General features: G+C 37.5%; 1 pseudogene; it reads left to right on the top strand.

The window, feature by feature from the left end:
• Positions 1-53,343: 53,343 nt before the first annotated feature.
• On the top strand, positions 53,344-67,381 carry LOC121147490 (annotated as a pseudogene).
• Positions 67,382-72,089: the final 4,708 nt, after the last annotated feature.

The raw sequence follows: 72,089 nt of genomic DNA, 5'->3' as shown, positions 1-72,089 counted from the left end.
ACAGAGGTGATAGGGAACTAATATGCAGGATTTACAAAGAGCTTCAGAAACTCAACAACAGCAGAACAAACAATCCTATAAAGAAATGGGCAATGGAAGTTACGGTTTTCAAAAGAACAAATTGAAATGACTAATAGACATAGGAAAAAATGTTCAGGCTCCCTAACTGTTAGAACAATACACATGAACGTACTTTTGAAGTTCCATCTAACTCCAATGAGATTGGCCTACATTTAGAATTCCACCAACAAAACCTGCTGGAGTGGATGCAGGGAGAAAGGTACCCTCCCTCACAGCTGGTGTGTATGTAAGCTATTAAACCACTATGGAAGTCAGTATGGAGAGTGCTAAGAGAACTGAAAATTGATCTGCCATATAGCCTAGCTGTCTCACTTCTGGGGATATATCCAAAGGAAATGGAGTGTTCATATGAGAAAGGGATATGTAAGCCTGTATTTACAGAAGCAAAATATAAAATAGCAAAGACATGGAAACAACCCAGATGCCCATCAAAAGAGGCATGCATAAATAATCAGTGGCACATCTATTCTGCAGAATATTACGCAGCCATTAAAATGAATGAAATTCTATGAGTTGCAAATGGTCCCAAACAGAGACCATTATACTTAGCAATATAAGTCAATCCCATAAGGAGAAATATCATATGTTCTCCCTGATATAGGGCAATCTTTATGCAAATTGTAAGATCAATAGCCCTTTCAGTACTGTTTGTGTTACATCTCATGGGTTTTGATATTTTTTATTTTCAGTTCTTCGTTCTTCAAAGAGATTTATTAGTATTATTATTATTAATTTATTTTTATTGGAAAGTCAGATATGTAAGAGGAGGAAAGACGGAGAACAAAATCTTTCCATTGCTGATTCACTCCCCACTATGGCCAGAGCTATGCTGATCCAAAGTCAAGAGCCTGGAGCCTCTTCTGGGTCTCCTACGTGATTGCAGAGTCCCAAGGCTTTAGGTCATCCTTTACTGCCTTCCCAGGGAACAAGCAGGGATTATCTGGGTGCATATGTGTGGGCTCCCTTCTGGGGTTTCTATTCTGTTTCATTGATCTTTTCTGGACCAGTACCAGTACTAGTCTGTTTTGCTGACCACTGTCCGGGGCATGTCTTGAGGTCTGGAACTGTGATTTTCTTGAATCTTAAAATCAGGTGGCTATAGGTACAGGCTTTTCTCCAGTACCTGTAAGGACTTGAGTCAAATTTGGAACTGTTTGTGTCAACTGTGTTTGTGTTTAAGATTATGCTTTATCGCTTAATTTTTGTAACTATGTTTAACATTTTATCCTTTTATTTTCCTTTTTATTTTCTCTGTTGGATTGCATGTGTTAATATAAGCCAACTCAAATAATTTAAAAAGGAAATTAGATTATAATTAGCAATTATAATTATGTTAATTGATTACCACCAGGTATTAGACTCTGCTAAGATTTTATATGCACTGACACATGAGTTACAAAATAACTCCGTGATGTAAGAATTAGAAATGCATTTAGCTGCAAGTAGTTGAATAGCTAGTGAACCATTGACTCAATAAAGGTGTTCTTTTTCTTAATACCATAAAAATCTAGAGAAAAGTAGCAGTTGGAAAAATATGAAAACTCAATTGCTTTTGAAACTGGCATCTGAATGATTCTGCCCTGTTCCTTGTAGGTGGATTGTAGTTGCTCAACATATTAGGCCTTCCTTTAACAATGGAGTGTAACTGGAGGAACAGATGGTCATGTCTGTTGCTTCTATCAGGCCACAAAATTCATGTTGAAACCTTCAATCAACTTGTGCTTATATTTCATATTCAGATATGTGTCACATAGCCCCTCTTAGAAGAAATGGATGTTGGCAAAGAGAAGTGATTTGGCAGTGGGTTGAAGACAGGCACAATGAAAAACCTTTAACAACTGCTGCTGTACAGACAATGAAAAATTAGAATGATCACACCTAAGAATAATTGATGGTTTATAAACCCTTACTGTGCAATTAATCTACACATAGGTAGATAGTTTATGAGCTTTATGTCACAAATGAAACCAAAATTAAAAAAAAAAAGTTTTAAGAGTCTGAAGATCACAGAGTGAGTAAATCATAGCCTATGATTTTAATAAAGGGTGATTATTATGCCTATTTTTATATTTAGACAATGTGTTTTGTTTTTGCTTATTTTTGAAGATGTACTTTGAATTTGAGTTATCATGGGAACAAATGTCAATGGTCTTCAGAGAAGGATAACAGAATCTTGAAGCACTACATTATAATACCTACTGTGCCCAGAATGCAAGGAAAGAAAGACGTGAAAAGAAAAATCCAAAGGTAACTGATAGCAAGGAGAGAAAGGTGTTCATATTAATCATTTCAAAACATCGTAAGTGCCAAAATCATCAACTGTCTTACCAATTAACTTGCTTAGGATGTTTAATCATTTCACTATTGAATATATATACAAAATCCAGTTGGACATCCTACACATTTTCAATAAAATAAATAATCATAAAGAACGATTATGTGGAGAGTCTCAATCAACCAAAACTGTAACCAAGCACAAAGTAGAAACTCTGAAAGAGAAAACTTCAGTAACTGAGGTTATAAACTTTAGTAGAAGGCTTATAAGAGTGTGAAAAGAAAAGAGAGCAAAAGAGTAAAACTTCAGTATGTATGCAATTGTAAACTGCCAAATTTAAGGAATGTAGAAGGAACAAAACGAGTATACAAGACATTCTTCTAATTTATGTATGTTAGGGAGAGACTAAAAGACAAATGATAAACTACGGAAGACAAAATATTTGAAGATATAAAGATCTCAAGATATTCAAATGTTGAAGAAATTTAATTTTACATGTTCAGGAAGTTCAGTAAACACTGTGCTACATGTATGAAAACTGGCTTAAGATGTCAGTCTTTCAAAGGCTAGTGTGTGGTTGAATAGCTGATGTTGGCTTCTGCTTGCAGCTTCTTGCTAATTCAAGCCCAGAGAAATCATGATGGTTTCTCAGGTGAGTGGATCCAGGACATACTGAGAGACACAATGAATTCGTGGTTCTAACCTTGACACAATTCAGTACTGGTGTTGACAGGCACCCAGGGAATGAACCAGGAGACAGGCACGCATTTGTTCTCTGTCTTTCACTATCTGACCTCATTTTTTTTAATGTCTCTGTAATAAAAAAAAATGTGAAATTCCACAAACTACTGAATACCAAATACAAAGAGAAAATCCTGAAAGTTCCCAGAGGAAAACCAAAATATTCTAGAAACAAAGATGATGACAGCATGACTTATAGGATACAGCAGGCAATATTAAGAGGAAATTTTATAGAAATTAGTGCCTACATCATGAAATTGGAAACATATCAAACAAATAATTTCACAATGCGTATTATGGATCTAGAAAAATAATGATAATCAAAGTCCAAAATTGGTAGGAGGAAAAAAATAATTGAAATTCGAGAAGAAATAAAATACAGACAGAAGTAACTGACAAAAAAAATCAATAAAATATGAATATGGAATGAAAAAGAGAAAATGTAGAGAACCTAAGGATACCATAAAAAATTAAAGTGTCTTATAACTGTAGTTTAAAAAAATAATAAAATAAAAAATAACAAAAGATATAGCATAGAGGGCTAGTTCTGTGGTGTAGCCAAGAAAGACACTGCCTGTAACAGCAGAATGCCATGTGGGCTCAGGTTTTGTCCCAACTGCTTCATTTTCAATACAGCTCCCTGTTGATGTCCTGGGAAAAGCAGAAAACACGGGAAAGGTGTTTGGGCTCGTATCACCCATGTGGGAGATGACATTTCTGCTTTAACCTGGCCCAGGGCTGTCCAATTAGGCTGTCAAGGGAGTGAATTGGCAGATGAATGATCTCTTTGTGTATGTGTGTATTCCTCTGTCTCTCTTTCTGAAACTCTGACTTTCCAAATAAATGTAAAATAAAAAACTGCAGCATGATACAAACCAGGTTAACAAAATCCTCAAACTAAAGGACTCTCTGCCAGTTATTATCATCTGAAATGTTTGGTCTTCAAAAATTTTTCAATACATATTACAAGAAAAGTGACAATCAAAACAAGATTTATATGACACAGATGTTGGAATGACCAGGCTGGAAAAATAAAGAAAACCATGATTATTATGTTGAAAGCTTTGGTGGAAAATATGCAGCCAGCTAGGGAGTGAACCAGTGGATGGAAGATCTTTCTGTTTCTTCTTCTCTCTGGAAATCCGACTTTGCAAACAAAATAAATACTTTTTTTTAAAAAAAGAAAGAATCAAGATAATGCTGAAAATAAAAACCACATCAACAAAAATTAAAAACAATTAAAATAGCTTTTATAGACTATCAATAGACTATCATGATCATGCCGATAAGTTAGTAGAAACATTCTAAACTGGAATGCAATGAAATAACAGTTAAATACATCTATAATGTGTGTAATCAGAATATTAGCAGGCAGGTCCTGCACTGTGGCGTAGTGAATTAAGCTGACATTCACTACGCAGGCATCCCATGTAACACCGGTTTGAGTAGCAGCTGCTCAATTTCTGATCCATCTCCCTGCTAATACTCCTGGGACATCAGCAGAAGATCACACAAGATAGATCACACAGATCACATAGATGGGTTTGCCATCTATGTGGGAGACTTACATGGAGTTCCTGGCTCCCGGCTTTGGCTAGGTCCAGCTGCAGGTCACTGTGGCCACAGATGAAGAAACCAGCAAATAAATGCAAGAGAGCTCTGTGTGTCAGTCTTTCCCTCTCTCTGTAACTTTGCCTTTCAAACAAATAAATCTGTAACAAAGTTGGTCATCAGGAGAAGAAAGAGAGCAAAGATCACAAGCCAAGAGGTGACATACTAATGGATGAGAACTTTCAAATAATGACAGACACCCACCAAACTATCGATTCAAAAAGCTCTGGGAGCACCAGATAAGATAATTACCTAAAACCAAGCAGGCACACTTAGACAGTTCAGATTCAATCTGCAGAAAGCCAAATCTAAAGGGATAATATTGCAGAAAGCTACAGGAGGAAGGTAAACCTACATGAATGGAAGCCATACAAAAACTTCAGTGGACTTCCTGTAACAAGGTCCTGACTGATTACATGCAAATAACTACAGTGACAGACAGCAATGTCATAAGAAAATCTGTGATAAAGAAAATATCTTTCCATTTTTATTAAAGCATCCTCATGTAGTATAATGTGTAGATCTGGCTGTGCTTTGGGCAGCTAATCTCCACTTCCACTTCTATGGCAGTGGTGGATACAGGCCATGCAGCATGGATCAAGAGTGGACCTGGCAGAGTGACTCAAAAGCTGTGCTCCTTCCTCTGAGGATCATCTGCACATGTCCAATGGAAGCAATTTAATATTAATAGAACCCTCTGTGGAATAGGAGTAGGACAGACATTTTTGATCAATACAGATCCCATTCTAGACCAAAGCACATACTTTAACAAATCTACAGTGATATGGGGCATACTGAGAATATTTTCTAGCTATCATAAAATTGTACTAAATGTTATCAAGAAAAAGATACTTGGAAAATCCCCAAATATTGGAAGATCAAACTACATAACACAGATATCCAAGAAGGATCAGTTGATATTTTAAAATGTTTTCAACCAATCAGGAAAATACAACTTGTAAAAATCTGTGCTGTAATAAAAACAGTGCCTGGATATAATTTTGTATCATGAAATGCATACATCAGAAAAGAAGAAATATCTATAGTGAATATCAACTCACATTTCATCTTAGGAAAATTGGGGGAGGGAGGTGCAAATCTAAACAGAGAATGGAGTAAATAATTGATTGAAAAAAGTCTAAAAAATTAAGAGCTAACTGCAACTTTCCTTTCAGCTGGAAGCACCATCTTTCTGTAATTGACTAAGATGACAGAGACAAAATGAAAGACAGGAGCCTCCAAAGAATGTGTCCTCCAGGTATTTCCAAAAACATGGAGTTCTTCATTTGGCCACATGAATACACATGTACAAAAAAAAAAAAATGTAGTGGTGTAATGGCATTGGATTAAAGAAGTTAGGGGCAAGATTTTTTTTTTTTTTTTTTGCCAAGAGAATGATTGTGAATATTGAACAGCTTTCTAAAATGTGTGAAGGTAAATGTTCAGAAAAACAAGGAAGCCAGAGAGAGAGGTAGCTGGGTGTAATTCAAGCGCCCAGATTCATCGCCCTGGAAAGCTCATGTCATCAGAAGCCACGAAAAGGAGCCGGTGTGCTGCAGCCCGTTCCCTATGAATTCCTGGTACAATCAGTGTAAACAGAAATAAGAGACTTCTAGAATGTAAAAAAAATCTCGATTTATTCACAAATCATTTTTACTTAAATATAGCATGTACACAAAGAAATGCACAAAAAGTGTGAAGATAAATGATTTTTTTTTCCTCTGGCCACACTTATAATCGACACTCCAATTAAATACAAAATATTACCACTACCCCAGGAGTCCCTATTGCTATCTATTTCTTTATAAATTTTTATTTTGACATTCTTTACATAGTTAATTAGGGCAAGAAGGTTTAAGGGCTACAGGAAAGTGGATAATACTAGTATGTTTTCCATATTGTTACCTTCATGTTTAAAGGGGGTATTAAGGGAGAAGGCCCACCCAATTTCCCATCCTCCCCAGGTCCCGGATGTAGGGCATGCTCTGAGGTTCTTGCTCAAGTGGTTTTGGTATTGCAACAGTTATGAATTGCTGTCAATCTTGCCACTCTAAGCACTATGAGGTCTTTGAAAAATCCACTGATTGACATAGTCCATCATAGCTGAGATGGTTGGTTGACCTGTCCTGTCTTCTCTCTTTTTTAACATGGAAGGATATATTGTCATTTATGTGGTATGATTCAGTGAAGCAGTATTTACAACTATTTACCAAATGGTATGTCACTCTCACAAGTTTTATAACTACCATAAGTAAGAAAAAACATGATATTTGTATTTTTTTCAATGTGCCTTATTTTATTTAGCATAACAATTTCCAGATATGTCCATTTTGTTATAAATGTGCTTCCTTTTTTTATTGACTGAGTGATATTCCATCACACATATTTACATTATTTTCTTTAATCAATCATCATTGGATGGACAATGAGGTTATTTCCATATCTTTGATACTGTGGATTGAGCTGCAATAAACATGAAAGTTCAGGCAACTCTTTCATATGCAAATTTCACATCATTTGGATGCATACTCACTAGTGGAATAATTGGATCATATGCTATATCTATTTCTAGCTTTCTTTTTTTTAAAAGATATATTTATTATTTACAGAATGACGGAGAGAATAAGAGAAGGAGAGAAAGATATTCCATCCGCTGTTTCATTCCCCAAGCAGCTGCAATGGCTGGAGCCGAGCAATCCGAAGCCAGGAACCAGGAGTTTCTGGGTCTCCCATGCAGGTGCTGGTCCCAAGACTTTGGGTCGTCCCGTGCTGCTTTCTCAGGCCGCAAGCAGGGAGCTAGAAGGGAACTGTAGCAGTCAGGATAAGAACTGACCCCCAGATGGGATTCCGGTGATACAAGGCAAGGACTTTGACCACTAAGCTATCACACCAGGTCCTGTTTTTAGCTTCCTAAGGTGTCTTCATACTGTTTTTTATAACAGGCATACCAATTTTCAATTCCTCCAAAAGTGTATAAGGGTACCATTTTATTCATTGTTGTTAGAATTTGTTATTTTAAAATATTTTGGATTATAGCCATTCTTACTGAGAGTAGGTGATACCTCATTGCGATTTTCACTTGCATTCCATGATTACTAATGATCTTGAGCATTTTTTAAGTGTGTGTAGGTCATTTGTATTTCACCCTTTGAAAAAGACCTAATCATATTATTTGCTCACTTCTTAACTGGATTGTCTGTTTTGTCCGTATTAAGTTTCTTGATCTGCTTATATGGTCAGTGATTCCACCATGTTTTCCTATAGTTGATGGTTTCAGATCTGAAGGTTAGAACTTTGATCCATTGTTAGTTGATTTTGTGGAGGTATAAAGTAGGGGTCTTGTTTCAAAACTTCTGCATGTGGAAATTGAGTTTTTCCAATACCATTTGTTGAAGAGACATTTTCTATAATAAGAGATGAACTAGTGGGTAGAAGGTTTTTCTCTTTTTCTTTTTCAAATAAATATATATATTGTAAAAAAAATGTCATGAGACAGCTTCCCAGTGAAGAACTGTGGAATTCCAATATTATTAGGGTATAATTGTTGGATTCTATAACTTAGGAGTGAGAATTTGATGGGGGATAGGAAACTCATGTGTTCTAAAATGTCACTCCACAAACTATTAACTTCACCGAGAGAATAATTAACTTTCTAGTTAAAAAATCTGACAGGATGCAAATATTTTCTAATACAAAATATTTACTTATATTGTGAAGTCAGATATGCAGAGAAGGAAGAAAGACAGCGAGAAAGATCTCCTGTTCATTCATTTGCTCCCCAAGTAGTGGCAATGGCTGCTGCTGAGCTGAACCAAAGACAGGAGCCAGGAACCTCCTCCAGGTCTCCCACACATGTGCAGGGTCCCAAGGCTTTGAGCCATTCTTAACTGCTTTTCCAGGCAACAAGCAGGGAGCTAGATGGAAGTGGAATCGCTGGGACATGAACCAGTGCCCAATGGGTTCCAAGCACGTTTGAGGCTTGAACTTTAGCTGCTAGGCTAGTGTTGCAGGACTATGGCAGGAAGCATCTTAAACAAGATAACAAAGTTAACATTACCCATTTTAGCATGGTCAATATTATGTATTTCCTGACTTGATGTGCCAGGGAATGCCCAGCATTATGTTTATGTCAAACTCATGAGTCATATTTTCTGCTAAAATTCAGTTATCTAAATTTGAGTATGAGGAGACATTAGGCAAACCCAAATTGACAGTTTGCACATACACACACAAAACAGTGCTCTTAAAAGCATCAAGGTTGAGAAAATAGAAACCAAAGAAACTGTTATGAATTAAAAGATACTAAGAGATACAACAACTAATGGTAGTGTAGACTCCTAGGTTGAACTGGAAAAATACAGCTATCAAATACACTCTTAGCATAAGTGATGAAATTTTGTGGACTGTGAATTAGGTAACAGTATTGAAGGTAAGTACTTTGCCCTGTGGCTATCTAAGACAATGAGCTTTTTGAATCGATAGTTCGGTGGGTGTCTGTCATTCTTTGAAAGTTCTCACCCATTAGTATGTCACCCCGCTTGACTAGTGGTCTTTGCTCTCTTTCTTCTCCTGATGACCATCTTTGTTACAGATTTATCATACATTTTAATTTCCATTTAGTAATGTAGGAAACATGGAACATCAGTGTTTGGCCTCATATCTAACTTAGAGATATACTGGGTTCAGGGACTAACTTATTACTTATTGGTTAAGAATATGTTAATGGAGCCCGGCGCGGTGGCGCAAGTGGTTAAAGGTCCTCGCTTTGCACGCCCGGGATCCCATATGGGCGCCAGTTCTAATCCCGGCAGCCCCGCTTCCCTTCCAGCTTCCTGCCTGTGGCCTGGGAAAGCAGTTTGGGACCCTGCACCTGCGTGGGAGACCCGGAAGAGTCTCCTGGCTTCGGATCGGCATAGCATCGGCCCGTTGCGCTCACTTGGGGAGTGAATCATCGGACGGAAGATCTTCCTCTCTGTCTCTCCTCTCTGTATATCCGCCTTTCCAATAAAAAAATAATAAAAATAAATCTTAAAAAAAAAGAATATGGTAATGGGGATGATACTAGGGTGGTATTGTGTGCGATCTGTTAATGATGTATTAGAATTCAAAATTCTGCCTTCTGTTGGTTTTTCATGTAGTTGACACCTTGGGCATCTCATGACAACACAATGTTAACTCACACAATCTCGAAGCTGTTATGGCTGTAGAAAAAAATAAGTGTATTTCTCCACAAAATCTCTTAGGTTTGTATCTAAATTTTAAAGTTGATACATGTAAATGATAATACTCTAAATCTAAAATCTTGTGAAACTGTATTTCATAAAATCATATGTGGTTCTTTATTGACTAGAAGTCTTTTAAGTAACAAGGATCCCTTTTAGAAGATAGTAACGATGTCCTTAAAATATGTGAATATATGGTGCATTACTAAAGACAAAAGTAACTTATACTAGTTCTATTTTTTATTCCAAGACTTATTTATTTATCTGAAAGAGTTATACATATACATACATACATATATACATATATATACATATATATTTAGAGAGAGAGAGAGAGATAGCTCTTCCATTCATTACACCTGTTGGTTGATACCCCAAATGGACATCAACAGATAACTTGCATGCACAAGAACAGATTCTGTAATGGGGTTTGAAAATTGTAGTTACTTTAATTTAACATTAATACACATTTAATACACATACATTTAATACACACACAATACAAATTTATTTAGGTTAGTATTGCATTTATATCTACTCTCATTTCTTAGCACTTTTCACAAAATTTGTTTGCAAATAAAATTAAATAATATTTTTAACAGATGATATGAAGCCCTGCCTGGCCTGAGCCATTGAAGCCATTTGGGAAATGATCAGAAAACTGAAGATATCTTTCCCTCTCTTTTATTTTTTCCCTTCTCTTCCTCCCTCTCTCTCCTTTTCTACATAACTGTGCTCTCAAATCAATCAATCTTTAAACAACAATCATGAAACAACTAAATTATCTCAAGGGAGTAAATGCCAAATTAAAAATATTGTTACTTTCCTTGCCTAGTTAATATTATTACTGCTGATAATTACTTTGCCTGGTTTGTTTTAATAAATTTGCATTCAAGGCTCCAGCTTGTTAATACATATTTATACTTACTTACATGAAATATCATTGTTAGAATATGTAATCATCAAATTAAATCTTTTTTTTGTTATTTCCAAGTTACTAAATTCACTATGTTTTGGAAACTTAGGATAGCTTATCTTTTTGTTTTAGAGAGCAAGACCTAATTTTTGTGTAAGCTATTGCCCTCTATTGGTAATTGTCTAAAATGCTTGAGTATGTACAACTTTGGATTCATTTTTGCACCTACAGGATAAATTATTTTCTGGACCAATATGTATTTTAAAAATAATTAGTTGTGGAACCTATGACTGCAATATTCACAGGTGCTGAACTACTACACTCTGATTTCAATTCACACTTTAGAACTACCTATGTACCATCACTGTAACATATTATTTGGTTAATTTATTGACTCAATATATTTTTTAAGAAGCAATTCTAGTAGGAACTACATGATAATGTCAGTGTTTTGTATTTATGTTTCATTGCCTCCTATTCCAATGTTAAAATACTCCTCAAATGGTTTTCATTTAAGCACTTTAATTATCCACTTTAAATCTGATCCTCATCTTTTTGCCCTTGTACTGTAGTATTTTTCTCTACTTAGTCAAAGCCCACCTATGCCCATTCCTTTAATGATTTTTTTTCTTTTTGTGCCAATGAAAAAATTTCAGCAGTGTTTATTGCACTATGTGCTAAACTCTAGACTTGTTTGCATGCATATCATTGTGCACCAGCGAGTGCTGGGATGGGTCTCGGCTTACTTTATCTATGCAAGGGGCAGCGGGAGCAAGGTTTTGGTGAATGTCTAGACTTAAGACTCCCCCTTGGTTTCAGTGAAAATCTTGAGATCCTTCTGTTTTTAACAGCACCTTGAGATCCTTGTGGACCCATTGAGGCATTTAGCAAGAAGCCCAAAGCCCTCCGGGTATTTCCCTCCCCCTCAACCTCTTCTGGTAATTTGGGTACTTTCCAATAAAGTGATCACTTCCTCCCCTTACCTACTCTGGCCCATACCCACCTGTAGTAATCTTGTGATAGTCTTGTAACAAACAACTCCAGGATGTGGTGGGTTACATAAAGTTGTGGTGGGTACACAGTGCCACCTGGAAAATACGTGACAGCTGTATTGATTGGCTAGGCTTGTAATATGTAATATTTATATCCAATAGAAATATTGTTTCTACCCTGAGGTTTGGCTCCCTGGACCTGTTCTGTACAAGCTTGTGCTTGATTGTTAGCAAATGCACAAGTTCACCATTACTGCCTTCGATACTTCTCTATTGAGAATGCCATCACTATACCATGGTACCTGGGTGGGTGGTCCACAGCCGAGACCCCCTATATATCATATGTCTATATTGATTATAATGACAATGCACTATGTAAAGAAAAATAAAATATAATCATACCCTAAAGTACCCTACTTTTGAAAGCAGAGTCAAGATAAGCAGACACATATTTAGAAGAGTGATGGTACAAATACAACTAATATGCTATTAAACAAACAAAAAGAGCAAAGGCTAAATAGGTATAGATGCAAAAAATATGTAGTTATTAGATTGTGTAAGACATATTCTCTAAGATTGGGACTAGGGTAAAGAATAAGACAGAAGGGCTGGCATTGTGGAGCGGTGGGTTAAACTGCTCTCTAAAATATAAATATCCCATATGACCATCAGTTTGAAACCTCGTTGGTTTGCTTCTGGTCCAGCTCTCTGATCATCTGCCAGGGAAAGCAGCAGAAGATGATTCAACTTCCTACTGCACTAATGTGGGAGGCTAGTATGGAATTCTAGGCTCCTGTTTAGCTTTGGTCTGGCCTAACTCCGGTTGTGGCAGCCATTTGGAGAGTGAAGCAACACATGGAAGATTCTTTTTCTCAGTCTCCTCCCTCTGTAATTCTGCCTTTTAAGTGAATGAATGAATGAATGAATGAATAAATAAACAAATCTTATTTTAAATACACATATAGATTATTTATCTTATAGTTTTGGATGTTAGGAATCTAAGTGGCATGGTGTAGGTTTTGGCTCTGGTTAAGGGCCCATGGCAGAAGGCACTGCGTGCGGGTGGAGGAAGGTTTGGGGGCAACCCAGGTGGAGGATGTGTGTGTGTGTGTTGGAAGGAGAGAAGATACAGCTGAGGTTTTTAGCACAATCATCTCCCAAGGGCTACCAAGTATCCACGTGACTCATGTACCACAAAGTCCCATCTCCTAAATGTTCCCTCATCTCCCAGTAGTATCACTCTGGGGTCCAAGACTTTAACACAAGAGACTTTGTGGGACATTCAACATACAAACCACAGTCACATGCTATATTCATAGTGGAAAACATCTGCGAGTCATGTTTTAGATAATTAATTCATCTTTCAAATGTATTTTTTTTCTCAGAAATTGATCAATACCATACAGAATGATTCAGCTTTTGAAAAATATGGACAATGGTTCTGAACAAACTATGTACAGACAAGGCAATAGAAATGTTCTACCAACATAAATTAGGATATGCATAAATTAAAACTGTGCTGCAATACACACACATATCTATCTATCTCATAAAATTGGTTAAAGCCTTAGGGTAAATGTGGTGATGCCACTGATTATGCTGAGTCTTGGCACACTCACATCCCATATTGGGGCACCAGTAAAATTCCTGCTGTCCTATTTATTTTTAAAAATATTTATTTTTGATAATGTTTGCATAGTTAATTAGGGTGAAGGATCAAGCATTAGGGAAAAGTGGGTGTGATAATTGTTTCCAAGTCTTCTATGAATTCTTCCTATTTCTGGGGTAGAGAGAGACAAGGGCAGAAGCCACACCCAACCTCCCAACTTCACTCTGTCCCTGACTAGGTCACAAGGTGCTTTAAAACCTATAACCAGAGATAGGTTATTTCCAGAAAAATGGATGCAACTGGAGCCATACGTTGTCAAATGTGTCATCTTTCAATTGTGGAAGTTAAAAGATCCAAAAGTGAATCTCGCCACAGGATGTGGATCGCTGGAGCCTGGAAAGGAACAGGGGGACAGAAGGAGTGTGGATAGCAAAATAAGGGAAGCTGGGTGTAGTCCATCAATTGTGCTACATTATACTAATCATATCATGTTGGTATGAGATGTTATCAACAGGGGTTCTGGGTATGGTGTATATGGAACTTTCACTTCACAATTTTTGTTTGCAAATTAGAAATGTCCTGAAACAAAAAGTTATTTGTTTTCCTTCAAACACCGACTCTTTCAGAGCTCTCCCCTGTGTGGAATGTTCCTGAACCCCCCCCCCCCCCCCCCCCCGCGCAGCTGTTACCTTCCCCAGAAAGTGGTTCCTGTTGTCCTAACCTCCAAATCTGGGTTTGACCAACCGAGCCTACGTGCTTGCATGGCTGTGTGCTTATCTGTCATAACTCCTACTTAATTTTTTTTCTTTAATTATTTTCTAATTCTTGTCTCTTTCTTGAATCTTGTGTAATTTAAGGAAAGAGACAGTTTCTTTTTAATCTTTGTGCCACTTATAATTTAGAGAATGACAAAATACTTCAGATGGTCTAAAATATACCAAATGATCTACAACAGATATTTTGTTTGTTTGTTTGTTTCCTTCATGTTTAAGGGGGGGTATTAAGGGAGAAGGCCCATGCAATTTCCCACCCTCCCCAGGTCCCAGATATAGGGTATGCTCTGAGGTTCTTGCTCAAGTGGTGTTGATAGTTCTACAGTTATGAATCGCTGCCAATCTTGGCACTCCCAGCACTATGAGGTCCTTGAAGAATCCACTGATTGACATAGTCCATCAGAGAGTCTCTGTTTGCCCCATATTTCGCTGCCAAGATATAACTGAAATGGTTGGTTGACCTGTTCTGTCTTCTCTCTTGTCTTGGTTAGGGTTCTGAGTCCAGCATTTTGATTGGGGAAATCTCCAAAGAAACTTTGTCTGAGGTGTTCTCGGACCAGATTCTTGTATGTGGTAGCAAGTACAGGGCCCGGCACAGTCCATCACCCTGATTAGCTGATGGTTGCAATTGTTGAGTTGTTTCTGTTTCCATCCCTGTCTTCCACTGGAACCAGTGGGTGTCGCAGTCCAGCCTGGTTCTGCTCAGCACGTACAAAGCCCTCACACAAACCAGTGGGAGCTGCAGCCTAGCTGGAGCGATCCACAATAACCCCCACCAGGACCACCCCCTACCCTGGTTTGCCAGTATGTGTAGCAGTAGTCCAGTCTGTCCCTCACCCATTCTACCCCAGCCACTGTCCTAGTTTTATGCCCTCTCGTGGAAGTGGTAACCTAAGAGGAACGAGCCCACTATTTCCGTTCCAGGGAAAACTAGAATTTAAGTAAGCTTAAAATGCAAATACAAAACTCTCCTGATTCCTAGGAGAGCAGCACCACACTGGATTAAGTCATTTCTATGAAAACAGAAAATGGCCACATGGTCTAAGGCTGGAGAAAAGTATCCAAGATGTAAGGGAAACTGTAGCAAACTGAGGTTTATCTTGGAGATGAATTAGCAGGGTTTTCATTTTATACACATGAAGAAAAGGGAACTGAAGCTGAGTTCTTTGGATTCTAAGAAACAGTGGGGAAAGGGAGAGTTTGTTCTAACATTTACCTGGGTGGAAAGGGTAGGACCATCGGATGCATTACCTGTTCTATATAGGCCAATCTACAAACACGTAGCTTTGGCTCAGCCTTCTGAAACCTAATGTAGCTTGAGTGTCACTGTTGTCTTCAAAGACTTCTGTAAGAGCATGAGTCTTACAAATATTGACTATGTGCAGAGAGAAAAGAAATAACACTTCACTAAAATATCATAAACATTGCATATCTAGATTAGTTCTGAATCCTCAGTGGCACAGGGAACACAGCCAATGTCCTGTGAAGCCTTCCTGTTGTTGTGTCATGGCCATAACTCAATGGCTTTAATCATGGCATTCTTTCTCACTGTACATTCAAGTTTCTTTGCTGTATTGTCAATAGGTTTCTTTTACTTTGCATGAAAAACATGAAAACTAAATTATGACAAAGTATAGTAGTATCTCATAACTTCTTTCAAATAAACTTTATGATTTATCCTGTGAGTACTAAGATCATGTATGGCCTCTAGTCAGATTGTCTTTGTGTAATTTTTCCACAACCTCACAACCTTGTGTTCTTTTTCTTTTCTAGTTTAGTTTCTAGATATGGAATGACATCCATGTTCATCTAATGTGTGTGTGTGTGTGTGTGTGTGTGTGTGAGACAGAGAGAGAGAGAGAGAGAGAGGAGATGTGTAGATTCCTGGCCATTTGTTGTTTGTTTATTTTTATGTCTTAGATATAGGAAGAGAGAGGGAAAGTCAGAAAGATATCTCATCCATTAGTTCACTCCCCAAATGGCCACAATGGCTGGAGCCAGGCGAGGCCAATGCCAACAGATTCTTCAAGGTCTGCCACTTAGGTGCAGGAGCCCAAGAACTTGAGCCATATTCTGCTGCTCAGAGATGCTTTCCCAGCCACGTTAGCAGCCAACTGGATTGGAAATGGAGGAGCCAGGAGTAGAACCAGCACCCATATGGGATGCCAGCACCATAGGCCTGCTATGCCACCACACCAAGCCCCATTTCCTGGACATCTTATGACATACCTTTATTTGGATGGCTTAGAGTTGCACATTTGACACGTCAGGTGCAGCTGAAGGAGAAGATAAAAGCATGTGTTGCCGCTCCTTTTGTTTAAAAGATGATCTCTAAAAGTACTTTCTCAGTATTCATTATAAAAAGGAAAGCCAAAAAGATATAATACCCAAAATAAAATTCTGATTTGTTAGGCATTGTTAGTCTGTTGAACAAAACTGAACTAGAAATTAGACAGAAATATAAATTAAATTAAAAATCAACTTATATAGATACTACACTTGTTTAGTGATATCCATGGTAAAATAAAAATCCCGAGGTTCAAGAACTGCTGTGAGCATGCTAAGTTTAACACCTTATACACCATGGACATTCTGTCAACACTGAACAATTGTGGTAACAGCTGGAGATATGTCTCAGGATGAATTTTTTCTTTCTTCTTGTTAGTGTTTTCAAATGTTGCTCAGAATACTTATTTGAATTAATGTTTCATATTAATTTTGGAACTTTAAGTTATAACTTTGGAAATACGCTGATATTTACACATCTGAAGGTCATTTCAAATATTTCTAAGTAGTTATTTTATAAAAGTTCTTTTATAATGATTACATTTATTATTTTCAGCTCTGTTGGTATTTGAAGTATCACATTGTAGTGACAGAGTAAAATAAAGATTTACTAGTATTGTTTTTCTTTTAGTGCTCTATTTATACAATTATTATTAGAATATGATAAATTATTACTTTTGATTATTATTTTTTTTAACCCTGGGACTTTTGATCATTTTCTAACTCTGGGACTGAGTTCTTTTTTGAGAGATCTTACTAGTTTTTCAATGATCTCTTTTTTCATATTTTATTTTTGTGTTTTTAAAAACGGGTTTATTTACTTTTATTCAAAGTCAGATATACAGAGAGGAGGAGAGACAGAGAGAAAAATCTTCCATTAGATGATTAACAACTGAAGCTGAGCCAATCCGAAGACAGGAACCTGGAGGCTCTTCCAGGTGGTCTCCTACGTGGGTGCAGGGTCCCAAGGCTTTGGGTAGTCCTCAACTGCTTTCCTAAGCTGCAAGCAGGGAGCTGGATGGGAAGTGGGGCTGCTGAGCTTAGAACCAGCATCTGTAGGGCTCCCAGTGTATTCAAAAGGAGGACTTTAGCTGCTAGGCTACTGGGCCAGGCCCTCTTTTTCTCTATTTCATTTGTTATTTGGCATACGTATAAATTTCTTTGAGGACATGCTCATATTTCTAATATTGTGTATTTAAAGTATTATGGAAAAAACATGTATAAGGTTTTTTTAAAGTTTATGAAAAAAATACAATTAAAGATAGGTTTATTTGGTTTATTTATATGACCCAGGCATCGCATTCCTGGGAATTTATCTAAATAAAATGATATAGGTGTATGAGAGAACTATATGCTCAATCCACAATAGCTAAGGTGTTGAAACAACCCAGTGACCATCAATTGATGACTGAATAAAGTGCAACAGCCAATAGCTATTGGTTCAATAGCTAAATGTTGGCCTTGTAAGTGCCGGGATTTTATATGGGCACCAGTTCATGCCAAGGCTGCTCCTCTTAACATCCAGCTCCCTGCTTGTGGCTTAAAGGAGCAGTAGGAACCCTGCATCCATGTGGGAAACCTGAGGGAGGCTCCTGACTCCTGGCTTGCAGATGGAACACCTCTGTTTCCCCTTCGCTCTGTAAATCTTTCTTTCCAATAGAAATGAATCTTTTTTCAAAATGTGGCTTATATACACTATGGAATACTGCTCAGTCATGAAAAGAATGAAATACTTTTTTTTTTTTTTTTTTACAATCCAAGAAATGCAACTGAAAATGCTAATGCTTAGAGAAAAAAAAAGGCAATCTCCAAAAGACGAATATGACATGTTTTCCCAAATCTGTGATAAGCAATACATAGAAACAGAAACATGACCTATTGGTGTGAGAGTAACATTTTGGGATTTGATTACTTTTTAAACCTTTGCTTGTCACACTGAGGAATAAATTTTTTTTTTTTCAGTTTTGGTTTTAGTTTGTAGTTGTTACTGTTATTTTCTTCTTAATAGGTTTTGATATGTTTGCCTAATGCAGTGTTAAACTTGTGATTGAGAAATGAGATGAAAGCATATTACTGTAAAATTAGAAAAGAAAGAAGAAAGAAAAGATGAAGGTGCCTATGGAATGCAAGCAGAATGGGGTGGGTTGGATAAGAAGGATCAGTTATCTCCTAAATCTGTGTTGAGATATGTGTGAATTTTAAATTTCAGCTTATATAAAGGAAGAACCTTTAAGAAAGTTTTAAAAAGAAAAAAGAAAAATTTCACACAAGTGAATTTGAAGACAGTTGAATTTAGATAATGCAATTGTTGCTGAATGTACACTACTAAATTTAACCCAGTTAAAGTAGTTATACTTAGTGAATAAATTCCTGAGTACATATACCTTACCAAGATTAAATTATGATGAAATTAAAAAGAAAAAAAAACCTAAACAACCTGACAGCAATCAAGAATCAATAATAAAATATCAGACATAAAAAAGTTTAGACCAAGATGGATTTGTTGAAGAATTCTACCAAACATTTAAACATATTCTTCTTAAATTATTCAAGAATATAAAAAAACAGGCAGGGTATTCTTCTGTACTCATTCTACAAGGCCAGCATTACTCTGATACCAGAACAAGATAAGAACTCAACAGCAGCAATTAGAACCAAAAAAGCTAAGGCTAATATTCTTGATGTCCCTAGATGCAAATATCCTCAACAGAATTATGGCGTGTTAAAAAAATACTCACCATGATCAAGTTGTGACCGCGCTATGATGCAAAAGTGGTTTGATATATGCAATCTGGTTAATATGATGAACTACATAAACAAAATAAAACACAAAATCCATATGAGAGGAAAATCGAGATGGGGCAAAGGGTAAGGACATTTAAACAGAGAAGAATTATCCAGTGTAAAGAAGAGAGGACACATTCCATGAAACAGGAGAGGACAGAACAACAGCAGAGGGGTATCTGGAGACTGACACACACAGAAAAGCAGCAGAGAGTGGTGTGGCATTTCAGTGACCAATGATGACTCAGCTGAATTCAGCGAGTTGTGATCTGAATTGTGGTGGCATTCAGAATTCCACCAGCAACAAAATGGGGCATATCCAGAGAGGTCTGGAAGTGAACCCAGACAAGAACTGTTTGTCCTGCTGGTCTGTTTGATTTGACCAGGAACAGACACAGAACAGCAGGTCCCAGACAGGCAATGTGGGAAAAGGGTGAATCTCGCAGCCTAGTCCACCCCCTAGAGCTGAATTGGCACCATTTTTATTTAAGAAGGCAAAAGAATATGGGCTAGAATGTATGTGTATTGAGGTGGGAGTGAACTCATTTCTGGCTCAGTGAACTGCAACAACGAGGTATCCTGCAGGCTCTACCCAAGATAGGTCTGGGTAGCCCTTAGATCTGATGGCCAGCACATCAAGAACTCTAGTAGTGGTACATCAGCCACCTTTCCGTACATTGTGTCAAAGGCTTTAAGATTTCAGGGACAACAGTGAGCTGCGTATGCACTGAACTGGGTGTGAACTCACTGATTTCGGTACAGTGCACTAATCCCACACAGAAATTAATACTAACTCTGGCATCTCTGTGGCCCTCAGACCTAATGGCCAACAGGTTCTGGCAAGATTAGTACCACCAACAACCTAGCTATAAAGGACACCTGGTGTCTCCCTAATCTTGGGAACTCTCCAACCAGAAGTGGGAGAAAGGTTGTACAGACAATAGCGCAGCCTTAGGAGGTGGGGAAAAGGAGACCATGGTTGAAGTCTAACACAAGAACCCAGACATAAAATTCGTGGGAGGAAGTGGCACAAGTGACAGCAAACAAAGAATCAGGTACCAAATGCAATAAGTAAAATCAAACTGTATTCCTGTGAGTGACACAGCTTAGAAAACTGCCCCAAGGAGAAAAATCTGATAACCAGAAATACAATGACCAAGAGCAAAAGAAGAGAGAGAGGCAAAATAAATAGTACTGAAAACTCCCCTGCAAAAGAGCAAAAGCCTTTTTAAACCTCACAGTTCACTGAAGAAGACATCAAGAAAATGGGGGATACAAAATTCAAAACACTTATTATAAAACATCTTATCAACAATGAGAAGCATGTAAAGCAGGAGTCAAAGGAATTTAAGAAATATGTCACGTCACACTGGAAATGAATCAAATGAAAGCTGATATATCAGTAATGAAGAATACAGTGGAGCAATTAAAAGTACAGTGGAGAGTCTTCAAAACAGAATGAAGGAGGCAGAAGAAAGAATCTCAGAATTGGAAGATATTTCCTGTCACCAGGGGAAAACAAAAGAAAAGCTGGAAGCAGAGCTGGATCAGGCCAAAAAAAAATTATTCAAGAATTGAAAGACACTGTTGAAAGACCAAATATAAGAGTTATGGGAGTCCCAGAAGGTGCAAAAAGATAAGCTGGGATTACAAATGTATTTAATGAAATAAATGGGAAAATTTCCCTAACCTGGAGAATGAATTGGGGAACAAGATCCAGGAGGGGCACAGAACTCCCAATAGGGTTGACCAAAAGTGATCTTCATGAGGACACATGACAATCAATCTCTCTTCAACTGAACATAAGAAAAGTATCCTTAAATGTGCATGTGAAAAAAAAAATCAATTGACATATAAAGGAATGCCAATTAAACTCACAGGAGACCCCTCACAGAAAACTCAGCAGGCCAGAAGAGAATGGCAAAAAAAAAAAAAAAAGTCAGTCCAGGATAATACACCTAGCAAAGCTTTCCTTTGTTTTTGAAAATGAAATAAAATTCTTCCATAGTAAAAAAAAAAAAAGTTAAAAGAATCTGCCTCCTTCCAAACCTGCCCTACAAACGATGATGTTCCCTTGACAGAGAAAAGGAATAGTGTCCACCAAAACCAAAGGCAAATGTGAAGAACATCCCAGTAAAATAACAACAGAAGACTAAATTGATGAATAACACATTGCTAAAATGACAGGACAGAATTACCATGCATTCATATTAACCCAGAATATAAATGGCAAACTCATCAATCAGACATCATAGATTAATTAGACTGGATTAAAAAAAAAAACTCATCTATTTGTTGCCTACAGGACATGTATCTTACCAACAAAGATCAGTGGAAGCAATATCTCAAAAATCTGGATTTTTTTGTTAGTTTCACTTCTTCCAAACTCTCATTAAATTCCTTAATAACTCATAGATCATATGATAGCATCATTTTCTTCAAGAAAGTTCTTATTTCTTTTTCATTTCTTCAGTGACACATTAATAATTCAGTAGCATGTTATTTAACTTCATAGCATTGTTAATTTCTTCTTCCTGTTATTGATCTTTTTTCTGACTTTTCATTTAAGGGGAGGCATAGTAACTGTGTAATGGGGATACAATGCAGTATGCATCTCTACTTCCAGACTAAAGATGGATTCCCAATGAACCTTATCTTGACAATAAGATGCTGGATTCTGCCATTGTCCAAGTTCATAACGACGGGCATATGACTGTTTATGAAGAATTGCACCATAGTAATAATATAGGTGAAGTCAGTGAAGAGGGGAGAGGATTAGGGAGGGTATAAGGGAAATTCAAGGGCATATGGAACTGTATCATAAAATGATGATGATAATGATAGTAATAAATAGTAAAATTAAAAAAATATATGAACTGTTGACCGCTTCATTCTTCAAAAATTGCTCGTTCCTGTTCTTAGACCATTCTCTTAACTGGATTGCTTTGTTATCTTTGAGTTTCTTAAGCTCTTATGGATCATGGGTGATACTGCTTTACTAACTGAGTGATTTGTTCATAGTTTCTCCCATTGTGTGAATTGGCTCTTTGATTTGTTGAATCTTTTCCTTGCAGTGTAGAAGCGTCTTAGTTTGATATATTAACTTTTGGGGTTTTTTTTTTTTCTATACTTCCTGTGTTTCTGGGATTTTTTTCCCCAAGAAATCTTTGCCTATATCAATATCTTGCAGAATTTCCTGAATGTTTTTCTTTGGCAGTTTGATGGTATCAAATCTTATTAAATTCCTGATCCATTTTGTGTTGATTTGTATGAAATTTGAGGTGGCTGCTTATTTCATTTTTGTGCACATGTAGATCCAATATTCTTAACACTATTTGTTGAAGAGACTGTTCTTTCTCCAAGTATTGAAATCTGCTCTTTTGTCAAAATTAGCTGGTTGTAGATGTACAGATTAGTTTGTGGTACTTCTGTGATGGTCCTTTTGTCTACATGTCTCTTTGTGCCTGTACCAGGATGCCTCCACCACTTTTCCAGGTCATCAGCAGGGAGCTGGATGGGAAGTGCAGATCATATTTGATGCCATAGGTGGAGGATTAATCTGCTGTGCCACTGTGCTGCTCCCCCAAAGCATTTTTTTTTTTTAAATTCTAGTCTTTTTTCCTCATTTTTATCTTTCAAAGTAATTTATTTTACAATGGGAGCCTATTTGTCTTTCATACTTAATTCTTTAACAGAATCTATGTTTTCTCATCTTCACACTCTCTTCTAGTTTTCCTGGATTTCTTCTGGTTTGCTGAGTATACTGTGCCCTCCTCACTTTGTTCTAGATTTGTGCATTTAATTCCTATTTTGCTGAGCACCCCACCCTAAGTTTCCTTGTCCAGAAATTCTTACCATTGCTTTGGTCCTTGGCTTCAAAGCTGAGTGCTTTGAGTAGAATTCATCAGCTTCACAGGGTTAAATATTTTATATGGCTTCCAGAATACTCTGTAATTGCTACATTTTAATATCATTTTGAACTGGAGAATGGGGAGGTTACATGGTTGATACATTTTGGAGTACACTGAATATTTAGTTCAGTCGTTAAAAAGTTTTCATGTTTGTTTGGAAACTTGTTCTCAAGTTGTATGTATTTTCTACCTGGTCATATTTATAAATGCAGTCCTCCAAATAAGAACATGTATTGTGGCCTGGTGCTGCTGTCTGCTAAAATCGGTCACAGTTGGGAAACTTGCTTTACAGATATCAGTTCTATCCTCCATGTTCAGATTGTTCAATATTAGAAGTAATGTTTTTAGAGATGGCACTTGTACTAAAAATGCTGCTTGCCTTATTTTCCTCTTTAAATATTTATGTTATCTGTTTGAAAGACAGAGTGTCAGCTATGGTAGGAAAAGGAGAGGGTCAGAGGGAGGGAGAGAGAGAAATAGAGAGATGACATTTGAATGCAAACTGTCTTCCATCCATTATGGTTTACTGTACTGGCTTCAAATGCCAGGACTCAGGCTCAGGCTAGAACTTGTGTAAAAGTAAAGCAATGTGGGCTTCAACCAGTGCTCATATGGAATGCCAGTGCCACAGGCAGTAGCTTAACTCACGATGACATAAAGCTGGTTCCTTATCTCTTATTTTTTAAGTGGTTTAGGAAAAAAGAAAACCAATACTGTTTATTGAGTCACTGAATCCAATATTGTTACTATAGAATGGCTACATTCTCTGCTATTCATTCCATCATTATTAGACAAATGATAATTATTAGATGCTTACTATCTGCTAGGCAGCCCCTAGAAACATTAATGCGCATACCTCAGCCTTTGTCAAAAAACAGACACCAAAGAGTTCACGGCTTCACTCTCATTAGAAAGTAGGATTTTATTTAATTTGGATTGGCTGCTATTTTCAGTTCATATTATTCGGAGTGTTTTCCTGACATGTTTGGTGCTCAGTTTGAAAATATTCTCAATTTTTGCTCTAATAAAAGATCGTGTATTCTTTTGCTAGTAGTCTACTTATTTTTCCCCTGTAATCACACTGAATTATTCTTTAGGCTTTTAAATATTTCCAACATTGTACGCTGACTATAATTAATTTAACTTTTGTTAAAAGAATATCTACAACTGCATTTAAGCAAAAACAGTTTCCATGGTAACATGATAGACTTTCTAAATTTGGGCTATGATGTAATCAACAAAAATGACTGCCATACCCCAATTCTTGTTTATTTCATCTGCAGAATTCCTTATTTAAGGCTATTGTGCTGTGCATAGATTTCTCACATCTGAATTTAGCTTAGAGATACAGGACATTTTTTCATGCTTCTATTTTAGAAATTTGGGTTTGATTTCACAGAATTATAGACTTCACATATTTTCTCATGATATTGACAGAAAGGGCTAGATTATATAGTGTTTCTATATGACTTTGTTCTAGTGTTTACAAAATTCTGGAAATTTTCTATCATGCTGATAGGCAGAATATCATTGTTGTCAAAACATTATGGAAGAGTTAATCTCATAAATTAAAATAATTATTATTTATTACTCAATCTATTACAACTAAGAAGTAGTTAATAATCTTCCCCTTGATTTCCTAAGGTACATGGACAGTTTTTTTTTCATCTATCTAGAATTTAAAAAAATCTAGTTGCTTTTTTATTTAAGTAGTAAGTGCGACTATTCTAGACAGCTGTATTGATACTACTCTCTAGAGTATTCTAATGGTGAAAAACATCTTTGCCTTTCAGTTTAGATATTTTCTTAAAGTAATATAGATTTGGAGACTATAAAGTCTAGGAAGCGAGTTTTAGAAGTGGATTCTCTTCATTCAAATAAAATCATCTTTTTAATTTTAATCACATTTTAATTTTAATTAATCACATTTTTTATTGTTCCTTATTTATAAACTTATTCAGATACCTAACAGCATACAGAATTAAAAATCTAGAGTATTGGTTTGTCAAGGAAATTTCCTCCTGAAAAGTAAAATAAAAATAGGAATGGAAGGGGCCCAGTACAGTAGCCTAGCATTTAAAGTTCTCTCATTGAGTGCTCCTTGGGATCTCATATGGGTATTGGTTCTAATCCTAGCAGTTCTCTGGGATTTTTTTTAAACCATGGCTAAATTTTTATGCAGAAGGAAATAAGGTAATAGAGAGGGACCAGGCTGCTGTGTTGTAAAATGTGATGGTTGTTATTGAAATAAGACCTCTATAGAATGTGGAAGGGGTTGAGAAAAAGCATGATTGGAGAATTTGGTCTTGCATATGAGGAAGGGCCAGGTTTTCCATGAAGCTGAAAAGACAACATAGTGAAAACATATCTTAATGTATAGTGTTTGTACTTAAAAACTGAGAAAATGTATGGATGATTTCTGTTTTCTATATGAGGCAGGAGGTAATGGTGACTATTTATGGGGACACTGGAAGGGCTTACTTCTGAGGAGACTGGATCAGTTTGGAGTAATGCTGAGGCAAGTAGGGTAAAAGTTATCCCTGTGCAAATACAGGGTCGCAGAACCCACTGAGAGCTCAGAACCACTGTTCATGCGTGTACAGTGGCATAAATGTTCATTGTGCCAGGTTTTCTGAATTTAGCACTTTTAATAAAATTATAGTTCACCTGGGTTCTTATTTCCTATGATATTAATGAGTGCCCTAGCTTTATCTTCATCCTAGACATTCATTGGGACAGAAAAAAATCTGTTTGCATCTGGACCATGTTATACACTCAATAGAATGAGTGTTGAATGAAACATCAAACTGGCTAGAACAAGACAGATTTGATTCAGGTTTTGTGGGCTGTAATGTCCATTACGTAAAAACATGGGGAACTAGGGAATTGATACGGAGCACCTGTTACTGTATTCCTGAGGTAATTGAGGAAGGAGTGTATGGTATGTCTGTGAGAATGGCGTGGAGCTATTAAAAGAGTGTAAAAATGAAGCGGAAAGGAGAATACATTTTTGAGAGATTTAACTGTAGACTTGGTTTGGATAAAGGCATTAAAATATTAGAAAGAAAAAGTAGAATATCAAATTGTTTGATTGTTGGAGATAATTTCAGAGGTCTAATTCCTTTAGCTGACATAAATACAGGTTCCAATGATATAAAGATTTCAATTACATCCATGGAGTGGGTGAAGAATACTAAGCCTCTAATGCGTATGCCATTGGGAAGGGCTACCACACAAAATTGTACACCATACCATTCCATTGTATGCTATAACCCACATATCTGGTATTCTCTAGAGTTATACATTGTCTAGCCAGCATGGCCTTCCATGACAATCTAAGACTGAATGCTTCTCATATGACTTTTTTATTCGCACACTACATTGGCAGTTGCTTCTGTACAATGCTTGGCTACCTCAGCGGTAAGACATAATTTTGTAACTGGAAGCTCTCGGAAGAGATAGGAAGAGAGATGAAATTCACAGAAGGCAAATTTCAGATGTATAGATTATAACATACAAAAAAATGTGTAAATAGCATATTTGGTGCTTTTTAGAGCTGGTCATAAGATAGACTTTACCAGAAAACACATCTGATGATGTTGGTTAGGGCTTTATGATGACATTGAAAATCCTGAACATGAAAGTCCTTTGGTCTTTGGAAAAATGTGTTCCAAAAACACATAGAGCAAAACAAATTTCCATGACAAGAGGTCATAATAGGAACTTACCTGCTTTTAATTGATGGATAGATGATGCAAGCAAAAGCAAGACATTTCTTTCTACTTTATACATAAAGCCAGTCAGATTTAGAAAAGAAATGGATTGCCGACTTTTTTTCCTGCTATTGTTAGAGGTAATCATTAGTCTTTTCCAAGCATTTTTCCTTTGTAACTATGGAATTAGAAAACAAAATGGATGCCTTGTACCAAGTGATTTCTTAATTTGTCCTATGAAATTATCCTGATATATTCATAATGTTTGCATTGCAGAAACAATTTTTTCTGAAAAACATGGTTTTGCATTTCTATTAAACAATATTATTCATTAAATTATGGTATATAATAAAATTACTATGATTATTTTGCTTCATATGAAGGCTTTGCTCCAGGGATCTCTGAAAGATGTATAAAAAATGCAGTGATTGCTAATAATATCCTTTTGTAAGAGGATTTCATTAAAATTCTGTTGCTAGCAACTTCCAGAAACAGTGAATTGGTCATTTACTTTGGATCAGTATCAATAGAAAAGCAAAGATGTGGTAGTCAACAGAAAGGGTTCTTTTAAATTTCTATCATGAAGTTAGTTATAATTGGCAACTCTAAGAAGTAAATATTGGTATCTCCATGGTTGAAAATGATAGAAATTTATTTTTAGTGTCTAAAATCCTGCTGATGTTGAGGGGTGAAGAGTGAAGGGGCAATCATAGAAGGATGTAAATTTCAGAAATCTATGATTCTCAGTGTATGGCTCCCACGACTGTTATTCTCATATAGACTACTTGAAATAAAACTGAGAAATAAAGGTTATACAGGAAAATTTTATTGGCCATTCATTTTTTTATAGCCAGAACAATGAAGACCAATGAAATGAAAGAAAAACACCCAGCAAAGAGACAAAAGAGACAGAATAATACATTTGTTGGTTATTATAGGTTGGTGTAGAGATACAAAGTACATTTATAAGATTTAAGATGTTGTACCTGGTGTATTAATATTCACGCAGGAGCAGACATTATGACCCTGGGTTTGCATGAGGAAAGAAGTACTGAAGTTACATATTGAGTTTGCAAGTTCAATTGGCTGTCCCTCAAAAAAAAAAAAAGAAAAAAAGCACTCTAAAACTTAGTCTTCTTAATGATGGACTTATGACTGTTTATGAGGAACTATACTGTTATAATGATATGGGGGAACTCAGTGGTGATACTGGGGGCCAATGGAACTGTATCATAAAATAATAATTAAAAAGGAAAAAAACCCTTAAACTTTTAGTCCAAGCCAGTGACAAGAAGTTTTCCATATACATGTCTCTGGATGTGTGGGGGTCCGCTATCAGTTCCTGGGTCCCTTGTGGTGACAATCCTGAGCTGAAAAAAATAACAAAATATCAGTCCCAGACTGGATCCTTTTATGACATGTTAAGGCATGGGGAAGTAATCCCTGCTGAAAATAGTTTCCAAAATATTAATTAAAGGTCACTTGAAGAAATTATTTGCCCCTGGATGAGTTACTGGATACAATAAAAGCAAATTACACCCTTAATTTCTCTATAATGGAAAAAATATGAATTTAAGAATAATCAATGATAAGAGTTAAAAGAGAAAATACCATGAAAGACCAGCATACTACAAGTAACCAAATAATTTAAATGAAAGTAACTGAAGTTTTTATGCATGTGTGCATGTACACATGCATAGACATAACAGTACCAGTATGTTACGTATGCATACATACACATGCTAACACTGAGGTACCCAGGATCAATGTATACACAGTATAGAATGGGAAGTTAAAGTGTGTTACTAACTACATCTAGAAAAGAGAAATAACAGGGGAAAAAACGAATCAGAAAAACAAATCAAAAGACAAAAACTTCAAAATATCCAGTAATACATAAATCCTCAGATGAAAATGAGCATGCCTTGTTTCCAAGCTAAAGAAAGTATACCTGCCCACATCAAAGGCTATTTCAATCAAAATCAGTGCATAAAAAGTCAGAGAGAAGATTTTAATAGCAACCAGAGACCAAGGGCAATATAACAACATTCTCACAGTTGCAAATGTGTCTGCTAAGCAACTCCAAAGAAAAAAGCATTGATTTGCTCATTTGGAGAAGGTAAGAAGAAAAAAATAAAAGGATTGGAAAGCCATACAGAAACTGACTTTATAACCAAGAAGATGGAGTATTTTAAGAAACAAAAATACCATTAACTAAATCGATTATGAAATCAATTTAGGAAGGTGGGGTGAGACAGTTATCTTCCATTTCATATATGCTTAACATTATCAATTAAATCAGTAAGAAAACTGCTAACTCCAGGATAATCCTAGATTAATTTCCATGAAGGAGTTTTGTATTGGCATAGCTATTGTATTGTGAAACATATACCACTTTTGCTGTATAACAATAATTTTCCAGGGCAAATATTTTGCTAAATATATCTGTGTGATATGGATTATCTAAGATAGGTAGATAGGTATGTTTACTTTATCTTACAGATGCTACAAATAGATGGAAAATAAGGAACTGTATCTTAAAATTGGGACTATTTTACTTAAAACATTAACCATTGTGTGCATTTAGATTTTTATCTTATGTTTTCTCACTAAGGGTATGAGGTGCCATAGTGGAAGAGAAAGAAAGAACAGAGAAATAATCCAATGTGAGTAAAAGCCACTAACAACAGTTCCTGGGAATATAACTAATGATATTAAAAAAGAACCATAATTTCTTACTGCCAGAAGGCTAACTCAATCTTTTAAAAAAAGATTTATTATTATTATTATTGTTATTATTATTGTTATTATTAGAAAGTCAGATTCACAGAGAGAAGGAGAGACAGAGGATAAGATCTTCCACACACTGGTCCACTCCCACTGGTTCTGCAATGGCTAGAGCTGAGCCAGTCTGAAGTCAGGAATCAGGGGTTTCTTTTGGGTTTCCGACATTGGTGCAGGATTCCAAGGCTTTTGGTTGTCCCCCACTGTCCCCTCCCCATTCTTCCAAACCACAAATGTGGAGGTGGGTGGGAAGTGGAACAGCCAGGATGGGAACTGGCACCCACATGGGATTTCAGCACATGCAAGGTAAGGATGTGGCCACTGAAACATTGTGTGGGTCCTAATTCCACGATTTTTACAATCTAGTGAAAAGTGGCTTTCAGGCTTTCAAGATATCAAACTGCATATTAGAGATTAGTATATATTCTTAGGTAGTAATTTTGGTTGCTCAGGACTAATAATGAGTTTTTATTTTTATTTTGCAACCCTAAGTATTTGGGATATTCAAAATTAATTCCTAAGAAAAAATGTTCAGTTTCTATATTAATTGACCCTTTCCTATATTCTCTTTTTGTGATTAACTTCCATCTCTTTTCCAAAGGTCACAGGCTCAATAAAAATTGAGTTAAACAAGTAAACAACAACAAATGCAAACTAATTTGACATACCAACCTCCATATTTGCTCCTGAGGAAGCTTGGCTGACTAGTGCCTTGTTCTATATGCATTGTTTTAATGTAAAGCCTCTCAGGCTACCATCACTTACGATTATTTGTTTACATTCATTTTACAGACTTTAATTTCACCCTTCTTGAGAAAATGGAATAGATGTTAGTTATATGTGATTATATAAATAATAATGATTAGTAAATTCTATTACAGATTATATAAAATAAGAAGTAGAAATTTATTACTGTTATAGTTTTGTTTGTCTTGGAAGACTGAAATTATTACACTGAGAAAATAATTGTCTTGATACCATCTTTTTCCAAGCTTTTTTCTCTTTATTGTTATTATTATTTTCATTTTATAATACAGTTCTGTAGGCACTCGGTTTTCCCCTACTACCCTCCCAAATCCCCTGCCCTGTTGAATTCCCCCATATCATTACAACAGTATAGTTCTTCATAAGCAGTTGAAAGTCCATCATTACAGGTGTGGACAGTGGCAGAGTCCAGCATCCCATTATCATGGCACATCCAACAGTTTCCCTGGGAGTCCATCCTTGTTCTGGAGGTAGAGATGCACACTGCACCATATCCTCACATCTGGACATGTCAGTCTCCACTGCACAGTCACTATACACCTCTTCCCACCCTCCAAGGAAAAGCCATAAAAACAAAATCAACAACAGGAATAAAAACAGAAATTTATAATGCCATGAAGTTAAACAAACATGCTATTGGATATGATAGTCTCCATTATACAGTTACTATACATCCCCTTAAATGAAAAACTACAATACAAACTCAACAACAGGAAGAAAAAAAAAAGAGATTTACAACACCATGACGTTAAATAACATGTTAATATGTCACTGAAGAAATGAAAAAGAAAATCAAGAACCTTCTTGAAGAAAATGATGCTACGGTATGATCTACGAGACACTGAAGAATTTAATGAGAGTTTTGAAAAGATGAAACTAAAGCAAAATCAAAATCTGTGAGGTATTGCTTCTGCTGATCTTTGTTGATAAGATACGTCTCCTGTAGGCAACAAATAGATGGGTTTTGTTTTTAATCCAGTCTAACTAATCTATGATGCTTGATTGATGAATTCAATTCATTTATATTAAGGGTTAATATGAATGCATGGTAAATTTGGTCTTGTCATCTAGCAATGTGTTGTTCATCGATTTTAGTCTTCTGTTGCTATTAAACTGGGATGTTCTTAGCATTTGCCTTTGGTTTTGGTAGCCACTATTCCTTTTCTCTGTCAAGAGAACATCTTTTTTTATTTAAAAATTTCTACTTTGTGTTATGGTATAGTTCCATAGACTGTGGGGTCCGCTATGCCCTTTCCCAAACCCCCTCACCCCATGCCCCAGCCATTGATTGCCTCTGTAGTTTTACAATGAATGTCCTTCATGAACAGTCACAAGTCCATCATGCTGTTATAAGTGTTTACTAACAACACAGGCGTGGACATTGTCAGACAGCCCATCATCTTATTGCTTTAAGTATCGTTTTTAGGGCAGGTTTGGAAGAGGCATATTCTTTTAACTTTATTTTTCTGTGGAAGAATTTTATTTCATTTTCTAAAACAAAGGAAGGCTTTGCTAGGGATGTTATTCTGGGCTGACAAATTTTTTCTTTTAGAATCTGGAATATGTCACACCATTCTCTTCTTGCCTGTTGAGTTTCCTGTGAGAGGTCTCCTGTGAGTTTAATTGGCATTCCTTTATATGTCAGTAGATTTTTATTCACATGCACATCTAAGGATCTTTCCCTCATGTTCAACTGAACAGAGGTTGATTATTGTGTGTCATGGTGAAGATCGCTTTTGGTCAACCCTGTTGGGAGTTCTGTGTCCCTCTTGGATGGTATTTCCCAGTTCTTTCTCCAGGTTAGAGAGTTTTTCCTTTATTGTTTCATTAAATACCTTTTTAAACCCAGTTTCTCTTTCCTCACCTTCTGGAACTCCCAGAACTCTTAAATTAGGCCTTTTAATAATGTCTCTTAATTCTTGAATACTTTTTAGCTTGACCCAGCTCTGCCTGCAGCTTTTTTGCGTGTTTCACCATTGTGGCAAGAGATATTTTCCAATTCTGAGATTTTTTTCTTCTGCCTCCTTCATTCTACTATTGAGACTTTGCACTGAATTTTTGGTTTGTTGTATTATGTCCTTTGTTTCCACTCTGTACCCACCCTGACTGCTTGGGATCTGCTGTTCTGTCTTTGCTCCAGGTCTTATCAAATAAACCAGCAGGATGGGCAGTTCTTTGGGTTTACCTCCTTAATTTCCAGTGAACACCTCTTTGCACCTGGTTGCTGGTGGAGCTCAGATTGCCACTGGCTGAATACTGCTGTGGTATCTGGTCACTGCAATACCACATCCTTTTTTCCCACTGCTTTCTTGTGTCCATCTGTCTCTAGGTGCCCCTCTGCTGTCGGTCTGTCCTATTCTATTTCCTGGAATGTGCCCTCTGTACTTTACCCTGGCTATTGTTTTTCCGTATGTTTAAATGTGCCCTTACCCTATTCTGCCATTTTGATTCAATAGCATCTCTTTAAAGTAAAACATTGATGAGTAGAAGTTAATTACTGAACACCTGAATAGCAGCAAAAAAAAAAAAAGTCAAGGATATCAAGTTATTTACAAGTTATATTGATGTAAACAAACCAAGAAATTTCAGAAAGCTAGTAAGTTTATATAAAAGTATTAAATGACCCAATTAAATGCATTTGATAATGATTTTTCATTACTTATTAGCTTATCTTTTAGAGGAATAGTATATAATTTGAAGAGACAGAATCATTCTGGGAACTGTGGGGTTCACTTTAGCTCTGTTCTCAGTGCTTGCTCAGTGAACATATTTACTCTTCTTCCTTCATAATCCACCAAAAAATTATTCCTGTTCTCTTTATGCTCTCAGTCCTCTTTTCTCACTTCAATATTAAATAACAAATTTGAAAGGTTGCAAATATTCCACAATAAAGTACACATCAAAATATTAGCTTTTATTTTTATATGTTGATATTTTCCATTTTGCAATTTTTGTCCTTTGTAGACACATGTTTCAGATTTTCTGATGTAGTCCACATTAGAGGAAGAAGCAAGCTTCTTCAACAAGCTTTCTGGATTCTGGGAATACAATATTTCCTTCAGGATATCCCATGGTAGTGTCTTTTATCTATTCTTGTGGGGCACGGGGGATAAGAAATCAGTCATTTTTACAAACTAATCAAGTCTATTTTTCTCCACCCATTTCTCTTGTGTCCTTGGAAATATATTACCCAATACTTTTATCCATCAAATTCTCATGTATTCCACAAGAATATGAATCTTCCTTTTATTAAAAAATGCCTCAAATCAAGTCAGCAAATCTAATTCCATCAGCATTTGCTGGGTTAACAATTTGTGCATGATATTTAAAAGATACACACAGAAATGAAACATTTGCTGACCTCATAGAGTTCATAGTCCCATTGGAGCCATTTCTGTTTTGGCTTACTTTTGTATATATGTATCCTTGTCTTACTGTCTCTAAATTTACCAGATCTACCTGCTGTTATAACTTATCAATGGCTTCTGTGCTGTCTTAGTGAGAGAGTTTTTCAAAAGCCCAATGCTTTGGTGGGAATCACATATTTCTAATACTGATGTTATCAACATCCCCTTCCCTATATTTTTCAAGGATCTTTACATGATGTCTGCTTTCTTCATGTTAAACACTATTTCCACTTTCTTTGTAATTTGACTTTTTAATTCTTCCATACAATCTTATGGCGATTTTATAATTTAACAAATCTTGAAATTGTTTTTAATGATTTAGAGTCTCATTCAATAAACAGATTTTGATGCTTTATTTTTTTCCTTTTTAAATTTTTGACAATCTTTACATAGTTAGTTAGGGCACAGAAGTTCAAGGGCTACAGAAAAGTGGGTAAGACTATTATTTCCAGGGCCTGGCGTGATAGCCTAGTGCGTAGGGTCCTTGCCTTGCATGCCCAGAATCCCATATGGGTGCCGGTTCTAATCCTGACAGCCCTGCTTCCCACCCAGCTCCCTGCTTGTGCCCTGGGAAAGCAGTCAAGGATGGCCCAAGGTTTTGGGACCCTGCACCTGCTTGGGAGACCCGGAAGAGCTCCTGGCTCCTGACTTTGGATGGGCACAGCAATGGCCATTGTGCTCACCTGGGGAGTGAATCATTGGATGGAAGATCTTCTTCTCCTCTCTGTATATGTGACTTTCCAATAGAAATAAATAAATCTTTTTTTAAAGACTATTATTTTCACATTTTTTCCTGTATCTAGGGTAAAGGGAGAGGTAAAGGGAGAAACCCTACCCATCTTCCACCTATCCCAGGTCCCCAATATGGGGCATGCTCCAAGGGTCTTGCTCAAGTGGTTTTGATAGTTCAACAGTTACAAATTGCTGCCAATCTCACCATTCCAAGCATGATGAGGTTGCTGAAGAATCCTCTGATTGACATAGCCCATCATAGAGTCTCCGTTTGCCTTGTTTTTCACTGCCAACATATGGCTGGGGTAGTTGATTGATTTGTTCTGTCCTGTCTTTTCTTGGTTAGGGTTCTGAGTCCAGGAGTTGCTTTATTTATTTATTCTTTCTGTAGTTTTCCCAACCTCTCTTTTGGGGTTGTCATTCCCCAGGAAAATATTCACATAAATGTTTGCTCTGTATTTTCAATACCATGAGTGACAGAAAATATGAGAAAGAGATTCAAGACACACATGCACACACACACACAGACATAAATATACACACTGTGTGTCTATGCCAGGGAGAAACTAAAATACGTTCAGATAAAATTGAGCATTTTTTTTCTGGCATAAAATTAAAAACAGTGTTTTTAAAACTCTAAGAAACTCATATATGTAATTCTAACCTTGAGAAAGGCAGTGCAGAATTAATTTCCTTCTGGACATATAAGAATGTCCAATATAAGAAGTAAACATTTCAGGCCTGGAGAAGAAGAATCCCAGAATTGAGAGAGGGAAATGAGAAATGAATCTAGCTACTATCAGAGTCTTATACGTTTTCATAATTTCTAGACTATGTTCCAGAAATGGAGAACCCACGCATGGCCTATTGCCTTAAATGTTAAGATAGAGAGTAGAGCTTAAGGATCTGAGTTGGATAAAATATATAGCGTAACATGAGTAATATGCAGAAAACATGAAGTTTTGGAGTTACACTGACAAATTTAAAAGGAGCTTATGTAGGTACCTTAAAAGTTTGCCAGTCTTTAAAGAAATAAAACAAAACTCATTTTACAGAAATATGAAATTTGTAAGGTCCAACAAATTAGAACATTTGTCAGAGAACAAACAAGCAGTAAAATGAAACCACACTTAGGAGAAAATCAATGGTCATGTGGGACTCGGAAATGTACTATTCCGATAACTTGCTGCAAGGAGCATGCTGAATGAGCTCACAGATACTTTCATTCTGCACTTGTCATTGCTTTATGCTGAGGGCATGGTGCCCACAATCTGCTCCCAGCCAATGCCTGATCACAGAGAGAGCGGGAAGTGGATCTAATACAGTAAGTTCTGAGACTTCTTTAGCACGTGGATTTGGCTGGAACACTGCCAATGATCTCTGTGGAACCTTTTCCCTAAAATGTGATACAGTCCGAGATGGCTCTACTTTTATCTTTCATTCTACAGCTGCCAGATCTGCCTCATGGTACAGTCTCCTTCTACCTTTTGTTGTTCCCTGTATCATTGAATCCCTTGCAAATGTACATCTTTACTTCTCATTAAAGATAAGCTGACATCAGGCATTTTCTAATCAGGTGGTAGGATGGTTATTTGAGGCTATCCTATTCACTGGCAAAGTGGAATCTATCCTGAACACCAAGATCTTCAGGAATGAACGAGCTCTGTGAGGATAGCTCTTAAGAAAAGGTAGTCAACACTGAGTGAAGTACAGAAATGGTTAAATTGTCCTTGTGTATGTGAGGAAAAGAATATATGGATTCTGAAGGAGTGAGAATACTGCGCTAGGTATGGGAGCCCCAAAGTCCCAGCAAGCGATTAGTTCCTTAGGAAGATTCAAAGGATTTACCAATTACAAGGCTGTTAGCAACACCGTGATGAAAGACGCCAGCGTTGCTGAGCAGTTCACTGTAGACTTGCCTTTCTGGGCCAGGACTGAAGAAAGGAAATGTGGTTATAGTCCTGGGGTTATTTATATCCGTGGGGATTTGGGAGTCTTGAAGTAAAAGGTACCACTTAATCCCCAGAAACTCGGAAGCTGCAATTACCTTTAATTACCAGCAAGATCAGCAGCCGACAGGATTTTTGCTTCAGGAAATTGTGGAGGTGTTTAATAAAGCGTGATATTCCTAGGGGGAAAGTAATTTGGCAAACCAACAAGCATACGGTATTTAACATCTGAAACCAAAATGTTACACAAATGGAGGAGCTGTAGACTAAGGATGACAACCTGGCAAAATATTAGTAATTCTCACTCAGTTTCCAAATCTGAACTGATTTTCAGATTCAGACCCATTGACCTAGCCCGTAGGAGACAATCTCCTGTAATTGCATAGCACTCATATGCTATAATGGTCTCACTTTTCTTGCTATAATAATTTCATACATTGTCTCCTATTCCTGTAGGAACCTATAGCTCTTTTGTTGACTGACCGTGAATTAAGGAATATAATTGTAGTTGTTTCATTTTTCTGCAGCAAATGTTTGAATATCAATGAGTTATTACTTAACTGTAGGTCAGAAGTTCTCTGTAGGTCAGAAGTCCAACGCACGTGGCTCGACTAGGGCTATTAAGGTTTCACAAGGTCAAAATCAAGAGGTAAGCAGCATCATATTATTCTTTGAGGCTTTATTTTGGGAAGGAATAAGCACAGATAACACCAAGACTATTGACAGAATTCGTCATGGTGGTAAACACTGAGGTTCAATTTCCTTGATGGATGTCAGGACTCTCCCTTCATTCCTTCATGGCATGTTTATTTCTTGTTGTCACCTTCCCTCTCCATCTTTATACTAGCACCACTATGTTGGATCTTTCTCACATTTAAAAATCTGTCCTACTTCTTCTGATATATCTTTCTGACTCCAGCAAGAAACTCCATACTTCCAAGGATCATGTGATTAGATTGAGCCGCACCTGTATAAACTAGGCCACTCTTCCTATCTCAAAGAGCCATTACCTTACCGACATCTGCAAAGTTGTTTTCCATAAAAGTGAAATAGGCTGATAGGTCTAGGGATTAGGTGGTGAGTATCCGGATTCATTCATTTTAGCACTTAGTAGTTGGAGTAACCCTTCATCATGCATGTGAGGTAAGGACCATCAGAAGGAGGAATACTAAGAGGAATTTCCAAAGCTTCTTTGTTGTTGCCCTCAATCCACCCAGCTAAGAACAGACACATGACCTGTCATTCTGAAAGAATGATGGGAAAAAATGAAGCCATTAAGTCTGAAAGGACAGACATATTGGGAAGTCCCTATCCTATCTCTGTTTACACTTCTAGTCTTGAGCCTGCGGCAACTGGATAGTCCTGCCAAGCGGCTGTAGAATGCTCCTGTAACATCTGTCTTCTCTGTGTGTGTTCGTGTGTTTTCAAGCTGGAGAAGCTTATTGAGGACTTGAGTACACAATCTGTTCCAGTGGCCTAGAAAATTCATTATTTTTGTTTCAAGTTAAGAAGTGAGTCTGAATGCTTTCATTCATTTACGGTTTTGCTTTGGAACTACTGCAATACCTCCTTGTTATCTTATACTTTGAGGAGATCATACTGATTTGAACATCTTGAGGATCTCCGTAGTGACCCATCACATTTATCATATCAAGTGAATGTGATATATTAAGTTAGAAATGGCTAGGAAATTGGAGAACTTGGAAAGATATAAGTGTGCCAGAGATTGAGAAGTAGATCTTTTGTGCTTTCTAAGACCTGCCATTTCACTGGGAAAAAAAAAATTATTCAGGTTTGGTAATAAGGGTGCAGTGATAGATCCTAACAACTGGGAGACAAACTGTTGCTGCCTGCATCCTAACCACTAAAAAGCAAGACAGGTAGTAACTCTCTTTGTATTTCATATGCATCCTACATTTATTATAGCTATCAAGACATTATTAGTGAGCATTATCTTATGATGGAAAATTTATAAATTGGACAAGTTTCATGAAATGTAAAATTATAGAAATCTACTTGAAGAGATGGAAAGTTCAAATAGTCCTATGTCAAAGAAATTTAATTTACAGTCTTTAAAATCTGACTTTATTTCTGAGCCTGTGGGCACTTCTATAACTTCAGCATTAGATGGCGCCCTGAATTGAGGTTGTCACTGCTCCAACAATTGAGGACAACCCTTGAGGCAGGCGTTTGCCAAGTCTGCAATTGGTGCATTGTTTAAAATAAACAGTGCTGAGATGGCCCTACTAAGAGTTACAACAACAAGAAGACATTTATGAAGAGTTGATGTCATGCTATATGGAAGAACACGCCCCCCCCTCAGTAATTTTATAAGGCACAGATTATCGAGGATCCAAAATAGCACATAGTGTACATTTCCTAGTGTTACCACACCAAAGTACTATAAATGTGGTTTAAAACAACAGAAACTGGGACTCATATTGCATAGTGTATTAAGCTGACACTTAAGATATCAGCAACCCATAGTATAGTAAATTGCTACCTAAGATATCAGGAACCCATATCAAAGTGCCAGTTAAGGAATTTACAATCCTGCTCCAAATTAATACACCTGGGAAAGCAGCAGAAGAAGGCCCAAATGCTAGGGTCCCAGGCAACCATGCCAGAGACCTTGATGAAGTTTTGGACACACAACTTTACCTGGACAAACTGAAGATATTATGATAATTTGTAGAATGAATCAATGGATTATAAAACATTGACAAGAGAAGTTAATAGTCCTCAATAAATGACAATGTTATAGTTGAGTACTAATTTTAGTTTCACTCTTTTAAAATACCAAAAGAAGAGAGTGAGCAGGAAACTGGGAGAGAAATATGGGAAGGGAAATGGGAAGAGAGAGAGAGAGAGAATGAACGTGTCTTAATTCATCGGTTCATGGAATAAGTGAAATACTAGACCAAGCCAAAGCCCTGGTCCAGGTACTCTGTCTGGATCTTCTACATAGTAGGAACCAAGTAACTGAGCTATAATTTGGTGCCTCTCAGAGTGTGCATTAGTGGGAGGCTAGATTGGAAGCAGAGGCATGAAATCTGAACCACACACTCCGATGTGGGATATGCGTCCCCTCATGATGGCTACCCTCAAGCGCACACCTGCTCCTAACAGGTTTTTAAATATATGTGTTCACTGATACATTGGCACAATTATTCTGTAAGTCAATATGGAGATAAAAAGGATTTAAGGCTGCCAAGATAATTTCGAAATAAGACTGAATTTCTAAGATTTTAATACTTATCTTCAAGATTTAAAACAGCTGCAACAAACCAGCAAAGTATTTGCCTAAAGGCAGACTTCCAGATCAATGTAAGAGAGTTCAGAGGTTGGTTCACACATCTGTGTAATGTACTTTCAACAAAGGCATCAATATGATTTTACAGAACAAGGATAATCTTTTGGGCAAATGATGCTGGAAAGCTTGAGTATTCATTTGGCGGTAAAAGTAATTTGACAGACTTAAAAGCTAAAAACAGATAAATCACAGGAGAAATTCTTCAGAATTTTTTTGGTAATGAAGACACTAGGAATGCAACAGAAAGAAGAAAATAATAAAGAGAAATAAAATATTGCACCCACACAATTAGGCATTTCTGAAAAGCAAGCTAAATTGTAACAAATTTAAGGAATCTTTAAAAAGTTGATAGACAATGCATACTATAAAAAAGCTATGCCTGGATTTTAATATTTTACATCAAAATAAAGTTATCTCCTAATCCAATTTTTTCAAGACTTATTTATTTTTATTGGACAGTTAGATGTAAAGAAAGAAAGGAGATACATAGAGGAAGATCTTCTGTCCGCTGATTCATTCCCCAAGAGGCCACAACTGCTGGAGCTGTGCTGATTTGTAGCTAGGAGGCTGGAACATTTTCTGTGTCTCCCACATTAGTGCAGAGTCCCAAGGCTTTGGGCCATTCTCTAGTGCTTTTCCAGTCTGGGAGCTGGATGAGATGTTGAGCAGCTGAGACAGGAACTGGTACCCATACAGGATCGTGATAGTCACAAGGTGAAGACTTAACCACTATGCTATCACTCCAGGCCCTTAATTCCATTTTTATATTAACTTTTTGAAGTTCTCTTTAAAGCTGCAAACATTTGTAGTCACAATAAATAAAGGGGTCTTAAAATTTTAATAAGAAAGAATTCAATTATGATAAGCAGAAATTTAAGCAGCTATTTTAAAACAGAAGACATGCAAAAGTTCATAAAGCTCATGGAAAGATATTCACCATTACTATCAAGGGTATGCAACAAATATAATGAGTTAGCACAATATTTCCAGTAGAATATCTGAAATCAACTAAATTTGGCAATCTCAATGTTATTGAGGATGTGATGCACATTGGACTCACACATTGTGAGTAACCAAAATGTTACACTGCGTTGGTAGCTGGTGGGAATACACCCAAGAGAAATGAAGACGTAAGCAAGCACAATAGTTTTTCACTAATATTAATAATAGTTTTGTTCATAGTAGCCCCAAGCAGAATTGAACTCAATTTTGTATCAACAGTTTAATTGATACATTGTGTTACATCTATATGGCGGAACACCATTTCAAACTATTGTTAAATACATTCTGTTATACAGTTTTGGAACAGTAATGAGTTATTGCCACATTTAATAGCATAATGTTATGAAAACTTTATGATGAGTCCTAGAACCAATTAGACTAAAGGGCTCAGAGCTATCTTTCTTCTATTTGATCTTAATGATACACATTTCTCATTATGATTGGGTACAGACACTGATAATAGTTAATACAACTTAGTCCTACAAAATATTAAGAAACCTACATTTTTGCAACTTCACGTAGTATGGGCATATGTACATTTAAAAATGCTTTAAAAGATATATGAGTGGTTTAAGCTTAATAATGTTCACCATGTTAGAAATTCAATATTAATGAACAGAATGAGCATAAATAAAAACAAAACAAAACACAAATTTTGTCCCTCATGATGCCAGCAACAATGAAATGGAGAGCAAGGGACCAAGGGACATATCATAACCAGCTGTGAGTACGGTGGAAGGTGCCATATGAGAGTTGCAGTAAGGAAAAAATCATTGCCTGTTGGCAAAATAGCACCTTTGCTTATCAGTAAGTAACCCTGTCCCAGTGCCGAGTTCCACCAGTCTAATGGTCAGTTAGTCTAACGATGAACTGTCTGGAAACTTTATCTTCCTAGGAACGAACTGCTTTCCCTCTCATGGCTGTTCTTTGTTGCTTCCTTTTGTCCACTTCAGGAAGTGTGAAATACCTTCCTAGGTTTCACTCAAGGAAACAGCATGTCTTGTGTACTTTAATACATGTGCTGCCCAAGCTAGCATTTCTGTACTTTAGTAAGTTTTTCTTACTTTTTATTAAAGTAGCTTCTTATGATCTGCAAGGTAACTAATATGGAATAAGATTTCCTTTATCACTGTTTTCAAAGACCCCACTCTTTCACACACACTATCCCTGGACATTTTCTGTAAGCATTGTTTCTTGCAGTACCAATTTTTATTTACTTTGCAAGCTCTTCTCTTTGTTATTAGCCAAGTGTGGCTAATGCAGAAGGAAAAAAAAAAAAAACCAACTTGAGTAGACTTTTCTTTGTTTTTTTCCTGTAACCTCCCCTCAGCCACCTTTTCACATCTATTCTTTTAAGATCTAAGTAGACCTCATCAATTTTCTTGTTTCTTTAGTACTTCTTGCCCTCAGCCTCACCTCTCTGCTCTTGCAAATTGTGATATCCACCCATGTAATCTGGTTTCCTGGGAAACAACACTGCTTACTCCTTAAAAGTTTTGGTTATCATATTTACACAGCGACTATTTTTCCTACCTATTAAAGACTCCTATATGTATCAGTTCTAAATAAACAAACAACTGATGAGTCAAAGAAGTTTTTCCTTTCTGCACTCAATGTTTTAATAATTGTAAGGAATCACCTGTTTCATTATTATTTTTCTTTTTGTACTGAAGCTATATAATCAGAATAACAATCATTTTTTATGGAGTCCTTGCAAATACAGTTGGTTTGATTCTTTAAGTTCCTATTCTCTGAGGAACTTCATTTTGCAGTGTTCTCTGTTTCTTTTTTAATCTTATGCCACTATAGCATAATACCTAACATGGAACAATTTATGGAGAGTAGAGATTTATTTTTCATAGTTCTGGAGGCTAGGTACTCCAAGATCAAGCAGCTGGAAGTTTCAGTATCCAGTAAAGTTTGCTCTCTCTGTTTCAGGATGGCTCCTTTTCATTTTTAACATTTATTCACTTTTTTTATTGAAAGACTTATGGATAGAGGAGAGACAGATTCTCTACCCCAAATGGTCATGATGACTGGAGCTGGGCCAACCTGAAGCTTGGATCATCTTTTGGGTGTCCCACTCAGGGGCAGGTACATTAATGAGAAGCTGGATTGGTGGAGTCTTAAACCACTGTAACATGGAGCTAGCTCCATGACAGCTCCTTATTGCTGCATCTTCATATGGCATATGCCCAAAGTGATTGAACTCATTTCCCAGTACATTTGATTTGACCCATTGGGGCATTTGGTGTGAAGTCCTATGTGAACAAATGGAAATTTTCTGGTCAGCGTAAGAGGTGATATCTCTAATTTGAGAGGTTTATATTGAGTAGTTGTTATGATGGGGTAACTGCAAAGCATTTTGTCTTTTGTAACATGTATCCCAGGTCAGATATCCCCAGAGAGTGGAGCTAAATGGCTAATGCTTGGTTATTTTATAGGGAAAACTCTGCAGCACAGGAGTGAAGAACAAATGATTAACTCAGGGAAGAAAGCAAAGGCAAATGAGTTGTGGTGTTCATCTGACTTAGTGTTATTCGCTGCAAATACCCGTAACTGTATCTCAGGACCATTCTGGGAGTGAATGAAGAAAGAATAAATTTTATACATTGGCTTTCGTGAGCATTTGGGGACACTTTAACCTTCTGATATAATAACTTCCCTCTGCTTGTAAGCTGACGTGGTGGGTATAGGAACTGCGAGTGTATTCTTGGTTACTGGGATCATTTTTCCTTGGATATTGGTGATGGGGTTTCTACTGCTGAAAGGTGATGCATGGGGATGTTTGCAGATGGATGAGGAGCCTTAGGACTACGTTTTAGAGAAGAGAGTGTGTAAGAGCATGGTTGGAAGTAGTTCTAGTTTCCTTTGACTGCTTTCTTAGGATTAGCTTTTATGGTGAATTTCAGCCCTGTTTAAAGGATTTCTTATAAATGTGAAAGATGTTTGCTACCAATGTGAGAGTGGTCAAGAAGGGCTGGCCATACAACTGCCAAAGTTGTAACTGACATAAAGAGATTCTCTGATTCAGTCCTCACCTCTCCTTACCCCTAATATCCTCAATGCGAGAATGCATGGAATCCTCCAAGGGAGATAAAAAATAGTGAAAGAAAATAATGCTTGTAAATATATCTCTGTTCATAGCTCAATACTGACCTCATATTTCTTGAAAATCCTCATAACACACATTTAGACATTACTTAAAATACACAGCTTTATGAATTACCTTCTTTTTTCACAAAGGAAAATTGAACATCAAAAAAGGAAACAGATAATTCACTTTTCTACCATAATTTTAACGCAGGATTAGAATCTGCTTACTATTCTTTTTCCTTTTGGGGGCAGGAGCTCCACCATGACAACTATGAATGTTCTTCTCCAGAAAGATTCATTGCACATATAATTCTATGCCAAAAGTTGAACTTAGACAAGTCTGTATAACGTATCAGACCCTTGAAATGCCTTTCTTTGATAAAGGCAGAAAAAAGGGTCATTTCACGTGGTCTTTTATGTAACTGAATAATTAACTTTTAGCAAACCTATTTCCCCAACATAATGTTATGCCTACTTTCTAACAAATTAAGTAAATTATGCATAGCACTATACATTTTCCTCTCATTTTCAGGTAATTAACAAATATTGAATGCAATTTTTTCTCTATGGACAAAGTAATAGAAATTCAGAAGACAGGCACAAGGCAGGGAAAATTCTGGAAAGATCGGATGTATCATGAAAAGTTAGTGGGGCTGCACATTTCTGAATGTGGAGAAAAGAAAGCAGAGGGGACACCTGACAGTTTGTTGTGGCTGAAGGATATTGCTGGCAGGACAGTAAAAAATTCTCATTAGTCAATGACAATAGAAAAGGAAGCAATGAGTTCCAACTTTGGCAGGGAAATAAAAGAGAAATAAGAGGAAAGTTTGTAAATGTGAGATCGATTAAGCAACAGCACAAATCATCAAGGGAAGTGGCAAGTTCATCCTTATTAATTATATTCAAATTAGCATTTGACACCTATCCATTAGGGACAAATTAACCACATCTTACCAACCTTCTGAGAATAGATTAAATGACCCACAAAGGAACAGTTCTCAAAATCCCCACTATGAATTAAAAAATAGACTCAGTGGGAAAAGACTAGTTTTGAAAATGAATAAAAACAAAGTATTAAGTTGCCACATAGTGATTTTCTGCCTTATACAAAATTTCAAGTTAGACTCAATGACAGAAACAATGATAAATCAGAATTGGCTCAACACTTTAGGTGGTTTAGTTGCTAATAAATTTGTGTTCCTAATTTTTAAAATTACATAGCCTCACTAGGGAAAATATTGTGAGCACTCAACTCTAAATAAAGTATATTAATTTATTTATAGACTATAAATATATTATGTGCTCTATAAAATAAATGCAATAGAAATTAAAGGGACTTAGACAAAGATGAAATAAACATTATTGAGAAGCATTTTGCTTATTATGTTGCTTTTATCTTTTTTTAGCTTATTACTTAAAGTGACAATAACCAATTAGGCAAACTTTATATTACTGCTTGTTTCAAAGATTTATTCATTTTTATCTAAAAGGCAGATTTGCAGAGAGGAGAGATATGGAGAGAACGTATTCCAATCACTGGTTCGTTCCCCAAATGGCTGCAACAACCAGAGCTGAGCTGATTCAAAGCCAGGAGCTTCTTTCAGATCTCCCACTTGAGTGCAGAGTCCTATAGACTTGGGGCTTTCTCCTCTATTTCCCCAGGCCATTAGCAGAGAGCTGCATTGGAAGTGGTGCAGCTGGAACATGAACTGGCACCCATATGGGATGTTGGTACCACTAGGTTTAGGACTAACCTGCTGACTAACTAGCTCACCTGCCCCTGCCCCGCTATACTGTTACTTTTCATAGTAAATTATCTGATTAATAATTTTGATGTTCTTGGCTGACTTCATGTTAAGGCTGATTGAAGTGTCATTATTTTTACCTCATATAAGGCTCACATAAATCCCTTATGCAAAGAAAGAATTGTCAGCTCTGCCAGTTTTGATTATTTTCTGTGTTTGCATGGTTAGTGTTGCTTTCAGCTTTGATTTCTCCCTATAGAGGGACATAAAATCTCTATAGGAGACATTGAAACTTCTAAGGCTGTTTTCCCTTGTATGAGGTTTTTTCGTTGGAATTGGATAATACAATCTATAGAGCCCTTGAATTGACATTGCACACCATCATGTTTTTTTTTAATTAATTGCATTGCATTATGTGACACAGTGTTATGGGCACTGGGATTCCCCCCACCCCAAGCCCTCTCCCCATGGTGGATTTCTCCACCTTGCTGCGTTACCACAGTTCAAATTCAGTTGAGGTTCTTTCATTGGAAGTATTTTCCAAGCATATAGTCCAGTGTCTTATTATCCTAGTGGGTTCAACGATTTCTTGGTGAGACCATCTCTGGTCTGAAGGTAAAGCCAGCAAAGTATCATCCCAATCAATTAAAGGCCCTGACATAATATCAACAGCCATTTACAACCTTGTGGCATTAATTGACATGGTATTGGTTAATAGTATGTTGATAGGAAGATGCGATTTCTTAACTACTTCCTGTGACTTCTTCATAGACATTTCAGTTTTGGTTTATATTCAACCTGATTCCATACAGTTATCAGTTTAGGTAGAGTACATTTTTTTTTAAAGATTTATTTTTATTATTCTTTTATTGGAAAGGCAGATATACAGAGAGGAGAGACAGAGAGGAAGATCTTCCGTCCGATGATTCACTCCCCAAGTGAGCGCAAAGGCTGATGCTATGCCAATCTGCCGATCCGAAGCCAGGAGCCTCTTCCAGGTCTCCCACCTGGGTGCAGGGTCCCAAAGCTTTGGGTTGTCCTCAACTGCTTTCCGGGGCCACAGGCAGGGAGCTGGAAGGGAAGCGGGGCTGCCGGGATTAGAACTGGTGCCCATATGGGATCCCGGGCGTGCAAGGCGAGGACCTTAACCACTGCGCCACCGCGCTGGGCCCGTAGAGTACATTTTTTTAGGATGGGTGTGCAGAGAAATCCCCAATACCCCAGTGAGGCATAACTAATCTTTGTGTCCCACCTAGTGAGGCATGTTTGGCACACCACCATGTTGAAGGGTGAACAAGCCCTTGGAGGTGTCCCTACAAAGTAATTTCTAATTTTTTCAAATCTCTCTTTTTTCACAGGAACTCATATTTTGTAGATACTTTGTAACTTTAGAATCACGAGATAAGCCATAGTATATTCCAAAATCCATTGATCAAATACTGATAAGTGTGTTTATAGGTACAATAGTACAAATTGATTGCTGCTTCCAGAATTATAGCAATGTATTCCAAAAGCACGCTGTAACTTACTTTAAATTCTAAATGAACATTCTTTCAAATCCATTGATACACCCACAGGAAAATATAGTAATTCTCTCCCACACATTTAAATCCAGAAAGTTTAAGTCTGCAGATTATTAATCTAAAATTATTTGTGAGTAAGGCTAGGTCAAGCTGGCGGCAGTCCCCAGGTCCAGGCTGTGCTAAAGGAGCCTGATGTCTAGTCACAATGGCCCTTCTTGGGTACCCTTGCTGTATTCGCTCACTACCAAGAGTATCTTGGGGAAATGGGGCTTTCATGAATGCCATAGTCGCTTAGAGAGTGCAGCAACTGGAGATAGGCTGTCAGCTGTGTCTCATAGCCTAGCTTGGATATGGAGATCTGAGAATGTGCCTCCCATTACAGTACAAAGCACACACACCAACGTTTTTGGGTTGGAGTTAAAAGATGTTATCAAGGAAATGTATGGCAGTAAGTACTTAAGATAAAAGTCTATGAAATGAGCTTATGTGTATCAGAAGATCTTAGGGTAAATCAACACAATAAAGCTAAAGAAAACAGAAAGAAAGGCATATGAAGTTGACATAAGTTAATATGAAATAAATGAAAAATAAGGAATACATATTTCTGGAAAAAACAGCCTGGTGCTGGCAATTGACAGAATGGAAAAAATATTTGCAAACTACATCTGATAAAGGATTAATATGCACAATACCTAAGAATATTAAGAAACTCAGACATAATGAAGCAAACAATCCAGTTAGCAAATGGGAAAAGACCATGAACAGAAAGATATGTTCAGAATTACTAGTTAAAAGGGAAGTGCAAGTAAAAGTCACGATCAGGTTACACCTTGCTCCAGCTAGAAAATAGCAACTGTGGCCAATGATACAGAGAAAAAGGTACTTTAACAGTGTTGATGGGGTTGCAAATTAGTAAAACCATTATGGAAGACAATATGGAGGGTCCTCAAAAGTTAGGGCCCAGTGCCATAGCCTAGCAACTAAAGTCCTTGCCTTGCACATGCCGGAATCCCATATGGGTGCTGGTTCTAATCCCAACAGCCCCAATTTCCATTCAGTTTCCAGCCTGTGGCCTTGGGACCCTGTACACATGTAGGAGACCCAGAAGAGGCTCTGGTCTCCTGGCTCTGCAGCTGTTTGGGGAGTGAATCATCAGATGGAAATCATCCTCTCTGTCTCTCCTTCCCTCTGTGTATCTGACTTTATAATAAAAATTTGAAGAGAAAAAGTTGAAAACTTTTTTTTTTTAGTTTTCATTTTTCATAGCATAGTTTCTTAGGCTCAGTGATTTCCCTTCCATTCTTCCCCTACCACTGCCCCATTGTTTCCCCTGTGTTATAGCAATAATACAGTCCTACAACAGTCACAAGGTCATCATTCCATTTAAGTGTATAATGATATTATAGGTATAGACAATGGTAGAATACGTACACACACATATTTATAAAGAGGAACTGTATAGTGAGGCAAGTATACTGTAAAGTGAGGACACATTTCTGCATGTACTTCTACTTCTGAATAAAAAGTGAACTGTCAGTGAAACTCTTAAATGTAAGATGACCACAGAATGCTGGACTTCCTACCAAAATTTGATAATTGATCTGCCGTATGATCCAGCCATGAATTCTCACTAGCTGTTGAATATATGCTCAAAAGAAACAAATCACCATAAGAAAGCCACCTGTGCTCCCATGTTTATAGCAGTTTGTTTCACAATGGTGAAGGTGTAGGATCAACCCAAGTATCTATCCATCAGCAGAAGTCTGGATAAACAAAATGTGTTGCACATACACAATGGAGTACCATTCAGCCATAAAAAAGAAAGAATTCTTTATCTATTGCAACAAAATGATGCAACTGAAGATCTTGCTTTGTGATAAAAGCCAGGTTCCAAATGACAAATACTATATGTCTTCTCTGAAAGATTGTAGCCAATGTACAGGGCAGCAAAAATAAGTATATTGAGCTTTTTGTTATTTGAATATTGTCTATGGCTCTTGTGTTTACCCCTGTGAAACAGAGATGTAGTTGCCTTTTAGTTGCAGAGCTCTTTGTTTAGAGGAATCATTGAAACTATCATAAATAAATTGAACATACGTTATTACAATAATTAAAACAAAAAGCGGAAAGACAGAAAGATGGATGGAGGGAACCAAGTGTCATTTTATTCTTGGAATTGTATCTGTGAGATTTGTATTATATGTTCTCTGTATATGAACACAAATCATAAATTAGATAAAAAAGAAAAATTGGGGAAAACATACAAATCACTGATAAAAGTACCATAAATGTAGTTTGAGTGCAGATTTAAATTACTAAAATAAGTGGGAAAGCAGCTTGTTTTCCATAAAATGTTGAGTTTGACTAACGTCAAGCTGAACTGGTAAAAATATGAATCTGAAATAAATATTTGTTGGACAATGATATATGTATGTTTATTTCTAATAGATTTTATATGACTCATTAATATGTCCGACGTTCATGCTTAATTGAGTGTTGGAGACTTGGTGTGTAGCAATGTTGTTTATGGATTGATGCTGGCAGCTAATTGCAATTTCTTTTGACTCCATCTGTTTGTGGCTACAGAGGGAGTCTTATCAGTTCACAGGGGAATTTCCTTTTTGTTCACATAGGACTTCGCAACAAGTGCCCAATGGGTCAAATCAAATGTATTAAGGAATGAGTTCAATCACTTTGGGTATTATGCCACTACTTCTGGCATTCAATTTTTTTTTCTTGGCCATTGTGATTAATTCCTAGAGTGCAATTTTTAAAGGCTCCAATGCATTGTAATGGCCTCACTGGAATTACTGGGTACTTCTAGTTTTTTGGGGGCACTAGGGCTTCTCCGCTGGCACACTGCAATCTCTATATGCGTTTACCATGACCTCATTATTGCAATTACCTTGTAAGATCTTTGTGATACCAGAGGTACCTTCCTACAGGAAGGTGGATGATGAATTTGTTAGTATTATATCCCATGACCTGTCTGGAAATACCTTTGCTTGGCCTCCCGATGATACTTTGTGTTTTTACTTAATAAATAAATTTTTACATGCAGTCTCCCTGCTCTTTATGGAATTCACCCATAATCCTTGAAGAACTTACACTTTATTCTTCTACACTTATATTCATATTTTTTCCTGGATCAAGATAATCATGTCTGGTTTTTCAACCTTAAAAATTATACAGATTCATGTGATATAATACGTTGCTATATAGATATATGCATTGTAGAAAACAGAGTCAAAGTAAATATATCTATCTCTTTAAGCATTTAATATTCATTTTTGGTGAAAATTTCTAGTGTGCTCATTGATGCTTATGAAATTAAAACTCTGTTGAAACTATCCTGCCAGTCTATTAGACATGATTAAATAGGCTGAATCCCTCCTTAGATTCCTTTATCTTCAATTATTTTTTCTTTCCACATTCTTCCTTCTACTTTTCCCCTTTTTAAATTTTCATGTCCCTATCATCAAATGTTTTATATGTATCCAATAAAGCATCACATACTAAAATTAAAAAAAATACTTAATACTGAAGAGCAGAGAGTTGAATTAAAATGTAAAGTTGGGACAAACACTTGGAACTTCATTCAGGTCAAGAACTTTATAGCAAGGACCCAAGTATGTGAGCCATAACCTGCTGCCTCTTAGGGTTGGGTATCAGCAAGAAAAGCTTGAACTGGAAGGAGAAAGTTCTCAGGGAACTATGAAGATGAAATAACAACAGGAAAGGACTGATTTTAAGGGTGGGGGGTCAGCTGAGTTTGATTATTGCTTACTGGCATCACTGACACAGGCTATTGCCAATGCTAGTGTTGCAACCCGAATGAACAGATGAGTATCGGAGATGGTCCTTACCCCAGATAATGCACTGTTAGCATAACGCAGTTGACCAATGCGTCTTGTATTTCTAAGTGTTTATTGGAAATGTTGACTCTTACTTGTTTGGCATTAGCTGTTAAACCTGGTAGCTAAGACAGTTACTTGATTAGGATCCTGTTTTAAAAGGTAGGCAAGAATTTGTAAAAAAAGTCACAGAACTCTCCGAGTGTATGGAGTGTATGACCTTACAAAAGACATTTAGCTAGATTATCTTCACTGTTTACCTTGAGACTGACCTCCCTCTTGGAGGTGCCTCACTTGTTGAGCTTCCTCTAGCACGCTTAGGTCTTCTGCTCAAGTGATGACTTGCTCTGTTTTACTCAAAGTTTAACAAGACAGATGAAACTTGTACAGCATATTAATGTTGCTAAAGTTCCATTTTTTAACTTTGTAATTGAATTCTACCACTTAGGAAACATGTGTTGGGCTTGCTTCCCTCCTTCCCTGTTTCATCTAGGGCTTACATAGTGTACTTATCTATATTTCCTGCCATCTGGAGAAATTTTTAGGAAATGTGCACCCTATTGAAGTATGTCTTATAGCATTTAATGTACCCTACCCTGATTCTGTTAGGGTTTCAAACCTTATGGAGTTAGGGCAGAGCTACAATGATGGGTACTTAATTTTGGGACAGAGTCTTTTATTTTTGAAGCAGTAGGAAGAATCTTTATTTCTTATAGGTCAATTGAATCACTTATTACACAATGCATTTAATTCAAATATATTAACAATAATAGGTGATTATGTTAGCATTACCATTGATCAGATACAACTCCAAATACTTAATATATACACTGTAATTTTTATTTTTCAACAAATAACTCCCCATGCTAATTTAGATGGTACATAACTGAATTTGAATTGCAAACTGAAAGTGTGTTTCTGATGTGATGGCTTAGTAACTCAGCTGCTCACTCCCTCCTGAAACTCAGTATAGAAGAAACCAGTACTCTGTGAGATAGTTAGGATTCCTAAATTAAATGAAAAAAAAATCACCAAGAAGTTTTTTTTTTTTTTTTTTTTTTAAAGATTTATTTTTATTATTTTTTTCATTGGAAAGGCGGATATACAGAGAGGAGAGACAGAGAGGAAGATCTTCCGTCCGATGATTCACTCCCCAAGTGAGCGCAACGGGCCGATACTATGCCGATCCGAAGCCAGGAGCCTCTTCCGGGTCTCCCATGCGGGTGCAGGGCCCCAAAGCTTTGGGCCGTCCTCGACTGCTTTCCCAGGCCACAGGCAGGGAGCTGGAAGGGAAGCGGGGCTGCCGGGATTAGAACCGGCGCCCATATGGGATCCCGGGCGTGCTAGGCGAGGACCTTTAACCACTTGCGCCACCGCGCCGGGCCCCCAAGAAGTTTTTGAAGAGACAAATTTGTTCTTCATCCAACGGCAAGGTTAAAAGTAGTCTACAGTAGAGAAAGGTCAGACCATCAAATGTTACAGTTGATTGGCTTCAGATAGATCTTTCTTAGTATTTCCCTGAGAACTTTCTTCTTCCAGACATCACTAACGAGCTGACAGAGCATAATCCTCATAGTGCTAACTGTAAGAGAGGAGTTGCATCATGGTGGCTATAGAATTTAGATGAAGTTGGGAGAAAAACACCAAATGGTAGTTGGATAGCTAATCCCCTGTATGTGCTCCCATCTGCAAGAGAGGTTCTTCACATTCAGTAAATCAGATAATTGCAGTATAAGTCCTGAAATGTAGAAGTTGTGGCTAATGCTGTGGTGCAATGAATTAAGCCACTGTTTGTGACACTGGCATCACATGTGAGTGCTAACTTGAGCCCTGGCTGCTCCATTGCTCGTCTAGTTCTCTGCTGATGTTAAGACAGCACAGATAGGCTCTTGACTTTGGTCTAACTATTGCCGTTATTTGAGCAGTTCCTTTCACCTTTTTGGAAACTCTGCCTTTCAAATAAATAAAATAAAGCTCTTAAAAAAATAAAACAGAAACGAAGTAGAACTTGGGGAAGAGCTATTCAAAATGGAAGTCTGGGTTATCTATATAGAGTTAGCAGAATGTGATAGTGCAGAGATGGGAACAGAAATGGGACCACCACACTAGACGTTCAGCCTTTCTTAGACTTAGGCATTCCTAAATTTAGTAAGGAAACTCAAACTAAGGCTTATGCCTTGAAATTATCCCTGTGATGGACAGTAATAGTTAACATTGCTGAGTCCCCCAAGGGAATATTGCCTCACTGGGGAAAATGTCATGACATTTCAAGAATGCGATATATTTCCAAATAAGACTGAATTAAAAGACCAGGTTGATTATGAATCTCAGCTAAGGGTAATATATATTTTCAAATATGTAAAAGTGGTTATTTAGCAGACTAAGCAAAAACAATTTGTTAGAAAGAATTAGGTATAGATCTTATAATTAAAGATAATAACTGAAATATTCAACACATATTACATTATCTTTCAGAAAATTTAGAACATTCTTAGAAACTATTCATATCATTAGCCACAAAGAATTTTTCAGTGAATTCCAAAATAGCTTATATATACAGAGTATATAAACTATTTCTGACAATATGTAAGGAACCAAAAATAAGGCTACAGGCTCCCTCCAGTTCTATCTATTCTTTTGTTGCTCATCAGACCCCAGTAATCAAAACGGTGAGTAGATCAACAGCAAGTCTGCTTTTCAGGAAGTTTTGGACATGCTGCAGGAGATGAACTTGTTGCTGTCAAATTCTTAGGCACAGTGCCTGGATCATGCAAAAAAAAAAAAAAAAATAGAGCCTTTGTTTCATTCCCTCTCTGAAAAGTATTGCATTACGTTGTTCCTGGAATTAGATGTGGATGACTGTCAGATTATTGTTGCAGAATGGGAAGTCAAATGCATGCCAACCTTCCCGTTTTCTTTTTTGGGGGGTGGTGGGGAGGAGTGTGGCAGGATAAAAGGTGGGTGAATTTTCTAGAGCTAATATGGAAAAGTTTCAAGCCATTGTTAATAAATTACTCAACCCGTGGTTCCTGAAACCAGCCTTCAACTGTTTAAAATTTGTATTTTTTTTTCATTTGCAAAAAGTAGGAAATATGGAAACTTTTTAAAAATAGAATTATTTTTATTTATTTGAAGTATAGTGTTTCAGAGAGAAGAGGAGAGACAGAGAATCTTCTATCCTTTGACTCCCTGCCCAAATGGCCTCATTGGCAATGGCTGAACCAACCTAAAACCAGGAGGCCAGTTTCTTTAAGGACACTCACATGGCTGCTGGAGTCCAAGGAGTTGGGCCATCTTCAACTGTTCTCTCAGGTGCTTTCATAGGGAGATGAATTTGAAGTTAAACAGCCAGGTTTCAAACTGGCATCTATATGGAATGCCAGCCTCTCAGACGAAGGCTCAGCTTGATGTGACACAATACCTCCCTGGAAAAATGAATACTATATACCAAACTTCCCTCTAAATATAATTAACAATAAAATGTCAATTATACCTTCTTTTTTTTAAGAGTAAGAATATATGTATTTTTGTAGTGATGCAGTAAGATAATTTACTGCCTGATAAACTGACATCCTATGTGAGCACCATTTCAAATTCCCGAATGTTCTACTTCCAATCCAGCCTCATGTTAATTGCCTAAGAGGATAGCACAAAATGGTCCTTGTACCACTTATATAGGAGACCCTATGAAGCTCCTGGCTTTTGACTTTGGCCTAGCTCATTTCTAGCTGTTCCAGTCATTTAAGGGAATGAACCAGTGGGTAGAAAATACTATTCTCTCTCTCTCTCTCTGCTCTGTGTGTGTGTGTTTCTATCTCTCATACACTCTGCCTTTCAAATAAATAAATAAATAAATAAATCTATCAATAAGTGAGCAGATAGCTTATAATTGTCTGCCTACATAGGAAAGCTTATAAACACACTATTAAGTAATCCTTGGGTTGGACAACATTTTAATGGGAAAACATTTAGACTTACATGGTTTATTAATTTTGTTGAATTAAAATACATTTGTGTTGAGGAATAATGGTGCCTTTAAATATATTTGAAATAAAGACTTAGATTAAAAGCATGAAGAGATTAACAAGCGTAAAAGAATACCATAATGAATCTATAAGATATTTGGAAAGCAATAATATTGAAAAGAATAAGACATGATGCAAGGGAAAAACCGGGTGAAAATTGACAAAACTAAAATTTTTCTTTAAAAGTGTTACTTTTATTTGAAAGATTATCTCAAGCATGATCTGTTTTAGTTTTTTCAATTTATTTTACTTATTTGAAAGGTAAAGTGTCAGTGAGAGGGAGACATCTTCCATTCCCTGGTTTACTCCCCAAGGGGCTATATGATTGCGGCTGGGTTGGGAGCAAGCCAAGAGACAGCAAGTTATTCCAAGTCTCCCACATGAATGGGGGAGCTCAACTACATTGGCCTATCCTCTTCCCAGGCAAGTTAGCAGGGAGCTGGATTAGCAGTAGAGCACTTGGGACAAGACTTGGCTTCCATTGGAATGTGGAAGCTGCATGTGGCAGCTTAACTCTCTATGCCACAGCACCTGCCCCTATTTATCCATCTTCCATTTGATAGTTTACTGGACAAATGCCAATGATAGTTAGAGCTGGGCCAGGATGAGGCCAAAAGCTGGAAATACAATCCAGCTCTCTCAGCTGGTGGGGAGAATCTAATTATTCACGCCATTACTTTCTCCGGGTACCCATCAACAGAAATCTACATCAGAAGTGGACCCAGACTTGAAAAACTGGCACTCCAATATGGGATATGGTGCTTCTGTTGGCAGTTTGATTAAAGTACCAAACATTTGCCCCTAAAATTTGCTTTTCAAAAAAACTAATTAGAATGACCAAAATTTATAAAATCTTGTAGAAGTGTGCAAGTTAAAAAATAACAGCAAAAAACCACTGGAACCATTATAATTTTAAAAGAAACATAGCTATATCTGACTACATTTGAAAATCTGGATGACTTGAATAAATCTCTAGAAAGTGAAACTAGAGCCTATCTTTCAGATTTTGGCAGGTGAGAAAAGAAAAAAATGAGAATTTTAAAAAGTATTAATGTATCAAAATTTTATCAAGGTCTTGATTCAGTTCAAATGAAAGATTTAAATAATGTCAGAAGGTTAACTAATAACTAATAATAAAACGGAACAATTATAAAGCATGCTATACTAAAATATATACCATCTCAAAAATTCTTGTGTTGTAAACTATAGCAAATTTGGTGTTACCAGAAATGCCCGGTGGGTTCTTTCCTCAGCTTAGCATAGCCATAAAAAGCCAGGAATCTGTTGCAGATGGAAAAGTTTATTTGCGAAGGGACCAGGTGAGCAGGGAAGAGAGAGGGAAGGGGAAGCACCTCCGGAGAGAAAGCCGGAAAGAGGAAGGAGAGAGAGACGCCAAGGGTTTGAGGAAGGGTCTTGGGATTTTAAGCATTGCTTGACCCCACCTTGTTGGCTGGGAACCTACAGGTAAAAGGTTCCCCATTGGTGGTCTCTTAATTAGAAATGGGTGGGCAATGCTGGTGCCGCCCGCCTGAAGCTGTGGCCCAGACCTCAGCAGGTCTGGATGGTCTCATCTGGCATGTGACTTCTTTCTACTTCCTGCTGCAAAGAATTTTCATCTTTTTATTTAAGCATTTTTTGATTTTTTTTTCTTGTTCATCGGAGTTGTTCACATTAGTACTCTTATGCTTTGGGACAATTATTAAGTAAAATAAGTGTTATTCGAACACAACTTTGTGTTGACAATTGATATGATAATAGGGACAGCTTCTAGGTGAAGGTTGGACAGTACACACAACATGCATATGTTGGACAGGGAGAAGATTAATATCTTGAATGTGATGAAGCAAGAGAGCTTGAGAGTTTGTCATGTGACTCAAAATAGCATGCAATTAAAAACTTTAGAATTATTTATTTACGGAAGTTTTCATTTAATATTTCCATTGATCATTGATATAGATAACTAATACTTCAGAAAACATAAGAGCAGATAATGGCAGCTATGAAAAACAACTAAGGTGGTTCCTTCTGAAAAATGGAAGGAGTTGCAAACACCTGAAATCTAGCGGTGAGGTGGCTCTTGCTACAATGGTTCGGATGCTGATCGGAATGCCTACATCTTGTCTGCGCACCAGACTTTGAGTTCTGAGAAACCTCTCCATCCCAAGCTGGTGCGAATGCTCACTGAGAAGCTTGGAAACAGCAGGTAACTTCCCATTTACTTGATTCTCTGCTGCCTGTGTAGGAGGTGAGGATTGAGTTCTTGTCTCCTGGCTTTCGTCGAACCCATCTCTGGCTGTTGTGGGCACGTGAAGAGTGAACCACAGGTTTGGAACTCTCTGTCTCCATCTGCTTTTAAATAAAAATGAAATAAAATATTAAAAAAGAAAATTTAGCATTGTAATTTACTACAATGATTGACAAAGGAGAAAACATTTGATTAAGCAGAAGCAGAAAACAACATTTAGTAAAGATGAGCTTTTTAAACTAGAAAAATCATAAACATAAAAAGCAAACCTGCTAGACATAAATTTGTAAAAATGAAATGGTTTCCACTACGTTACAGTTTTCGTGAGTTTGATATTTTTGTTGTTTTATCGCCAATATCCAGCTCAGTATTTTGCAAAGTTAAGCATTAAATGAATATTTTATAATGAGTGAATTAATGATTAATGACACCCTGACCTCCTAGTAGAAGATAATTTTGGGTGATCCCCACTGAATTAGATCCATTTGCAAAAACTAGAGCATATCTGGGCTCCCCATGCTTTGATTAATTTAGTCCAATTTCATAGAAACATTTTACAAGGCAGCTAGTTGGCATGCTGATTTATTTAGTTTAATATCCTCACTTCTCACTTACTGTGTGTGCTTTGTCAAGTTGAATATTCTGATGTTTATACTTCCTATAAGTAGAAGTGGATATAGACATTTGATTCAGAAGGTCACCATGAAGTTTTAGAGTGATTAAACCCACACACTTTGGTTTGGCTTCTAGTGTGGAAAGAACATTCTGTAAATATCAATATTTCTATCTATCTATCTATCTATCTATCTAAAGTACATTCCTGATGACTGAATCACAATGGAGAAAGCAGTTAAGTGGAGCTCTAACAGTTGAACTTCATTTCTTCTTGATGCAAAAATCTCTTGGTTAAATTTCAAGAGATCAGGGAGGGAGGGTGATTGTGAGTTCAAAGCTATTTCTAATGTTGAGTTTATATATTCCAGACTTACTAAATACCATAGACAGGTCTGCAGTTGAGGCATTATACTCCCTCTTCTTACCAATCTGGCCCATTCTAGCTGGAAACAGCAGGAAAAACAGAGGCAGAATATTGTGTACAGATAGTCTGTATGGAGAATTTTAGCTGGAGAAGAGAGTGCTGGGAGGCCCCCAACTGTGGGGCCGCATTTTCTAGCTGTGCTCACATAATACCTGGTGGGTTTGCTTAAACTCCAATCTGGAGGTATTCCAGCCAGTACCGCATAACTAGAGTAATAATTGGCTAATCTGAGGTTGCCTTCTCATTTTTGTCAAAGTTCTTCAGAAGTTAACGAAAGGATTGCTAATGGAACATTAGGTTGATTTCTCTTCCAGGCTGCTCTTGTGGAAAGTGAACCTGGCTTTCCCAAAAATGACCCGAGGTTACATCAGGCTCCCTCTTTGAGCTGCAGCAGTGACTAGAGTAGAACATAAGCAGGGATAAACCTCCAGAAATCATCTGATAGAACCTCCTTGTTGGTGATTATAGATACAGGGTCTGATTTGATTGCTGCTGTAGGTGCTCAACAAAATAGGTCTGTCTGGTCTAGAACATCGGAGTATATAAGATCTATTGAGGATTTCTCTCAGTGGTCCACATTTGTTTACTGCCAATGTATTAAGATTACCCATTGGTGAATTAGGCACACACACATATATATTTTTTCTTTCTTCTATTTGAACTGAAATTTTAGACATTAGCTGAGAAAAGGTATTGGTACAACTGAAGTAGGAGAGCTTGAATTCTGCATGTGTTCTTACAATTTCTGCATTTCCTTGTACACAATTCATCACATCAGGGTCACTGGCTAAAGTCATCCAAACCCGTCATGTAGTAGTTAGGATAACATTCATTTCAGAATATATCAGCCTTGGTGGCCTGTTCACCAGTAATACAGGGATATGGTGGTCTTCTTCAGGATTACCAGCAAGCCAGGAGTTAAGATGAAAATCGTTATTTGGATCCTGACTATTTTATTGGATCTTGTCAGAAACTCACAGTTTGCATGAGAATCCACCGCAAAAATATCTCTACAAGTATTATATCTGCAGTGTGTTATACTTCAAATGTAAACGCAGCTTACATTGGAGTTAGGGGCTACTATAGTAGTCTTTTTCTTTTATAAGTCTTTTTTTAAAAAGATTTATTTTTGTTATTTTTTATTAGAAAGGCAGATATACAGAAAGGAGAGACTGAGAGGAAGATCTTCCATCCGATGATTTACTCCCCAAGTGAGCGCAAAGGCCGATGCTATGCTGATCCGAAGCCAGGAGACTCTTGCTGGTCTCCCACGCCGGTACAGGGTCCCAAAGCTTTGGGCCGTCCTCGACTGCTTTCCCAGGCCACAGGCAGGGAGCTGGAAGGGAAGCGGGGCTGCCGGGATTAGAACCGGCGCCCATATGGGATCCCGGGCGTGCAAGGCGAGGACCTTAACCACTTGCACCACCGCGCTGGGCCCAGTAGTCCTTTTCTTGCTCAGAACTGACTAAATGCAGTTGACTTGGTGATTTCATGCTCTATCAGTTAAGTTGGTTGGAGAAGTACATAAAAATATATGTACAAGTTCATGTTCACTGTGTATTAAGTCTAAGCAGGTTCCTATATGTTGTGTTCTTATAGCACAGACGTGAGATACAATAACCTGTCTTTTTATCCTGGAAGGTTAGGTTAAGGTTTGGGGATGTTCTGACTTGCTCTAGATCCTTCAGACTACTTGATTGAAATGGCAGCTAGAAGACTTTGAGGTATGGGGTCTAATGAAAACCCATTTAACTGTTTCTTATTTCTAGGGCTTCTTGTTGCTTTCTCAACCCTCGGCTACAGCATTTCTGACATGTCTATGTGACCTATTATTATCTACTATATCTATATTGCATATCTATATTATGTACCTATATTGTATCTGTATTATCTATTGATCTAGATCAAGCTTCAAAGGGCCATCCTAGCAGCATAGTGAGATGGCCTCCAAGTTTACTAACAAAAATATTAATTCCTGGAAAATAAATGCTTTGTTGCCAAGAGATTTTCTTCCACCTAACCTAAAAGTTTAAAATCATAGTATGAAATATTCCCATCTCAGATATTACAATAGACTTGATATTTCTGTCAGGTTTTTGCATTATCATATAAAAGATATATGATAAATGTATTTCATCTCTTGTGTAACTCCACCCTTACACTATGCCCAGGGCTTAATTTCTAGCACAGTCTGCCTATGAATATAGAAACTGAGAACTCTAATGCCTGAGATTCTTACGATTTTTGTTATTCATCATATAAACCTTGGTTATAGTCTCAATAATTGAGACGGTGTAACATGCAAGACTATTTGATAACCTCAAGGTCTATATTGCTGTTTGATGAGGGATCCATTCCCCAAGTCTCATCCTGTGGAATTACTTTCCATGAATACTTGTTCTTCAGTTCATGATCCACTACCATAATATAACTCATGGGAAGGACTGATAGATTACTGATAGTTTAGTTAAGAAAGTGACTCCAAGGAATTGGAGTGGTGGGTTAGGGAGCTCCATGGTACCATGGAGTAATATGATAAGCTGCCACCTGCAGCACTGGCATTCCATATGGGTATCCATCTGGGGCCTGGTTGTTCTACTTTTTATCTAGCTCCTTGTTATGGCCTGGGAAAGCAGCTGAGGTTTCAAATCAGCAGGGCTCAAATATTGCAGTCATTTGGGGAGTGAACGAGTGGGAGGAAAAATCACTCCATTTCTCCTTTCTTCCTCTGTGACTTTGCCTTTCCAATGCAAAAAGTACATCTTTAAAAAAAAAAGAATTGTTTTATTGGAAAGGCAGATTTACAGAGAAAAAGAGAGGCAGAGACTGATATTCTGTCCGCTGGTTTACTCTCCAAGTGGTTGCAATGGCTGTAGCTGAACTGATCTGAAGCCAGGACTCGGGAGCCTCCTCCAGGTCTCCCATGTGAGTGCAGGGTCCCAAGGCACTGGGATATCCTCTGCTGCTTTTCCAGGCTCCAAGTAGCTTGCTGGATGGGAATGGAGCCACCAGGACATAAACTGGCACCCATACGGGATTCTGGTGGTTGCCAGGTGAGTATTTAAGTTACTAGGCTACTGTGCTGGGCCCACAAAAAGGAAAAGTCAATAAACATGCATTAATGAATTGGTCACCATATTTTGCTTTAAAATTTTAAAATCTGTGTAAATGGAAACATTTCATGTATTTCATAATATGGCTATATGAGCATGATACCTGCTCTCCAACCCTTTCTGACATCATATCTCTTCCTTCCTTTCTTATTTACTACTGATTTTTCAGTAATATACATTCAATTTACTTTAAAACCATATACTCAACCCATACCTAGATAAAGAATTCAAGAAGCAGTGATAGAACACAGCTCATCAAGATATGAACAAGGGCTAGAATCCATAACCAAACCTCAACACGTCACTTTCATGTCCTATGCATTACCGTTTGTCTTTTGTCTGTACATAAGTTACTTCAAGTAAGGGAAAGTAAGATATTAGTGTTTTTTAAAGTAGATGATTTTACAAAGTATAATTGTCTCCCATTTCATCCATTTTTCCCCATTTTAAAAATTATGTTTTGACAATCTTTACATGGTTAATTAGGGCACAAAGGTTCAAGGGCTATAGGAAAGTGGGTGAGACTATCATTTCCACATACATTTTTTTTTTCTCTGGCTGGGGTAAAGGGGAGAGGTAAAGGGAGAAGCCCCACCCAGTCTCCCACCCATCCCAGGCTCCTGATGTGGGGTATGCTCTGAGGGTCTTGCTCAAGTGGTTTTGATAGTTCAACAGTTATGAACTGCTGCCAATCTGTCCCACATCCCATTTGACTCTCATACATGTCAGTGGGCATTGAAGCCTAGTTCCATCTAACCAGCTCAACTATCCAGCCCTCACACATGCTGTTGGCTGCCCTTCTGTCTAGCCAGCCCTGCCCCTGTCCTGGTTTCTGTGCTCTCCAGTGGAAGTAGTACCCAAGAGGGAGAAGCCCATTATTTCCCTCCCAGACCACTCCCATTCCCGGATTATGCACTCTCCAGGTGGCTCTGCAGTTTAACTTGACAGATTTAGCCCCCAGTGCCAGCTTCTGTCAGCTGATGCGGTGGCAAAGTCCAATCAACCCTCACCCACTCTAGTTTTTGTTTACAACAGTAGGAACAATCAACTCAGCCTGGCTTTTCCCTGATCTAGTCGACATGAGGCCTACAGGTGTTGTAGCCCTGCCTGGTCTGGTCTGCCCCCATCCCAACTCATGCTCTCCAGTGGGAATAGCTGTCCAGCATGGACACCTCCCCTTATTCCCCCTGCTGGCTCTACCCCCTCCCTTCCTGGTTCTTACACGTGCTGTTGGGCGCTGCAGTCACATCCCGGTACAGGTATCCTCACCTTGGCATTCCGTAATGTGCACTGGTTTTTGTCACGACCAAACCTGGCTCGATCCACACTCTGTTCTGGTGCTCAGATTCGCCAGTGGATGACGTGAACTGATTCAGCCTGGTCTGCCCCTGACCCATGCCAAATGTATGCCAGTGGGAAACTTTCTATGGCCTGTTCTGGGCTGTTTCCTATCATGCTTCTTGCTCTTACCTGCAGGGTCTGTGTCATGCCAGAGGAGCTGCCCAAAACCCCTCCCAATGCCAGACTTCGCACATACCAGGGGGTCCATGACCCAGCACTACTCAGTTCATCTCCTGTCCCAGCAGGAACAGTGGCTTTTCCTGACTGGCCTTCAACCCAACTTAGTTCTTGCTGTTGGATGTTTCAGCCCAGCCATGTCTCGTCCTACCCACATATATAGCTCGGTAGGGGTTGAGAACTAGCCTAGTCCATCCCATATCTACCCTGGTCCTCCAAAACACCAGAAGGTGTTGGAGTCTGGACCCTGTGTTCACCAACAGAAGCTGTGACCTGCCAGGGGAGTTTCCCAAGTTGCTCCACTTGATCCACTCCCTGACCCAGTTCTCTTACATGCCAGTGGGTTTTAGGCCAGTGTCCAGCATAGTCTGGCCTTCCATTTGGCCTTGTATGAGCTGGTCAACATTGTACCCCACACCCTATTCAGGATGCACATTTGGGTGCTGCTGCCTTGACCAGTCCAGACTGTTGTCGGTTCCTTTACCAGTGAGTGATGGCAGACTCCTTGGTCACACCTAATTTAGTCCATCACCCATCTCCTCTTGAGCTAACTATTGGGACTAGTATTTCCACAGGGTTTGGCCCACACATCCCCCACAGAATCTAGCCCCAGATATGGTTCTCTTGTGTGCTAGTTAATGTCATGGTCCTGCCTTGTGACCCATCTCCTGATCCATCATCATGTCAGCTAATAGGATATGCTCCTGCTAGACAAGTCCTGAGCCATAGCTTTTGCATGGACTAGTGTTCAGTGGTCAGTATTGTTCAGTGATTACAAGTTCTACACAGGATATAAAGGAGTTTGGTACATGAGTGTTATCCATAAAGATCATCTGCTCCCTCTCCTCCAACCTACCAGGTCTTATTACCCTTGCTTACCTTCAAAGGGAAAAGTTACTCTTTCATTGGGAATCTTTAGGATTGATTCACATCGCAGAAGCACAGTGAGCTCAACATGGAGCTACCTAAGCAGCAATTCAAAGAACCAAAACCTTAGAGCTGGCCGCTGGACAGCTCACCGCGTGTATGTGGTAGCTGGAATCAGGGCTCCAAGCAAGGAGATGGCCCCTGCCTGCACCCACCAGCAGTAGGGAGAAGGCTGCTGTAAGTTTTAACCGCCAGACCACAAGGGCGCCTCCTCCCCAATCCATTTCATCCATTTTAATGTGAAAAGCAGAATTCATTCTTTTTTATGTCTGGGTAGTATTCTGTTTCACACATATTTGCCTATCATTATATAATAAACTTCTTTGCCTTTTTGAACAACTTTTGTCTTAATATCCATTCTGTCTGATATTAATATGGTCACTTCTCTTTTTGCTTTTCATTAGCATAAATATATATTTTTACTTCCTTTGACTTTCAGCCTGTGGATATGTGTTGGTGAGGTTCTGTCACCACATACTGAGTTGTAAAACTGGGCCTCAACTCTCCTGAGCATCTGAGAAACTCCGGGCAACTGTTTAGATTTACCCAGAGTAGGCATGAAAGAGGGGGTTTTGCACATCAGATTTTGTCCCTCATTGGTGAAAGTTTTCCATTTCTGCTATAGGTTTTTTTTTTTTCCCACAATTAGGTTGTTTATTTCTATTTGATGGGTTTCTTGTAATATCTCGTGTAATATCTCCCATTTTAGAGTAAAATTTCAGTAGAGTAGCACTGATTGCTTCAGTAATGACTAGAATGAAGGCTGAGTCAATAGTCCATAAGATGGATATGACAAAAATGAATCATGCTCCCTTCTCTTTTCTTACTATTCGCCCCCTCCCCCCATTCTTGTCTCATTTTTTTTTTTGATTTTTCTCTAGATACTTCATTAGTCTTTTTTTTTTATTGTGAAATCATGGAATATTAAGATAGAAAGAAAAACTTAGGTATTTATGATGGTTCCAATGTTTATGCGTTAAAGCAAGTCTTAAGGGAGTCTGACTAAAGTTAGGTTTGCAACCCAGAACCCTTGATTATCTGTACTTGGTAACTTAAAACTCAAAATACTGCAGTGTGGAGGCTGCTTAAGTGTTAATATGTGAGTAATTTATATGCTCATCTGTTGTCTGTGAGGATGCTTTTACTAGTAATTAATTACATTTATTCATTATTTTATATTCTGCCCAAGAATTTTATAAAAATGAGTCAACATAATGCTTTTGGAACCCTATAAAGCTGTGATATAGTTACTTAATAAATGAAGAAATGTAGATTTAGGAGCCCAGTGTGGTGGCCTAGCAGCTAAAGTCCTTGCCTCGAACACGCCAGGATCTCATATGGGCACCAGTTCTAATCCGGGCAATCCCAGTTCCCATCCAGTTCCCTGCTTGTGGCCTGAAAAAGCAATGGAGGACAGCCCAAGACCTTGGTACCTGTACTCATGTGGGAAACCCAGAGGAAGTTCCTGGTTCCTGCCTTCAGATTGGCAGAGCACCCGCCATTGCGCTCACTTGGGGAGTGAATCATCGAACAGAAGAGCTTTCTCTCTGTCTCTCTTCCTCTCTGCATACCTGACTTTTCAATAAAAATAAATAATTCTTTAAAAAAGGAAATATAGGTTTAGCGATCCACTTAGTAGCACGCCAGCATTTTCAGAAATTGTTAGAACACTATTTTCTGATACAGTTGTGATTTTCAAATCATTTGTTATAATCCATAGGAAGACACTTCTAAAGACTAAAGGAATGTACAAACATAAAATCATGCCATTTTTGAGAATTCCTTAATCTTTTATAGAAAGATGCAGCACCCAAATCATACATACCTCCCTACCCTGCTCCCACACACATAGAATAATTATTGACTTAAAATACAGAAACCTCCTAGAATGACACACAAAGCAGTCATTATTTACTGTATTCATTCTCTTGTTTAAAACATTACTGAGTACTTACAGAATAGCAGATGTTGATCTAAGCACAATTCTCCAGATTATAACCAGAGTAGTTATAGCCTTGCTTTCATGTGGTTTATCATTTGTACTGAAATTCAAATAGTTTATTATGTGACTAATTGTGAACTCAGAGCAACTTCCTGTGTAATATACTATGTATATTATAATATTTGTATTGTAATATTTGTATTATAATAATTTGTATTGTGAAAGAAAAAACATTTTAGCACCTAGAATAGGTAGGTGATTGGAGCACATATTCTTTACATTAGACATTTTTGCAGCTAGATTTTCCTCTTTGAAGGCGGGAGACCAATAGGGGAAAAGAAGGTGAGACAAGAAACTTCTGCTTGAAGCACAATTCCTTCCCTTACTAATACCATTTTAACTTACGTAAAATCATCACAACCTCATCTCCATCAGTTCTATTCAAAGTTCCTGACTCTATACATCTAACAAACACATCATTCTTATTGGTAACTTCCACACTTTTGTCAGCTTGCGGTTACCTATGAAGACATTTTACGGCCCAAAAATGCCTGGCTTAAGAAGCTTCCCCCCAAATATGCATAGCAAAACTGATGGTAACATATGGCCCTATATTTTTTCCCTTCTTGCCAGTTCACTAAAATAAATTTACTTTCAATTTACATATTCTTGTCTACATTTCAGAGATTTAAATATATTTGTAAGGTCTGTCCTGTCTATCTTTTTCTGAGATTATGCAACAGCTTTGCATGCTGTTTAGGAAATAACAGGAACTTTTATGATTTTTAGAACCTTTCGTTTCCTAAGGAATATAGAAAAGCTTATATGATCCATAAGAGAAAGGCCAGATGGCCCTTAGAAATGTAAAACTCATGTTAGATAAATGATCGTTTCTATCATCTAGATAGTAGTATAGCTTTCAAATTTGAAAATAAATTCACTATATGCAAAACTTTACATACAAATTTCATTTTGTAAGTGTGTATTGTTCTCATCTAGTTGTGTTTGGGTCCTTAAAATCAAGACCATGTTTTTAAGGATTGTGGAAAATCAAAGTACTTGTGGTTGGGATTTTTAGATGAAGGAGAAATTTATCATGGATCTTTTATTTGCCTAAGTTGGAAACAATATCATCTGTATGCAGAGACAAGACTATTCATTGGCCTGTGAGAAAACTGACAGGCTCCTGGGAATGTGTCAAATGATTGCTTTCCCGCTTCTGAGGTCTAGCCTAGCGCAGATTCCCTGCGCTCTGTGGGGACAGTCCCAGGAAGATGACCACACTGTCCTCATTTGTATGCTCCCACTCCACACTTCTCCCTCCTCCCTGCCCTCTCACCAGATTTTACAAAGTTATAATTTGAATCCACTCTTTGTTCACAGGCTTACATCGCCACTAATCATGATACTCAACAGGAAAAGAAGGAGGACCACAGTTTCATCAGAGTAAAAACACAGGCTAAAAATGACAATCATATCCCAAAGTAACTGTCTCACTACTAGGTATTTTTTGTATTCTAGATTATTTGCTGTGCATCAGAGAAAAAAGAAACTAGGTTATGTCACTAAACATAATGTCAACCATTCTTGATTAAATCAAGTGGTGTTAAATTTCCTACAGAGTATTGAAGATGTCTCTCTTTCTTTTACTTTCCAATAAATAAATATTATATATGTATATACACATACACATATACATAAAATGAACATTTCTTTGGATGAAGATGACTGTGTGATTGTACCCAGAGTGTTCCTAATGTACAGGGAGGAAATTCTGGACCTGTGCTTGCTTACGGTCTAAATCGTGTAGGATGGGGCTATAATTAAGCCTTTATTTTAAAAAATATTTTAAAGATTTAATTCATTCTATTAGGAAAGCAGACGTACAGAAGGAATACAAAACAGAAAAAGATCTTCACTCCTCAAACGGCTGTGATGTCTGGAGCCAAGTTGGAGTGGAATCCAGGAGCTAGGAGCTTCTTCCAGGTCTCCTATGGGGATATAGAGTCCCAAGGACACGAACCATTCTCCTCAGGTTTCACAGGACATAAGCAGAGAACTGGATGGGATGTGGACCAGTGGAGACAAAAACCCATAAAAACCTATTTTAAAAAAGCTTGTATGGTTGTATGGTAGTGCTTGCAGGCGAAAGATTAGCCTGTTGAACTCTGTCCCTTGTCTCCCGCTTGAGTTTTTGTAAGTGCATAATACCATTGTTCATCAATTTCCTTTACTGGTCATATGACTGAGCATTAGCTAACTGTTACTAATGGGTCACACATGAGGAATGTTTAAACTCTAGGGACCATTATGTTTTTGTTGTACATCCTGTGGGAGAAGGTTTTGAGGATGTTCATGATTTTAAAATGCTAAAAATAGTAGACAGAAACACTTAGAACAGAGATGCTCATCTGGAAGCAGATATGCCATCCAGGGTACATTTAGCAGTGCCTGGAAACATATTTCATCACAACTGCATCAAGGGCTGTTCCAGGAGGTACAGTCTATGGGTGTAACTGATCATTTTACGGTGTTCAGGACAAGAATCCTCAACAAAGACATACTGAGTTAGGGATCTGCTTTGTTTTCTTTTGTTTTTGACACTTATTTGGTGCCCAAAGCAACTATGCTAGGTAATAAGTATAGCTTGTTATTACTAACCACCATAAGCAAATGCCTGTATTTTATATCTTCTAGAGAATACCCCCTTTTCTCTCCTTTGCTGGGCCTTAGGCTATTTCTCACAACATCCTTGCATCTGTCATGACTTCAGATTCCATTTTAATGCCCTCTTTCAGCATCATCCCAGATCTGACTTTCAGTTGAGGAATAGAGTCCAGATATGTTGTGGCTCAAGAAAAATCTAAAATCCCAAAGCAGGCTGAAATTCATACAGTTTAGTCCTTTAGGCTGTGGAATAGTACCATAGAGTATATTGTTTAGCAAGAGGACTCTTTGATGCATTTAACTTATAAAATCCAGGTGACTTCCAACTCATTTTCATTTATGGTTTTTGTTGTCACAGAATTTTATTGTCATTTTCTGACAGAGGAATGTGAACTGTTACCCTAAGCATGCTACAAGCAGTTGTATTTACCTAGGCCTTGGAAAAGAGACACAACTAGCATTAATAGTGAAAAGGAGTGACAATTTAAAAAGCAAAAGACATGATAAAACATCAATATCACTCCTCTTTCTGTGATGGAAAAATAACTAACTAGAAGAGATGCAGAATGAGATTTCTTCTCCAAAGCAAAAATCATATGATAAAATAATGGAAAGAAAGATAGAATTAATGCAAAATAGAATAATAATGGGGCTAGATAATGACTTTAAGTTCTGAAAGACATATTTCACATTTAAATTATATCCAGAGGTGTAGAAAGACAAGATTAAAGCTGTAATGAGGGAGCAGTGTTGCTGGATGTGTGCTCAATCAGGAAGGTTTAAAACAGTGTAATTAGGCTTATGATCTCAAAACAGTGGTGCGTTTGATTGGGGGAAGAGTCTTCATTGTGAAAGATGGAGCAGATGTTCATGCTTGTGGGACATGGAGAAAGAGATGCCTGATTTTGAGAGATAGACACTTTTTGATTGTGAAGTTTAACATGCCTAATATGATATATAAAAAAAAAACCTCTCACATGGTGCAGAATTCTTCATTGCTCTTGAAAGGCAAAGTGTACTGAGAATATTATTTCTCTTTTGGAGAGGAATACCATAAATTATAAACATCATAAAAATGCATAGATGAAGGAAAGAATCATGAGAGACATGTGGGTCCATTTGGAAGACTGGTCTCACCATCTGATCTCCGAGAAAATCACACTTTTTCCTCCATTCTAAACTCCTTCAAAAGGGAAAGGTAATACATGCATAGTAGCCAGTGGACTATTTTTGATTTTAATTTTACTTTAAAATTTCTCCAAGTCACTTTTTATAATCATTTCAAACAAATGATCCAATGAATTTGCCCAAAGAAACAATGTTTCGTGTCCTGTGAACTTTTCTGTCATCCATAGAGACTTGAAATTTGGCATCACACAACCCCATCATAGCCAAGAAATTAAAGGATTTCTCAACTTCAATAGCTAGCTGCATTTGGAGATGCCAACTTAATAAAATTGTGTGTGTACAGTCAATAGCACCTCAGACTGATAGCAAATCAGACATGTCAGATAATTCTCTCAAAAATTGCTGCAGCTGCTTTGTTTCTGCTAGAAAATAAATAACAAATATATTGACATGCCATTTCCTTAGAAGATCAGCTGTCCTGATCAATGCTGTGAGAAGGGGCTGCCTGGCCAAGTTGGGAGCTGTGTGTGACAGTCTGTTGATACCATGTACATTGATGCCCTTGTTTGTCTAATTTGCCAAAGGAGAGCACAGTTTTCCCCAAACTGAATTCTCTAGGGATTCTTCTTATCTGACACTAAAATTACATGCCATTTGGGGAGTGATAATATGTACCTTTTATGTATGTTCTCATCATTGACTCTCACTGAGCTCAAATCATTAGGGAATCTGTTTGGGGGAGGCACACGACTTCCCCAGCCCTTAGTTCTTTTCCCTTTTCTGCAAACAGGCAATGAAAACATTTTGCATAAACAAATTCCCAATCATAACTAATCATATGAAAGCCGACAAAAGTATGTTACCCTACGCTATGAAAATACTAATCAAAGCAGCTTGTCAATTGTTAAAGTTAATGATTTAGATATGCAACACTCTGACTAGATTTTAGTAGATAATTACATAATTATGCACAGGTTAACACAATCAAAAATAGATGTTGCCGTCTCGGTCTTTAAGCTGTGTCAGGATCCTGCAATCTCATTCTAGAAATGACGGTGAATCTTAGTGTTTGAAAACAGGGATAGGGCATGACTATTCCTTTGAGGACAAATTTCCATGCAGTTGGAATATACTGCTTTAGGGTTTTAGAACAGGATTTGTCCAGGGGTACTCAGAGAAACTTCCTATTGAAAATACGGTATTTATGAGTTTTCATTCTTCCTTTTTCAAAAGCAGGCTTAGGTGACAAGAAGATCCATTCTAATTTGTAACACCATATTTTCCATCTGAAAGGTTAGGATTTAAGCACAATATCTGTTAGTTCATAGATAAAAAGTATTTTGTAGAAAAGTGAATCAAACCAAATTTCTGGAAAGCAAACTTTTTTTTTTTTTAGTTTTATTAAGTGATTGAAGGTGTACACTGTAGGAATTGTACCAAGAAGGAATGATCAGCTGGTGTTGAAGTTTACCTAATGACATTTATAAAATTAATGTCATTTTTTGAACTTGTTTCAAAGGTTTTAGCATGTTTGTAAGAGATTATAACAAGTGAGGCCATGTTAGAACCAGTGGCGACGGGCACAGCTAACACGGGCAAAGGCCATTCTGACAACTGTTCTTTGTTGTCAAAGCAGAAGTGATCCCCAGACCCTTCAGAGGGATTGTTTCCTGAATTCAACTACAACTGCACTAGAGTAATTAACTTTGAACTAAAAACTTTTGGAATCAATAAGTTTCCTTGACAGATTTTCACTCCATTTGTGATCCTTCTTGTCCACCACAGCTTTTAGCATGACACACTTCTGGCAGAAATGACCATTCCTGAAACTCCACAGGCGACCTCCTTTCCCTCTCAGAAAGCTATTTGCACATGCCTTGGCCTTGACCATGCTACATATTCCTCTTCTTCTGGACTCAGGCTGTAGTGTCACTGACTCTTACATATGCTGGTACCACAACCTGGATGGGCGAGGGGGTAAAAGTCCCATGGACACGGCAAACAGACAGATACCTAACATATATTCCTCTTTGCCTTTCACTTTGCAGATTATGTGAGAAACCACAATTCATATGATTCTCCAGGGTCATCCCAGAAGACTGAGTAAATAAATTTGGAGCTGTAGTAGCCTTTTTTTTTTTTAGCCAGGAGCCTCTTCAGGGTCTCCCATGTAGGTGCAGGTCACAAGGCTTTGGGCCATCCTAAACTGCTTTCTCGTGCCACAAGCAGGGAACTGAATGGGAAGTGGAGCTGCCAGGATTAGAAATGGTGCCCATATGGGATCCTGGGTCATGCAAGGCGAGGACTTCAGCTGAGAGGCTGCTGAGCCGAGCCCAAGATGTAACCTTCTTAATAGCAGATCATTGCACTTGCTCTTCTTTGTCTCTGCCTCGCTTGTTCT

Source organism: Ochotona curzoniae, unplaced genomic scaffold (genome assembly GCF_017591425.1).
Source record: "Ochotona curzoniae isolate NIBS_2020 unplaced genomic scaffold, NIBS_Ocur_1.0 scaffold_4506, whole genome shotgun sequence".
Lineage (NCBI taxonomy): Eukaryota > Metazoa > Chordata > Mammalia > Lagomorpha > Ochotonidae > Ochotona > Ochotona curzoniae.
This window is presented reverse-complemented; position numbering and strand designations above follow the sequence as displayed.